The 72,089-nt window shown below is 46.2% G+C and overlaps 1 protein-coding gene and 1 pseudogene across 1 annotated transcript; one reads left to right on the top strand and one right to left on the bottom strand.

Moving 5' to 3' along the window:
- The first annotated feature begins 18,392 nt into the window (after positions 1–18,392).
- On the top strand, positions 18,393–42,035 carry LOC129810721 (tetraspanin-1). Its single transcript, XM_055861511.1, has 7 exons — positions 18,393–18,466; positions 27,044–27,250; positions 28,313–28,387; positions 35,842–35,940; positions 36,663–36,806; positions 37,339–37,422; positions 41,389–42,035. Exons 1-7 carry the CDS (start codon positions 18,410–18,412, stop codon positions 41,446–41,448), a joined length of 726 nt encoding a protein of 241 aa, XP_055717486.1. The 5' UTR covers positions 18,393–18,409; the 3' UTR covers positions 41,449–42,035.
- A 4,986-nt stretch (positions 42,036–47,021) lies between these two features.
- On the bottom strand, positions 47,022–57,373 carry LOC129869315 (protein O-linked-mannose beta-1,2-N-acetylglucosaminyltransferase 1-like; annotated as a pseudogene).
- Between the last annotated feature and the right edge of the window lie 14,716 nt (positions 57,374–72,089).

The raw sequence follows: 72,089 nt of genomic DNA on the forward strand, positions 1-72,089 counted from the left end.
AAATGACTGAACATGACATTTATTTCAATATGATTTAAATATGTAGACTTTAGAATTCCTGTGTTTGTGTTTTAATCTAGCTTTCCATTTGAAGCATTTTTTTATCCATCACTTGTTCATTTGGAAAGGCGTTGGCATTTGTAGTCAACGTCATTCCCAAATTATCAGCGGTCATAGAGAGACGGAGTGTCACGATCGTGCCACCTGTGCCGGCTCCACGCACCAGGCCTCCAGTGCGTCTCCACAGTCCGGTACGTCCTGTGCCAGCTCCCCACACTCTCCCTGAAGTGCGTGTCACCAGTCCTGTGCCACCTGTGCCGGCTCCACGCACCAGGCCTCCAGTGCGCCTCCCCAGTCCGGAGTCTTCCTCTGCGCCGGTGCCCAGTCCGGGCGCGGCGTCCAACCCAGCTCCTAAGCCGGAGCCTTCCTCTGCACCGGTGCCCAGTCCAGGCACGGTGTCCAGTCCAGCTCCAAGGCCGGAGCCTTCCTCTGCGCCGGTGCCCAGTCCAGGCACGGTGTCCAGTCCAGCTCCAAGGCCGGAGCCTTCCTCTGCGCCGGTGCCCAGTCCAGGCACGGTGTCCAGTCCAGCTCCAAGGCCGGAGCCTTCCTCTGCACCGGTGCCCAGTCCAGGCACGGTGTCCAGTCCAGCTCCAAGGCCGGAGCCTTCCTCTGCACCGGTGCCCAGTCCAGGCACGGTGTCCAGTCCAGCTCCAAGGCCGGAGCCTTCCTCTGCGCCGGTGCCCAGTCCAGGCACGGTGTCCAGTCCAGCTCCAAGGCCGGAGCCTTCCTCTGCACCGGTGCCCAGTCCAGGCACGGTGTCCAGTCCAGCTCCAAGGCCGGAGCCTTCCTCTGCGCCGGTGCCTAGTCCAGGCACGCACTTCAGGAAGGGTGCGGAGAGCTGGCACAGGACTTACCAGACTGCTGACAGGCTCCTCAGGTCGGATGCCGTGCAGAACACACCTACATAACATTTCTCTCATCTCTCTCTCTCCCAACTTCTCCATTGCCTCCCTGACGGTCTCTGGCTCTTCAGGGTGAGTACGGGGAGCTGGCACAGATGGCACTGGACTGATGACCCGCTCTTCCACTATCCGCTACTCCGCCGACCACCCCTCGTGCCCTCCCCCCAAAAAAATCTTGGGGTTTCTGTGGCCGCAGTCCCCGGCGTCGTCGCTGTCCTTCCACCTTCCTTGGTGTCTCCTTCCAAGGAAGGGTCTCACAACCTCCCATAATTTCTTCTCAGGTCCTAAACTCCTTTACCTCCGTCACACGCTGCTTGGTCCTTGCTTGGTGGGATATTCTGTCACGATCGTTGTAATGAGCGGACCAAGGCTCAGCGTGATTGAAGTTCCACATCTTTATTACGGTGAAACTTTAAACAAAAAACAATAAACCAATAACGAAACGTGAAAGTAGAGCTGCACATGCACAAACACAAAACAATATCCCACAAACAGGGGTGGGAAAAATGGCTACCTAAATATGATCCCCAATTAGAGGCAACGATTACCAGCTGCCTCTAATTGGGAACCATACAAAACACCAACATAGAAATATTGAGCTAGAACACCCCCTAGTCACGCCCTGACCTACTACACCATAGAGAACCAAGGGCTCTCTATGGTCAGGGTGTGACACGGATAAACATCTTGATTATATGTTTAGCGGAGATCTTCTGTGTATAAAGTGATGCGGAAGGGCAAGAAAGCATCTAACGACGCACTTAGCTGTTCTACGAGTGGTCTGAGGCAGTCTGTAAATAACGAGAGTTTTCAAGTGCAACTTTACTAGAGATTGTTTTGAGAAACAGCTAGGAGATTTAACGATGCTCCTATGAAGGTTCTAACGAGCCTTAAGACGCTTTTGGGAAACCGGGCTCAGATGTGCTTTGTTTAGGGGGGACCACGTTCTCTATATCCTCCTATATCGGCAGAGCAGGCTGAAACAAAGGGTCGGGTTTGATGCCGTGGAAAACAAAACAGCTTGGAACGACAGCCTAGAGTAGCATATTACCCTTTACACACATGCAGGCGCGCACACACACACACACACACACACACACACACACACACACACACACACACACACACACACACACACACACACACACACACACACACACACACACACACACACTCCTCTAGGCTAGTTATGTGCTGCAGTAAGCCATTCATCTGGATAATGAAGCCTATGTAGTGTCTGTTAGTGATAGCACATATACCTTGGCCCGGTTGGCAGATGCATCTGCTCAGAGGAAGACACACGGCGTGTGATGGGCTGAGTCAGCAGCGCCACATGACAGATACATGGATAGCCGTTTCCAAACTAATACATACATAGACGTGTGTGTGGACACATAGAAATGCACATGCACACACACACACACATGCACACGCACACACCAAGCAGAACCAAGAGGACACTAATCTCTCACAGCTACATGAAAGGTCATAAAGAACCAAAGAAAATATATGGGGGATTGAAAATGATGCAGACGATTACATTGATAGAAGCCACAATCGATCTGAAATGTTAAAGCTGATCTACCCCCTAAAAAATGTAAATAATAATACAAATAAAGAAGTAATGAAGTAGTGAAGGGAAAGAGAGGGAAGAACAGAGGAAAATAAAACAGGTGAGAGAGATGTATTGTTACAGGAGAGAGAGAAGACATGGAGGACAAAGATAAGGTAGGCACCTCCTCTCTGCTGCACGGTAGCCCATCAAGGTAGGCTGTTATAACACAGCTCATCTCCTCTCTGCTGCACGGTAACCTATCAAGCTAGGCTGCTAAAACACAGCTCTCTCTGCTGCACGGTAACCTATCAAGCTTGAATGCTAAAACACAGCTCATCTCCTCTCTGCTGCACGGTAACCTATCAAGCTAGGCTGCTAAAACACAGCTCATCCCCTCTCTGCTGCACGGTAACCTATCAAGATTGTCTGAAGACACTGAAGGGAGAGACATTATGCCAGAGAAGAGGAAACCCTACTCCCTTTCCTCCCTCCATCATCTCCACCACCTCATCTCTCTGTCATCCCTTATGGGCTTGATGACACCCATTCATTACCACAGGGGTTTGTGTGTGTGACCGTGTGTGTGTGTGCTTGTGCATGTGCGTGTATGTTTTGTGTGTGTAAGCGGTTGCGTGCATTTTCGTATGCGGCCACGCTACCTTGCAATCACCTCCACGGTTTCCCAATTACCTCCTGTCTAATTGATGTTGGACATATTAAAGGTAATGAGGCGTCCGCCCATCTGTTGAGTTAGAGTTACAGAGCTGTACAGAGCAGGTCCTATGAGGGAATTATCATTGAGAGGGTGAGCCAAGACAAAGCTGCAAGGACAGAGCCATAGAAAGACTAAGGAGAGAGGGAGGGAGAGAGGGAGGGAGAGAGAGAATGAGAGAGAGAGAGGGAAAGACAGATGAAGGATTAAGAGAGAGAGAGGGGGATAGAGATAGCGAGAGAGATCTAGAGAGAGAAAAGAGAGAGCGAGAGAGAGAGAGAGAGAGAGAGAGAGAGAGAGAGAGAGAGAGAGAGAGAGAGAGAGATGGGGAAAGACTGAGGAATGAGAGGGAAAGAGACACAAAGAAGAGAACTGTTACCGCCAAGCCAACTCTCTCTCTCTCTCTCTCTCTCTCTCTCTCTCTCTCTCTCTCTCTCTCTCTCTCTCTCTCTCTCTCTCTCTCTCTCTCTCTCTCTCTCTCTCTCTCTCTCTCTCTCTCTCTCTCTCTCTCTCTCTCTCTCTCTCTCTCTCTCTCTCTCTCTCTCTCTCTGTCGATCTCACTCTCTCTGCTTCTCTTTTTCTCTCCCTGCAATCAAAGACAAGCCTTCGCGTCATGTCACTCTATTTTCTTCTCCCATACATCTTGCATCTCTTTTATGGCAGTCATATTTCAACTATATGGCTCGATGTATGGCAGGTATATATATATATATATATATATATATATATATATATATATACACTGGATAACATATGATTAACGGGGCTCAACCAGCTCTGTACATCGAATAAATTATAAATATATATATTTTATAGACTTATATAGTCCTCAGTGCCAGTTTTATTTGAGATGGCAGTTGGTTGGTTGCTGCTGGCCAGCGTTAGTGGTTTTGAGTAAGCAGGTGCCAGTGGAGTCTAGTTACAGCTCTCGTCTCCCTTTGTTGTGGCTTCATCCCCAGTGACTTATCAAAGGGAGAGCCTCTGGACAGAACCAAAGTCACAGCGTGTGTGTTGTGTGCATACGTGTGTACGAGTGTGTACATGTGCATGTCTCCTCTTTGCCTTTATGTGCCTTTGAATTTGTACTTATGAAAGTGTGTGTGTGTGTGTGTGTGTGTGTGTGTGTGTGTGTGTGTGTGTGTGTGTGTGTGTGTGTGTGTGTGTGTGTGTGTGTGTGTGTGTGTGTGTGTGTGTGTGTGTGTGTGTGTGTGTGTGTGTGTGTGTGTGTGTGTGTGTGTGTGTGTGTGTGTGTGTGTGTGTGTGTGTGTGTATACACGTTTTACTATACTTGTGAGTACCAGAAGTCCTCACAAGAATAGTAATCCAACTAAAATTCTGAGAAGGGAGGACATTTTGCCGGTCCTCACTTGTAAAAAAGGCTATTTTCACTTAGGGGTTAGGTTTAGGGTTAGGGTTAGGGGTAAGGCTTAGGGGTAAGGCTTAGGGGTTAGGTTTAGGGGTTAGGTTTAGGGTTAGGGGTAAGGCTTAGGGGTTAGGTTTAGGGGTTAGTTTAGGTCTAGGGGTACGGTTTAGGGGTTAGGTTTAGGGGTTTGTTTAGGGGTTAGGTTAAGGGGTACAGCTTAGGGGTTAGGTTTAGGGTTAGGGGTGAGGCTTAGGGGTTATGTTTAGGGGTAAGGCTTAGGGGTTAGGGTTAAGGGTATGGCTTAGGGGTTAGGGTTAGAATTAGGGTTAGGGGTTAGGAGATAGGATTAGGAGTTAGGTTTAGGGGTAAGGCTTAGGGATTAGGTTTAGGGTTAGGGTTGGGGTTAGAATTAGGGTTAGGGGTTAGAGTTAAGGTGTTAAGGTGGGAAAATAGGCTTTTGAATGGGAATCAATTGTTGGTCCCTAAAAAGTCCTCATAAGTATAGTAAGACATGCGTGTGCGTGTATCTGTCTGTGTGTGTTTGTGTGTGTGTCTGTGTTTGTGCGTGTGTGTGTGTGTGTGTTTGTGTGTACCTCTGTGCATATATCCACACATGTCTGTTAGAGTTGAATGTCATCTAGTCCCTGTGTCTGATGCTGTGTCGTGTGGTGCCGTGCCGTGCTCTGCCGTGCTCTGCTGTGCTCGGTGGTCATCTGCTGTGCTCTGCTGTGCTCGGTGGTGCTCTGCGGTGCTCGGTGGTGCTCTGCGGTGCTCAGTGGTGCTCTGCCGCGCTCTGCTGTGCTCGGTGGTCAACTGCTGTACTCTGCAGTGCTCGGTGGAGCTCTGCGGTGCTCGGTGGTGCTCTGCTGGGCTCTGCGGTGCTCAGTGGTGCGGTGCGCTATAGGTAATTACTCTCTGCGGTCTCCTGCCTCCCTCCCTGGTCTCTGTAACTCCACTCAGACAACAGTCCACTATTTTTGACCAGATCTCCCTATGTACTATATAGGGAATAGGGTGCTGTTAGTGACTCCCAGGTGATAGCTACCCCTACAGAGCCACCAATCAAAAGACATTATCCAAACTGTTTCACGAATGCAGGTTTTAAACACAGTATGCTGTTCAGTATTTTAAAGAGGACAAGACAGATACAGAAAAACAGCACTAAAACCCCTACTATAACTCTACAATGTTCAAAGCTGTTCTGAGGGGTCATTCTCTGATACACGGTGACATGAGGGTCTCTTTTGTGTTACCATGCTTAACAATAACCACGTGTGAGTGAGGGAGGGTGCCTTTCAACTGTAAAGTGAAGTAATGTTGCTCCATATGGATGGGTAGATGCATAGTAAATCGTGCTCCGGGATATGGGAGGAGGCAGGCCAGTTCCCAGAAAGCACTTCTAGATGCCACGTGGATGAGATTAGCCCCTTCACCTCTGAACCCATGGTTAAAAGACATGCAGGGAGAGAAGGATAAGGGGCGAAAGAGTGAAAGCGGGAGAGTGAGGGAGAGACAGACAATGACTAAGGGGGCAGGAAGAAAGAGATGGAAAGGGGGAATGAAAGAGAGGAAGATTAGAATGATAGAGGGGGGTAGAGAAAGGTGGAGGGGGAAGAAGGGGTGGGAGGTAGAGAAGGGGTGGGAGGCAATGAGCCAGAAATCCACAGCTTCAAAGCTGATCAAATTTTACAGTTGAGTTATCCCTTTCTCAGTGCCTTGAAATAGCCAAACAATTTTACAATCATCCAACACATTAACCTTTCGCAAGTCAGAGTGAGTCACTGTCCATAATGGTTCGATGAGGCGCTTTGCATGCCTGATCAGATGAAGGAAGATAATTGCTCTTTCAGGGGGCGAGACAAAAAAAGGAAAGAGGAAGAGAGGGAGAGAAGGAGGGATGGAGGAAAGGAAGGAGAGGAGTGATGTGGTTGCCCATCGTACTCCTCCCTGGGCTCTGCCCATCACTGTGAGGTATGATAGAGTTAGTGGGTCCTGGGCCCATACTTAACATTTCCTCAGGTGAGAAGTGAGTGGGGGGGCACGTTAGACGGATGTGGAGGAGCAGAGAGAGAGACAGAGAGAGAGAGACAGAGAGTGAGTCTGACAGACAAACCAACCTGCACATGTCCTCTATGCCATTGTTATTGTTATTGTCTATTGTATGGTTACATCATGCCAATAAAGCAATTTGAATTGAATTGCACGAGAGAGAGAGAGGGAGAGAGAGAGAGAGAGAGAGAGGGGGGGGGGGGGGGGGTAGTAAACACGTTCTTAACAGATGATATGACTTAAATGAAAGCTTTTAACCACATGGGGAATTGGTGTTTCTGTGTTCACAGCGTTAGTGAACTGTAATCTGTTAAGGTTAACAGGCATTTGTAGCAATCGTATTAGGTTTGAGTTACTCTAATTATCAGAATAGGAAATGCAATTACTGCCACATAGATAGATTGAGAGAGGGATGGAGAAGGAAAAATACAGAGAGGGATGTCAGGACAGGGAGGGCTGTAGAGAGAGAGAGATTAACAGGGGGATGGAGAATGAGCAAGAGAAACAGAGCAAGATAAAGGAGAGAAAGGAAGCATAGAAAGAGGCCTCTTTTAGCTAATTAGCCAGCCCACTAAGGGTCCTGGGAGAATTCCCCCTTCCCCCCTCTGCTACACCATACAGACCCAGGGGCCGTAGGTGAAATAATATGTATGGCCATGAGGCTCATAACCAAGGCATGTCATACCACACCATGTCATCAGTCACAGAACAAAGGACACACAGGTCAGAGGCTGAGCTCTTCTTTCGCTCTCCACTGTCCGCTCTGCTTGCTCCGCTCGCTCTCTGCTCCGCTCTGCTTGCTCCGCTCGCTCTCTGCTCTGCTTGCTCCGCTCGCTCTCTGCTCTGCTTGCTCCGCTCGCTCTCTGCTCTGCTTGCTCCGCTCGCTCTCTGCTCTGCTTGCTCCGCTCGCTCTCTGCTCGTTCTCCGCTCTCTGCTCTGCTTGCTCCGCTCGCTCTCTGCTCTGCTTGCTCCGCTCGCTCTCTGCTCTGCTTGCTCCGCTCGCTCTCTGCTCTGCTTGCTCCGCTCGCTCTCTGCTCTGCTTGCTCCACTCGCTCTCTGCTCGTTCTCCGCTCTCTGCTCTGCTCTGCTTGCTACGCTCGCTCTCTGCTCTGCTTGCTCCGCTCGCACTCTGCTCGTTCTCCGCTCGCTCTCTGCTCTGCTTGCTCCGCTCGCTCGCTCTCTGCTCTGCTTGCTCCGCTCGCTCTCTGCTCGTTCTCCGCTCGCTCTCTGCTCGTTCTCCACTCGCTCTCTGCTCGTTCTCTACTCGCCCTCTGCTCTTTGCTCCGCTCGCTCTCTGCTCTGCTTGCTCCGCTCGCTCTCTGCTCTGCTCTGCTCTGCTTGCTCTCTGCTCTGCTTGCTCCGCTCGCTCTCTGCTCTGCTCCGCTCGCTCTCTGCTCTGCTCTGCTCCGCTTGCTCTCTGCTCTGCTTGCTCCGCTCGCTCTCTGCTCGTTCTCCGCTCGCTCTCTGCTCTGCTTGCTCCGCTTGCTCTCTGCTCTGCTTGCTCCGCTCGCTCTCTGCTCGTTCTCCGCTCGCTCTCTGCTCTGCTTGCTCCGCTTGCTCTCTGCTCTGCTTGCTCCGCTCGCTCTCTGCTCATTCTCCGCTCGCTCTCTGCTCTCCACTCTGCTCTGCTACACTACACGCTTCTCTCAGAATTCACGGCCTTTTCATATAGATCCTTCTTGCATCGCCTTCCTCTGCTCTTCCTCTTCTTCTTCTTCTTCTTCCAGTGATGTAATGGTACCCCCTCTTCTTCTCTCGCTCTCTCTTTCCCCTTCTCCTCTCCTCCCGTCTCTGTCATAAACAGCTTTCCCTTTGTGTGTGAGTCAATTAGAGAGCCCTTTGGTTTGATTTATAGAGCCGGCTTCCATTGGCCTAATGGATTGCTGTGAATTAATATGCATTTTCTCATGTGTGTGATAAATTATAGAGTTGGGAGACAATAGAGGTCACAGTAGTAGAGTCCTGGTGTTTAGTCAGCTCCACCAGCCCACCACTTTAAACCTTCACTGGAGGAAGGGCCATCAATTAGAAATGTTTAGGCATAATGTATAGACCTAATGGATTATGAACAATAATAGGACTGAGCTAGGCTCATTGAGCTCTTTCAGTATTTTTCACATTGAGTAGACAAGAATGAGAGGTTAATGCAGATGGATTAGAACTACTGATTACGACCGTCTCATGCACGAGAGAATATTATATGTGGGCTATTCCACGGAAACAGAGTGACACAGACTCAGATTTGTCCATTTAAAATGGATCTCAAAAAAAAATGATGATTGCAAAGTTAAACAAACCAGGTCTATGCACAAGGACTACTTTTAACTATTTTCACTAAACATTTCACAAAAACACATTTCTACTGAAAATGTAAAAAATATATATTTACTTGAAGAACAGTGCAGATGCAGTTTGGTAACAGAATGACGATTTGTGCCGTCATTCTTTTCAAGTAAATGTGTTTTTGTTTGACACGAACATTTTAAAGTGCAAAATCTGTGTCAGTGTTACCGGTGTTACCGTGGAAATTGCCCATGTCGGAATTCGATTTTTTTAAATCTTGATGGTACTGTTCCATTCATTTGCTTTGATAAACCAGGGTGTAATTCAAACCCCCTGACACTCAGCAGAGCCGACTAGACCTGGACCTACGGGGTCGTGAAACCACTACATCATCACATTATTGTTTCACTCCAACCTCTGTTTTGGTTGCTTCTCGTTAGGTGCCACGATGCCACTTCCGGTGTCTTGTAATTCATGAGGTCAGACATACCTTACCCTTTCCTTCCCTCTCATAGGCTACACCATTAAAAACGTTTCCATTCCTGGGAGATATGGACTAATGACAACAGGCCCTCTGGTGGTGCAGGTCCACTTAGCGTTAGCTGCAGCGGTAGCGATTAATGGTAGAGCCGAGATGTATTACCCCGTTACCCTGGAGAGTCAGAGATAATTCTCAATCTGGCCCATCTCATCAAGGTACCCGCTTTTTACACTTTTCGTACGCTGAAACCCCCGGTAGATCTCGCCAGCCCATCACGTCCCGCCATCCGCCGCAATGTGATGAAAAAGCCCACCTCTAATCATTACGGCACGGTCAGTAGTATCAACTGGTTTAATAGCTAAGGAAGCCTGACAGGTGCTCTTCTTGCTAAGATTGAGGAGGGTGGGATTAATGAGGGTATTGCTGAGATTGCCATAACTCACAAAAGGACCATTAAAGTGATATTACGGAGAAGGCTCGATCAGATATGTTTTCAACTCCAGCAAGGTGGCATTGGGCGGCGCGTCATTTTTCACTGAGATTTTTAATGCCTGCGGGTCTTCCGTGCCTCTCCACCACCAGAAATGTATAGAGAATCAAAAAAACACTGCTGATAAGAGAAGAGAAAGAGGAAAACAGAGAGAGAGAGAGCGAGAGAGACATGACAGATAGAGACAGAGACAGCGAGACAAAGAGAGTAGATAGAGAGAGATAAATAGGGGTGGGGGTGTGAGAGGTGCTGCTGAGGAGTTTTTTCTCCGTTCATACAGGCCTAAGAAAGGACTAGTTCACACATTTTGTGGAGAAAACACAATATATGTTGATATTTTTTTTAAGGGGGTGCTGCAGCTACCCCCAGCACCTCTACTTCCTGAGGCGATGCCCACCAGCATAATGCTGCGAGGGACAAACATTCTACAGATCTTTTCAGATCCTCCTCCCGATGGACTAGGGAGACCAGTGGAGAGCTTCTGCTTACTGGGACTAGACTACTTACTGAAGATAAATTCTTCTTGAAATTCTTCATTATTTTCTGACCAACTGTCCAATCCGATTTAACAGATCATCTATCTCCTTTCTCAACAATTTACCTGATTACCCTCACCTGGTGATGCAAGCCCTGAATCAGGAGGAGCATGTCCAAATCCAAAGCCGTGGACCAAGCCTAGCAGGCCTTCGCTATGTGTACAATGGCCATCCTTGACTGGTTTGAAAAGAAAACTGCACGTCAAAGAAAGGCGCATGCATTCCTTTACCGAGGGAACATTGATCAACACTGGTGCTTGAAGCCAGTACAAAGAGAGGACAGACCACCAGACTCTACCCTGCAGAACACTACTGCCCTCTACTGGTAGGAAGTGGTACTCTATTTTACATCCACGGGACATTGCTCATAGGAGAACAAAGGACCAGCCAAGCTCATCACTGAAGATAAGCAAAAGATTGTGCAGGAAAACAGCAACTAAACAACAATGATACTTAAAGTTCACTTCAAATGAGTTATTCAGTTGGGGGATGTTCAGCTCGATGGTTCAGACGTCAAATGACTGAATTCATCTGGACAGCCTCTTGTTCATTCATTCATTCAACCAAGGAGGTAATTCAACCAAAGAATCACGTCAGTTTGGCATAGAACCTCAACACTAGATTAGCAGCCTGCTGTAGATGTAAATCATTCCCCACAGTGTGTGATGATTATACACTATACCCCATGGTATATAGGTGACAGTAGATTAGCAGCCTGGAGTAGACATGGATCTGCACAGTATGTAATAATTGTACAATATAACCATTATTTGTTACATTAGATTAGTTTACAGTTGACACTGATGATATACACGGAATGTACAAAACATTAAGAACACCTGTTTAATGAAATGGACTAGCCAGGTGAATCCAGTTGGAGGCTATGATCCTTTATTGATGTCACCTGTTAAATCCACTTCAATCAATGTAGATGGTTAAAGAGGGATAAATTAGACAATTGAGACATGGATTGTGTGTGTGTGTGTGTGTGCCATTCAGACGGTAGTAGGTTCCTTGCGCACCAGGTGGTGTCAAGAAATGCAGTGCTGCTGGGTGTTTCCACACGCAACAGTTTCCTGTGTGTATCAAGAATGGTCCACCACCCAAAGGACATCCAGTCAACTTGGCACAACTGTGGGAAGCATTGGAGTCAACATGGGCCAGCATCCCTGTGGAACGCTCTTTAGACACCTTGTGCAACTCAATATTAGGAAGGTGTTCTTAATGTTTTGTGCACTCAGTGTACATGGGGTACCAGTACCGAGTCAATGTGCAGTGGCACGTGGTAATTGAGGTAGATACAACATGTACTGTACATACACAACTGTTCAAAAGTTTGGGGTCACTTAGAAATGTTCTTGTTTTTGAAAGAAAAACTATTTTAGTCCATTAAAATGACATCAAATTGATCAGAAATACAGTGTAGACATTGATAATGTTGTAAATGACAGTTGTAGCAGGAAACGGCTGATTTTTTAATGGAATATTTGCATAGGCGTACAAAGGCCCATTATCAGCAACCGTCACTCCTGTGTTCCAATGGCACGTTGTGTTAGCTAATCCAAGTTTATCATTTTAAAAGGCTAATTGATCATTAGAAAACCCTTTTTGCAATTATGTTAGCACAGCTGAAAACTGTTGTCCTGATTAAAGAAGCAATAAAACTGGCCTTCTTTAGACTAGTTGAGTATCTGGAGCATCAGCATTTGTGGGTTCGTTTACAGGCTCAAAATGGCCAGAAACAAAAAACTTTCTTCTGAAACTCATTAGTCTATTCTTGTTCTGAGAAATGAAGGCTAATCCATGCGAGAAATTGCCAAGAAACTGAAGATCTCGGACAACGCTGTGTACTACTCCCATCACAGAACAGCGCAAACTGTCTCTAACCAGAATAGAAAGAGGAGTGGGAGGCCCTGGGGCACAACTGAGCAAGAGGACAAGTACATTAGTGTCTAGTTTGAGAAACAGACTCCTCACAAGTCCTCAACTGGCAGCTTCATTAAATAGCACCTGCAAAACACCAGTCTCAATGTCAACAGTGAAGAGGCAACTCCGGGATGCTGACCTTCTAGACAGAGTTCCTCTGTCCAATGTCTGTGTTCCTTTGCCCATCTTAATCTTTTCTTTTTATTGGCCAGTCTGAGATGTGGCTTTTTCTTTGCAACTCTGCTTAGAAGGCCAGCATCCCGGAGTCGCCTCTTCACTGTTGACGTTGAGACTGGGGTCAATTTCGTGTCTCATAGCAAAGGGTCTGAAAAATTAATGTCAATAAGGTAATTCATTTTTTTTAAAGTAATAATACTCTTTTTAAAACCTGTTTTGCTTTGACATTATGGGTTATTCTTTTGGGATATTTTTGGGGGGGTTATTTAAAAAAAAACAATTTTAGAATAAGGCTCTAACGTAACAAAATGTTTTCCGAAGTCACTATAGGTAGGGGTAAAGTAACTAGGCAACAGGATAGATCATTAACAGTAGCAGCAGCAATGTCATGAGTCAAAATAGTTTATGCAAAGAGGGTCAATGTACATTGTCTGAGTAGCTATTTGGTTAACTATTTCGTAGTCTTATCTCTTGGGGGTGTGCTCGGGCCTCCATTTTCATGTAGTCCATGATCAGCTACTTTGTCTTGCTGGCAATAAAGGAGTTATCGTGGCACCACTCTGCCAGGTCACTGACCTCCTCTCATCGTTGTTGGTGTCAGGCTTACCACCGTCGTGTTGTCAGAAAACTTAATGAAGGTGTTGCCCTAGGGAACGCAGTCATGGGTGAACAGGGAGTACATGAGGGGACTATGCATGCACCCTGAGGGGCCCCAATGTTGAGGGTCAGCGTGGCTGATGTGTTGGTGCCTACTCTCACCACCAGGATCCATTTGCAGAGGGAGCTGTTCAGTCCCAGGGTCCTGAGCTTAGTGATTAGCTTGTAGGGAACTATGGTGTTGAACGCTGAGCTGTAGTCAATAAACAGCATTCTCACATAGGTATTCCTCTGATCTAGGTGGGCGAGGGCAGTGTGGAGAGAAATAGAGATTGCATTATCTGTTGATCTATTGGGGCGGTATGCGAATTAGAGTGGGTCCAGGGTGTCTGTGATGATGGTATTGATGTGAGGCAACCTTTCAAAGTGTTTTAGGGCTACAAATGCAAGTGCTACAGGACGATAGTCATTTAAACAGGTTACCTTGGCGTTCTTGGGCACATGGACTATGATGTTCTGCCTGACCCAGTCTTACAGACTGGGCCAGGGAGACATTGAACATGTCAGTGAAGACACTCGCCAGCTGGTCAGCACATGCTCTGAGTACGCGTCCTGTTAATCCGTCTAAATGTTGACCTGCTTGAAGGTCTTACTCACATAGGCTACAGAGAGAGATCACACTGCTGGTGCTCTCATACATGGTTCAGTGTTGCATGCCTCGAGGTGAGCATAGAAGCAATTTAGCTTGTCTGGTAGGCTCTCGTCACTGGGCAGCTCACGACTGGGTTTCCCTTTGTAATCTGTGATAGTTTGCAAGCCCTGCCACATCCGACGAGCATCAGAGCCGGCGTAGTAGGATTTAATCTTAGTTTTGACGCTTTGCCTGTTTGATGGCTCATTGGCGGTCGTAGCAGGAATTCTTATAAGTGTCCGGATTAGTATCCCACTCCTTGAAAGCGGTAGCTCCCTCACTAACCTTACCTCACCATCTTCACTCCTATCAGTCTGCCCATCTTTTGCTCAGTGCGGATGTTGCATGTAATACATGGGTTTTGGTTGGGATATGAATGTACGATGTCGTCAATGCACTTATTAATGATGCCGGTGACTGATGTGGTAAACTCTTCAATGTTATCGGAGGAATCCCGGAACATAATCCACTTTGTGCTAGTGAAGCAGTCCTGTTGCTTAACATCGCTTCATCGGACCAATTCCGTATTGAGTGCATCACTGGTACTTCCTGTTTGAGTTTTCGTTTGTGAGTAGCAATGGTCAGATTTGCCAAAAGGAGGGCAAGGGAGGGCCTTGTTTTTGTGTGTGGAGTAAAGGTCATCTAAAGTTGTGTTGTTTCTAGTTGCACAGGTGACATTCTGGTAAAAAAAATAGGTGAAACGGATTTCAAATTAATAATGCCAGAAACTTTATTTTGAAAAAAAAGTTAAGATCAGCGTAAAAAAAACAACATACAAAATAATGGTCAGGAGCCTGTAATACGGCAGCTATCCACTGCAGCACCATCTTTGTTTTTAGGTTTGTTATGGGCAGCAGGTAGCCTAGCAGTTAGAGCGTTGACCCAGTAACCAAAAGGTTGTGTCACACCCTGGCCTTAGTTATCTTTGTTTCCTTTATTATGTTTGTTAGGTCAGGGTGTGACATGGGGAAGGTTTGTGTTTGGGTGGTTATATGGTTAAGGGGTTGTTGGGTTTTGTGTTTGTGGTTTTGTGTTGAGTGAGTATGTCTAGGTATGTCTATGGTTTAGTGAGGGTTTCTAGGTATGTCTATGGTTGCCTGAGTGGTTTCTCAATCAGAGACAGGTGTCTTTCATTTGTCTCTGATTGGGAGCCATATTTTTAGGCGGCCATAGGCATCAGGTGTTTGTGGGGTCATTGATTTAGTCATTGTCTTAGTCTGTGTCTAGGTTTGCTTCAGGTTTGCATTTAGTCGGTTTTGGTTTCACGTTCTTGGATTTGTTGTTTTGCTTCGTTAGTTCCTCTCCTAAATAAAGAGAAGATGTATTATTTACACGCTGCGCCTTGGTCCTATCTCTCTCCCATGGACGATCGTGACAGAATGACCCAACCACTCAGGACCAAGCAGCGTGAAAGGAGGGAACCAGAGCCCGTTGTGCAGATACTGGAGGTGAGCAATGGGAAGGATACAGAGACTGTTAAGGAGTTAATGAGGAGTTTGGAGGAGAGTGAAAAGAGGGACCTGCTGTGTTGGTGCGTGAGGCACGACATCCACCCGACAGAGCGTGTGCGGGAGGTGATGTTACCTGAGTCAGTTCTCCATGCTCGTCCTGAGTTGCGTGCTAACCGTCTGGGAATGACAGTCCCACGAACCAGGCCTCCTGTGTGCATTCCTAGTCCTACACCTCCTGTAACACCTTTCCGCCCCAGCCCAGTACCACCAGATCCGGCACCACGCCCCAGGATTCCAGGGTGTCTCCAGAGCCCTGTTCGCATTGTTGCTTCTCCCCGCACTCGCCCTGAGGTGCGTGTCCTCATCCCGGTACCACCTGTGCCGGTACCACGCACTAGGCCTATAGTGCGCTTTGAGAGCCCAGTGTGTCCTGTTGCTGCTCCCCGCACTAGCCCTGAGATGTGTGGCCCCAGCCCGGTACCACCAGTTCCGGCACCACGCACTAGGCCTAATGTGCGTATCCAGGGTCCAGTATGCCCTGTTCCTTCTCCCCGCACTAGCCTTCAGGTGCGTGTCCCTAGCCCGGTACCACCAGTTCCGGCACCACGCACCAGGCCTATAGTGCGTCTCAGCCGGCCAGAGCTGCCAGTCTGCCCCGAGCCGTCAGAGCTGCCAGTCTGCCCCGAGCCGTCAGAGCTGCCAGTCTGCCCCGAGCCGTCAGAGCTGCCAGTCTGCCCCGAGCCGTCAGAGCTGCCAGTCTGCCCCGAGCCGTCAGAGCTGCCAGTCTGCCCCGAGCCGTCAGAGCTGCCAGTCTACCCAGCGCCGTCTGAGCCATCCGTCTGCCACGAGCCAGAGTCGCCCGCCAGCCATGATCAGCCAGAGTCGCCCGCCAGCCATGATCAGCCAGAGTCGCCCGCCAGCCATGATCAGCCAGAGTCGCCCGCCAGCCATGATCAGCCAGAGTCGCCCGCCTGCCATGATCAGCCAGAGTCGCCCGCCTGCCATGATCAGCCAGAGTCGCCCGCCTGCCATGATCAGCCAGAGTCGCCCGCCTGCCATGATCAGCCAGAGTCGCCCGCCTGCCATGATCAGCCAGAGTCGCCCGCCTGCCATGATCAGCCAGAGTCGCCCGCCTGCCATGATCAGCCAGAGTCGCCCGCCTGCCATGATCAGCCAGAGTCGCCCGCCTGCCATGATCAGCCAGAGTCGCCCGCCTGCCATGATCAGCCAGAGTCGCCCGCCTGCCATGATCAGCCAGAGTCGCCCGCCTGCCATGATCAGCCAGAGTCGCCCGCCTGCCATGATCAGCCAGAGTCGCCCGCCTGCCATGATCAGCCAGAGTCGCCCGCCTGCCATGATCAGCCAGAGTGGTCCGCCAGCCAGGATCAGCTGAATCCGCCATTCAGCCAGGATCTACCAGAGACACCGAAGCGGAGATCGACTATGGTGGAGTGGGGGCCACGTCCTGCACCCGAGCCGCCGCCATATTAAGGCCTACCCCGGATCCTCCCCTAGACTTTGTGTTGGTGCGCCCGGTGTTCGCACCTTAAGGGGGGGGTTATGTCACACCCTGGCCTTAGTTATCTTTGTTTCCTTTATTATGTTTGTTAGGTCAGGGTGTGACATGGGGAAGGTTTGTGTTTGGGTGGTTATATGGTTAAGGGGTTGTTGGGTTTTGTGTTTGTGGTTTTGTGTTGAGTGAGTATGTCTAGGTATGTCTATGGTTTAGTGAGGGTTTCTAGGTATGTCTATGGTTGCCTGAGTGGTTTCTCAATCAGAGACAGGTGTCTTTCATTTGTCTCTGATTGGGAGCCATATTTTTAGGCGGCCATAGGCATCAGGTGTTTGTGGGGTCATTGATTTAGTCATTGTCTTAGTCTGTGTCTAGGTTTGCTTCAGGTTTGCATTTAGTCGGTTTTGGTTTCACGTTCTTGGATTTGTTGTTTTGCTTCGTTAGTTCCTCTCCTAAATAAAGAGAAGATGTATTATTTACACGCTGCGCCTTGGTCCTATCTCTCTCCCATGGACGATCGTGACAGGTTGCTGGTTTGTACACCCTCGCTGACAAGGTATAAATCTGTCGATTTGCTGTTGAGCAAGGACGCCGTACTACTATGGCTGCCCCTGTAAAACAACACATTGATTCAACCAGTTTGTGCCCAGTGGGATACTAATATCTGCACAGTATCTGCACAGTATGGTGATGATTATGCAATATAACCCTATGGTGTACAGGTGACACTGTAGATTCACAGCCTGGAGTAAATGTATGGCTATAAATCTGGACAGTTTGTAATGATAATATTAAACAAAGATTATTTGTTACAACAGAATCGTTTACAGGTGACACTAGACTTGTACCTGTGTGTCCCCTCTCTGTCTCTACTGTGTTTATACCTGCAGGGGTCAGAAAGAGACTGTGACCTGAGACACACACACAGCACTCAGTCCCCGCAGTCTGTTCATCTGTCACCTGGGTGAGAGTCAACTGTACCTGTCCTGGCCACACCCAGTCCACCCTGAGGGCATCAGAGTATTCCTCCTCACTCTGACACAGCAGTACAAGTCAACCTGTACTGGTATACCTGATCACAGACACCATCACTCACCAATCAGAGACTCCATCCACACACACAGTTACCTGTTCTGAACACCTGGCTGTACGACACACCTGGATCCCTTGTTTCTTTCTAAGGGATCCTCCTCTGCAGTACTGAAGAGAACCCTGGTCTGCCGGAGAACAACGCCATCTCTCTGGGACCTAAAAGACACCACACTGGTAGCAGTCATCTCCTGGGTCTAACTCTTTAAGGCACACAGGCAGTCTCTACAACGCAGGTGGGTTTCATATGTTTAGATCACTGTAGAAAGATACAATACTGTGTTGCTGTTGTTGAGCCTGTTAAATCTGTGACTGACTACTTTGGTCTCTCTCTGTTTGTGTTCAACTAGCTTTTCATCACCAGGATGCATTGTTGGCACAATCATTTCACAGCGAGTGATTTTAAATGGCGGGAGAGGGACCAGAATGTATTAATATATGCATTTTAGAAGCTCATTGAGTGTGTGAGTGGGAGAGAGAGGTAGGGAGAAGTAAGCAGCGGCATCATTTATGTTCTCTTTATTACAGATTAAAATGGCATGCTTCACATTCTTCAAATTTATGATGGTCTTGTTCAACTTGCTTATCCTTGTGAGTATGTTTCCCTTTTGATTGCATACATGCACACGGGGGGGGGGGGGGGGGGGGGGGGCAAGCGAGGGGAGAGTAATTGTATTTGTTAATTTATTGCATGAAATCTTTACGAGTCCTGTGTGAATGAAATAACAAACAATGGCTTTTAATGCATAGAAAAGTATTTTCTCTCGCTGTCCCCCACCTCTCCCTCAGCACCATTTAACTCAACAACATATCAACGATGGTACACAAATACCACAAATCACTGAGCGGAAGCTCAAATTATACTCTTAAGTCTCTGTCTCTCTGTCTCTCAGCAGTTCTCATGTCATTAACTTTAAAACTCTCTAATTTTGCTGCCTACGTTTTCCGCCTAGCGTTTATAACTAATGATGTTTGTGAAATGGAGGGGGACTTTGGCGTTGGTAAGCTGAATTTTCATTACACCTTGCTTCTCCCGTTTAAATGATCGTTGAAGTGTAAGTCCTTTTCTACTGGGTTTTCATTAGTGCCTGGGCCAAGTTATTTAATAAACCTACAGCATACAATATGAGACACTGTCTTAATAAAGTCATGTTATGTATGCTTATGTGGATCTGGGAAGAGCAGTTAGATGCAACCTTTTGACAAGGTCATAATGCTCTATCTCAGTGCCTGTTCACACCATTCAAATGATTCCACATTTTGCTGTGGTACAGCCTGAATTTAAAATGGATTATGTTGAGATTTTGTGCAACTGATCTACACACATTACCCCATAACGTCAAAGTAGAATTAATTTGTAGAATTCTTTTACAAATTAATACAAAATGAAAAGATGAAATGTATTGAGTCAAATATTCAACCCCTTTGTTATGGCAAGCCTAAATAAGTTCAGGAGTAAAAACTTGCTTAACAAATTGCATAGTAAATTGCATGGACTCATTCTGTGTTCAATTAAAGTGTTTAAAATGATTTTAGAATGACTACCTCATCTCTGTACCCAACGCATACAATTATCTGTCAGGTCCCTCAATAGAGTAGTGCATTTCAAGCACATATTCAACCACAAATACCAGGGAGATTTTTCAATGCCTCACAAAGAAGGGCACCGATTGGTAGACGCTGAATATCCCTTTGAGCATGGTGAAGTTATTAATTAGGCTTTGGATGGTGTATCAATACACCCAGTCACTACAAAGATACAGACGTACTTCCTAACTCAGTTGCCGGAGAGCAAGGAAATTGCTCAGGGATTTCACCATGAGGCCAATGGTGATTTTAAAACAGTTACATAGTTTAATGGTTGTGATATGAGAAAACTGAGCATGGTTCAACAACATTGTAGTTACTCCACAATATTAACCTAAATGAGAGAATGAAAGAAGGAAGCCTGCACAGAATAGCACAGAATTGAAAAAAATCCAAAACGTGCATCCTGTTTGCAACAAGGCACTTAAGTAATACTGGGGATATGGTGGGGATCCTAATAAAATACAAATACAAAATACAAATACTGCAACAACAAAAAAATCCAAGAAATGTACTTTTTGTCCTGAATAGAAAGCGTTATGTTTGGGGAAAATACAACACATCACATCACTTAGTACCACTCTTCATATTTTCAAGCATGGTGGTGGCTGTACCATCTTATAGGTATGCTTGTCATCGGCTAGGACTAGGGAGTTTTTCAGGATAAAGAAATCAAATACACCTATAAGCACAGGCAAAATCAGGTAAAAAGTTTCCCAACAGACACCTGGGAGAAGAATTCACCTTTCAGCAGGACAATAACCTAAAACACAAGGCCATATCTACATGGGAGTTGCTTACCAAGACAACGTTGAATATTCCTGAGTGGCCTAGTTACAGTTTTGACCTTTATCGGCTTAAAAATCTATGGGAAGTCCTGAAAATGGCTGTCTAGCAATGATCAACAACCAATTTGACAGAGCTTGAATCATTTTTCAATAATAAATGGGCAAATATTGTACAATCCAGGTGTGCAAAGGTCTTAGAGACTTACCCAGAAAGATACACAGCTGTAATCACCGCCAAAGGAGCTTTACAAAGTTTTGACTGAAGGGTGTAAATACTTGTGTAAAATAGATATTGTCTAAAAACATGTTTTCACTGTTGTTATTGGGTATTATGTGTAGATGAGTGAGAAAATAAAAATATTGAATCCATTTTGAATTCAGGCTGTAACACAGCCAGTGATGATTTTAGAATGTCCATCTTGGTGGAGCCAACTCCACTAAATGTTTTGGGGATGCATGCCAGCAAATACACTACACGACACAACACTAAACAATACATTCATTGCACTATAACAGTGGCAAATGGTGCCCACAAACTGTTAGGGCCTACATATAGCTGTCCTACAGCAGAGTTCCAACAGCAGTCCCAACACCTTACCACTGCTACACCTGGCTACACCTGCTACACCTGGCTAGCCTTGTCAGGCAGCGAAACAGTTCATTCAGCCTCATTTACTGCCTTTTAAAAAAACATAGCTGATATGGCTGACTTGCTTAAACGTGGTTTCAACTGACACTTGAGATGTACAAACTATGGAATAAGGGGACGACAAGCGGATATTTTTGATTTAGACAATAATGTGCGAGCTAGGACAGACGTTGTCAATATAACTATTTGTTCAGCACTTTGAAATGTATAGCAACAGAATTCAGAACATGGGCGGTTCTTACAGTGTTCTCTCTGTACACCAAATCAGAACCATAGGATATAAAGAGGCCATATAAGCAGACAATGAAAGCTCTAACAATATTCAATGATTACATTTCTCTAAAACAGGCTATAGGCTACATGTGCACCACCAAGTCAGAACAGTCGGTGAAATTATGAGGAGAAAGGGACCAAATTATTAGGGTGAGGCACATGGGCTACCAACATCTTACTACACAACATACACTTAGTATTACTTTCTTAGCTACAGTATACATATCTCCCTGGCATATTACCTAATTTATGCAGCAGCATACAAGCATTTTTGGACTCATCTTGGTGTGCTGTGCTCACTTGAACAGGAAGATGGCGCGGCGGTCCTTCATGGGCATATATTGTCATCAAACTTTGTCATCAAAGTCTGGCATTCTCTGGATTTATGGTGCTTTCAAGACAACTGGGAACTTGGAAAAAAAACAAGGTTGAATCATGATGACGTCGGTGATCTTCAGGTCGGAGCTCTAGCAAGAAGCCCAAGTTCCCGACAAGTTGGATGACCGTTCAAAACATATTTTCCCAGTCGGAGCTCTAGCAAGAAGCCCAGGTTCCCGACAAGTTGGATAACCGTTCAAAACATATTTTCCCAGTCGGAGCTCGTTTTTTTCAGAGTTCCTAGTTGTTCTGAACTCACTGAAGTCAGATTTCCCAGTTCTGAGTTTCCAGTTGTCTTGAGCTCGGCAGAAGTCATGCAGAAGTCATGATTGGCAGCATGGCCAATGTTGAATGTTTATCCTTTCAAGCTTGGAAAAGAGACCCTTAAACCCAGACTTGGGACCACACACCCACTCCGCTGAATAGTAGGCTAATGATTGCTGTGCAATGCTTGCAGTTAACCACAGATTCCTTCCCAACCACTCATTGTTGAATTTGTGATTTCTAACTTGTTATGTAATATTTTTGTCCAATGGCTGATGAGCACCGATACGTTTTATCTATAATTTCTCTTAATTTTTTATCTTCATATGACATGGATTAAAAAGGATTTGCCAGTAGATTGTTGACTTGATTCATGATGATGACTGTTAGCTTGCTGGCTACGATTTTGAAAGTCCAATCAAAGCTACTGTAGATATAACGTGATTTGAAATCGGTGTATCTATGGCCAACGACCTTGAGCCTTCTTGGATGGACACTTCTAATGTAACTCTATGGCAGCACCCAAGTGGGTTGAATTTTGAGCTCTACCCTTAGATTTGGCGGTGACGTGGTGTCACCATGAGTGACAGAACACTGAGCCAATCACAGCGCATCTAGAGAACATTTTCAACCCCTACGCTCTGTATTTTCCGCTGGCTTCCCCACCACCATAGAAAGCACTGAGCTAGGCCGAAACACCTGCATGTTGTAGCTGCCTAACTCAAGAAAGCAAAAAAGAGACCATGATTGTATGAAGGCTTTATTGACTCAAGTATTATTATAATTATTTTTACATTGTTTGCAAACTGATGTGACACGTATTAATGCCAAAATATCATGGAAAACAGAAGACAAACATGGAACACTTATATACAGCACCAGTCAAAAGTTTGGACACACCTACTCATTCTAGGGTTTTTCTTTATTTTTACTATTTTCTACATTGTAAAAAAGTAGTGAAGACATCAAAACTATAAAATAACACATGGAATCATGTAGTGACCAAAAAAGTGTTAAATAAATCCAAATCTATTTAAAATTTGAGATTCTTCAAAGTAGCCATGCTTTGCCTTGATGACAGCTTTGCACACTCTTGGCATTCTCTCAACCAGCTTCAGCTGGAATGCATTTCCAACAGTATTCATTCATCCATTCGGCCCCCGCCCCCCCCCCTCCCTACAGAGGCATATATGGCTCTGTTCAGAAGTCTCCTATTCAATCCCTCCAGCCCTAATATCTTTCATTTGTCCCTTCCATATTGTACTCACCTATCCCATTTACCCAGTTGACCTCTAGTCCTAACCGGATTTCCATGTGATCTATGACAGGTCTCATGGTGTCTGACAGGGCATCCCAGGCAGGTGGCATTCCATCTACTGCATTAGCCTGCAAAAAAATAAAAGAGAAAGCCAACCACAATTAGATCAGGCAGAGGGAAAACGCTGCCAGACAAGGAGTTAGGGGGAATATGGTTGTCGTATCACATTTACCGAGCAGGGCGTTCATCACTGAGAACAGGTGGAGGAAGAAATAAAAGACAAGATACCCTGAGGAGAGGGGGAAGAGGGGAGGAGAGGAAGACAGGGGGAGATTATTCTCATGTGGAAGACATCAGGGCTGATGGGGAGGATGGTGGCAGGAAGACAGACTGGCAGGCCTAGTTTCATGTGCAGCTGACAGAAAGCAGAAGGTCTCCTGTATATGACTGACATAGCTCTGATTGGAGACGACAGACAATATCAGGTTTCAGATGCTTTCTGTTCTGTGGGGAGGAGAGAAGGAATAGCATAGTCTGACATCCACCCACTCTCTCACTGATCTGACCTACAGAGAAAGAGAGAGCGAGAGAGAGAGCGAGAGAGAGCGCAGATGAGATCCAACGGTAAAGCAAAACATTAGATCTGTCAGACCAGGCGTTTGGTATGTTCAGTATAGTGCCTTCAGAAAGTATTCACACCCCTTGACTATTTCCCACATTTTGTTGTGATACAGTCTGAATTTAAAATGGATTAAATTGAGATTTATTGGCACTGGCCTACACACAATACCCCATAATTTCAAAGTGGAATTATGTTTTTAGAAATGTTTACAAATAAATAAAATTTGAAAATATTAAATGTCTTTAGTCAATAAGTATTCAACCCCTTTGTTATGGCGAGCCTAAATAATGGCAAGCCTAAATTAGTAAAAATGTGCTTAACAAGTCATGTAATAAGTTATATGGACTCACTCTGTGTGCAATAATAGTATTTAACATGATTTTTGAATGACTACCTCATCTCTGTACCCCACACATTCAATTATCTGTAAAATCCCTCTGTCAAGCAGTGAATTTCAAACAGATTCAATCACAAAGACCAGGGAGGTTTTCCAATGTCTCGCATAAAGGAACCCTGTTGGTAGAAGGGTAAAAATAAAACAAGCAGACATTGAATATCTCTTTGAGCATGGGGAAGTTATTAATGACACTTTCAGCAGGACAATAACCTATGAAACCTTTCTGAAGGCACTGTATATGCTTAAAAATAAAATATATTACCCCACATTTCCCGTATAAAGTAAATAATACTTCCATTACGTGAATCAATGTGTGAAGTAGGTATCTACATTTGTAGATAAAATAACGTTTGATTAGAGCGAGACCAGAGATCCCGATTAGACCTAAAGAGCTAGAGTTGGTTCTCCAGCAGTCCTCTGACATCGTCCGGCAGAGCCGAGTAAAAATATAACATTCTCCTCCTGGCCAATCAGAAAATAGATAGATACTTCCTGATGATAGATACCTCCTGACATTACATTATTATCCAGATAGAATTCCATGGTTGACTTCTGCATGTCACACAGAGAGAACAGGTCAAGATGATCACTAAGTGGATCCCTGCCTATTAAGCTGTCTGGTATTGGTAGAGAAAGAAAAAGGGTCATGGGGAAAGCGCAGTGTTTCCTTTAGAAAAGGTAACAAGAGGCCAAGTTCTCTTTGGCTGGTATATAACAGAAGCCTCGGGCTGACAAAATAAATGAATCTTCCTCTCTACCTGACCCCCTCTTAACCTTTTTACTGCAGTGGGGCTAAATCAGGGTCACACAGAGTGGTTCTTGGTAGTCTTAAACAAATCTATTTTGAAACAAAAGTATACACCTCACACATTGTTATGGGCTTAACAAAAGAAGACACCTGTACCATGTCAGATATATTGTGCTGTTTGTTTTTAGCATTAATAATATTCATTAATTTCCTAGACAAAGAACACTGACATTTTGACAATGTATATAAACGCAACATAAAAATACAGAAAAATATAAACGCAACATGAGCTGAAATAAAATATTCCAGAAATGTTCCATATGCACAAAAAGCTTATTTCTCTCAAATGTTGTGCACAAATGTGTTTACATCCCTGTTAGTGAGCATTTCTGTCAATATAATCCATCCACCTGACAGGTGTGGCATATCAAGAAGCTGATTAAACAACATGATCATTACACAGGTGCACCTTGTGCTTGGGACCAAAAAGCCACTCTAAAAAGTGCAGTTTTGTCACACAATGCCATAAATGTCTCAAGTTTTGAGGGAGCTTGCAATTGGCATGCTGACTGCAGGAATGTCCACCAGAGCTGTTGCCAGAGATTTGAATGTTAATTGCTCTACCATAAGCCACCTCCAATGTTGTTTTAGAGAATTTGGCAGTACATCTAACCGGCCTCACAACCGCAGACCATGTGTAACGACGCCAACCCAGGATCTCTACATCTGACTTCTTCACCTGCGGGATCATCTGAGACCAGCCACCCAGAAAGCTGATGAAACTGAGGAGTATTTCTGTCTGTAATAAAGCCCCTTTGTGAGGAAAAAATAATTCTGATTGGCTGGTCCTGGCTCCCAAGTGGGTGGGCCTGGCTGAATTGTAACTCAGTAAAATTGTTGAAATTGTTGCATGTTGCGTTTATATTTTTGTTCAGTATAAATCCCAGAAGACTGAAATATAACAAAACTGTTTGACATAGAAGCACTGGATGTTCGTCATTATTTAAAAAAATATATATATCTTTATTAATTATGAAATTATGAAAAATATTAATAACATTCCACCCATGAGGCCAAAGGGGGTGCTTTTGGTCATTGACACCTGAAAGAGCTACACAGCAGATGATGTAGTGGTGTCGTACAAAGGCAGGATAGGGTAGTGACACAACACATGTATTACCTCATGAAAGAGCTGTTGACCCAGCAGATAAAACTGCTAAATCAAGTGGCTGTTTTAGTTCAGCAACAATGTCTGGGTTCTCTAATAAAAGTACATGTGAAATTCAGTTCAGTCCCAAAACAAGGCAAGAAATCCCCCCAAAAACGCTACAAAATACAGAAATACCCTAGCAATAGCCTTCCAAACTTTGGTCTGCAGAGAAACCTTCTCTCGACAATCGATACAATATCCTTTAAACAAGTCTTTAAGAGTGTTATCACTTGTATAGAGTGAGAAAACTAGGCTTCTAAACTAGTTAGGTAACTAGTTTCCTAATTACCAAACTTTTCTGACCACAACATGTAGTCAAGATGGCTTCCCTCTTCCTGACACACCCACTTCCTATTTCATTCAAACTAGGAAGTAGCTATGGGTTTTATTTTTATTTTGTATTTTTTTTTATTTAACCTTTTTTTTAAACTAAGTAGCTATGGGTGTGGATGTGGAGTGACCAGGGAAGAGCACACAGCCTATACACATCTCAAGGAACCATGGAACCTTGTGGGTTGCAAGTGTCTTTGTGTGTATTGACCTATGTGTATCCCGTGTGTGTGTGTGTGTGTGTGTGTGTGTGTGTGTGTGTGTGTGTGTGTGTGTGTGTGTGTGTGTGTGTGTGTGTGTGTGTGTGTGTGTGTGTGTGTGTGTGTGTGTGTGTGTGTGTGTGTGTGTGTGTTGGTGTGTGTGTGTGTATCCTGTGTGTGTGTATGTGTGTATCCTGTGTGTGTGTGTGTGTGTATGTATCCTGTGTGTGTGTATGTGTGTATCCTGTGTGTGTGTGTCCTATGTGTGTGTGTATCCTGTCTGTGTATCCTATGTGTGTGTGTATGTATGTGCGTGTCCTGTGTGTGTATCCTGTGTGTGTGTATATGTGTGTATCCTGTGTGTGTGTGTGTGTGTGTGTGTGTGTGTGTGTGTGTGTGTGTGTGTGTGTGTGTGTGTGTGTGTGTGTGTGTGTGTGTGTGTGTGTGTGTGTGTGTGTTTCCAGCTGGGGGGTCTGACCCTGATGGGCGTGGGGATTTGGGTGAGTGTGGATAAGGGTTTGTTCCTACAGGTGCTGAGTCCCTTCTCCACCCTCGACACGCAGTTTGTCAATGTGGGCTTCTTCTGCATCGCTATTGGAGGAGTGCTGGTTCTACTGGGTGTCCTGGGCTGCTGTGGAGCCCACAAGGGGAGCAAGTGTCTGCTGATACTGGTAGGTACAGTCCAGAGTACAGGCCCACTGTTGAACACAGCCAATTAACTTACACTAACTGCTATGCTGAACACAGCCAAATAACTTACACTACCTGCTATGTTGAACACAGCTAATTAACTTACTCTAACTGCTATGCTGAACACAGCTAATTAACTTACACTAACTGCTATGCTGAACACAGCTAATTAACTTACACTAACTGCTATGCTGAACACAGCCAAATAACTTACACTACCTGCTATGCTGAACACAGCTAATTAACTTACACTAACTGCTATACTCACAATTGTGATCTAACTCAACATAACTACAAAACCACAAGGTACATTATTAACTATGTCTGCAGTATATCATTCATGACCGTATTATAGACCTTACATACCCACTTCTCCACACCCCCAATGAATCTATCTACACAGTTCACAAAACAAGCTACCATATCCATGAAGGACTATCTTTCTCCAGTGTAGTCCTGAAGAGGGTGTGTTAATGTTCATTAACAATGTGGCTAACTACCCCCAGAGTCCATTTCATTGATAATGAGTAGCACAGCTAGAACATTTTCCCCATAAGCACCATCACATACATTACTCAGACTGATAGATTCTAACGGATAGTAGTCCATATAGGATACATTACTGTTTACAGCTCTCAGCCAGGAGAAGATGCTTATCGGTTGTTTCAGCGTTCACATTAAACCACTTCCCTGTTCCCCTTTGTCTAATCAACGGTTAGCTGTCCTTTATCGAAGGGCCTTTACAATAACATGACAGGACAAAGGCTGATTACAAAGCCCAGAGGAGTGTAGGAGGTTGGATAGGGGTTGTTTAGTTGTTGTAGTTGTGTGTTGTGTGTTGTGTTGTGGTATGGTGTGGTGGTTGGTTTGTGAACTTGTGGTTGTGTTATAGCTGTGTTGTTTTGTGACCTTGTGGTTGTGTTATGGTGTGTTATGGTTGCGTTCTGGTTATTTTGTGAACTTGTGGTTGTGTTGTGGTTGAGGTTGCAGTCAGCTCCTCTAATCTAAAGCCAAGTCCTTTTTCTTTGTCTTGTTCTACTAAGTTTTTCTCCATCATCCTGATAATTTTCATCGCTGAAGTGGCAGCCGGAACGGTGGCCCTCGCCTACTCTTCGTTTGTAAGTCTCCCTCTCTCTCTCCACCTCTGACTTGAACCTCCCTCCCTCTCTCTTTCTCTCTCTCTTTGTATCATCTCTCCTTATGTCTCTCTCTCCCTCCCCCCTCCTCCCTCTCTTGCTCCAGCTTTCACTCCCATTCTCGATTTTTATCTCCATGTAAATTTTCCTTCATAGCCCGGCCATCATTGAATTACTGGGCTTTATGTCCACTTCAGTACATTTGGCCCTTTAATGACTCCCAGATTGCCTGGGGCTTTGTGCGACGCCTCTCACTTTGAGCAATTTATTACTCTGGAATATTGAAGTTAAAGCATTTTATATGCAAAACAGACTATTTACATATATAGGTCTCGCTCCTGCTCTTTCTCCAGTCCTGTTCAGTAAAATACTAGCGGGACACCCTGTCCTTTCGGACGGTAAATCATTGGAAATGAATAATTTTATTTAACGAAATTCTCTCCTCCTGCAAATCAAAAATGCGTTTATCTGTTCTGCATTTTGGTCTCTGGATATACCAATATTCTCAAATCCGGAGCATTTAAAAAACTCCCATCGGATCCTGTGGGATCAAGGCACTTGCCTTCTCTTTCAAATTCAATGTTGGCCCCATGTTGTCTATATATATTTAAAAAACAGTATAGGAATGCTCCAGACATAGATTTATTCAAGAAATGCGTTGTTTCATCCAACATGTCCAAGCAGGAATGCAAAATAAAGATATTTTGATGCAAAGCACGTAAATCAGTGATTGGAGTGAATTTTGGGTTGACAATTAGGCTGTTGTTGCGATAATTGTATTGTCAAAATAGGGTTCCAGAATTTCTGTTTATTTTGTTCAATAGAGATACATATACTGTAGGCGAATTCACTTGGGGCTAATCACTGAGGAAGGGGAAACTCGAAAACAAACCCACAACAGTAGCCTACTTATTTTTCCAGACAATTCGGTCTCATAGATTAGACGTAACACAGTACAGCCAGCTTCGTGCAAATGCGTTTTTCTCTTCCTCGCCTTCTCTTCATCTAGTCTACTCGGGGGGCACAGAGAGAAACAGGGGTAGCAGGGAAAACACCTTGATGCAGGAATCAGGATGTTACCGTTTGATCAAATCATGGTTTTAGCTGCTCCAAAAATAGAATGTTTTGAGTTTGCTAACCTTTTGCCTATCCCTAACCTTAACCACACTAATAACCTTTTGCCTATCCCTAACCTTAACCACATTGCTAACCTTTTGCCTAACCCTAACCGTAACCACACTGCTAACCTTTTGCCTAACCCTAACCTTAACCACACTGCTAACCTTTTGCCTAACCCTAACCTTAACCACACTGCTAACCTTTTGCCTAACCCTAACCTTAACCACACTGCTAACCTTTTGCCTAACCCTAACCTTAACCACACTGCTAACCTTTTGCCTAACCCTAACCTCAACCACACTGCCAACCTTTTGCCTAACCCTAACCTCAACCACACTGCCAACCTTTTGCCTAACCCTAACCTCAACCACACTGCTAACCTTTTGCCTAACCCTAACCTCAACCACACTGCTAACCTTTTGCCTAACCCTAACCACACTGCCAACCTTTTGCCTAACCCTAACCACACTGCTAACCTTTTGCCTAAACCTAACCTCAACCACACTCCTAACCTTCTGCCTAACCCTAACCTCAACCACACTGCTAGCCTTTTGCCTAACTCTAACCTCAACCACACTGCTAAACTTTTGCCTAACCCTAACCTTAACCACACTGCTAACCTTTTGCCTAACCCTAACCTTAACCACACTACTAACCTTTTGCCTAACCCTAACCACACTGCTAACCTTTTGCCTAACCCTAACCTTAACCACACTGCTAACCTTTTGCCTAACCTCAACCACACTGCTAACCTTTTGCCTAACCCTAACCTCAACCACACTGCTAACCTTTTGCCTAACCCTAACCTCAACCACACTGCTAACCTTTTGCCTAACCCTAACCTTAACCACACTACTAACCTTTTGCCTAACCCTAACCACACTGCTAACCTTTTGCCTAACCCTAACCTTAACCACACTGCTAACCTTTTGCCTAACCTCAACCACACTGCTAACCTTTTGCCTAACCCTAACCTCAACCACACTGCTAACCTTTTGCCTAACCCTAACCTCAACCACACTGCTAACCTTTTGCCTAACTCTAACCTCAACCACACTGCTAACCTTTTGCCTAACCCTAACCACACTGCTAACCTTTTGCCTAACCCTAACCTCAACCACACTGCTAACCTTTTGCATAACCCTAACCTAAACCACACTGCTAACCTTTTGCCTAACCCTAACCACACTGCTAACCTTTTGCCTAACCCTAACCTCAACCACACTGCTAACCTTTTGCATAACCCTAACCTAAACCACACTGCTAACCTTTTGCCTAACCCTAACCACACTGCTAACCTTTTGCCTAACCCTAACCACACTGCTAACCTTTTGCCTAACCCTAACCACACTGCTAACCTTTTGCCTAACCCTAACCTCAACCACACTGCTAACCTTTTGCCTAACCCTAACCTCAACCACACTGCTAACCTTTTGCCTAACCCTAACCTTAACCACACTGCTAACCTTTTGCCTAACCTTAACCACACTGCTAACCTTTTGCCTAACCCTAACCTCAACCACACTGCCAACCTTTTGCCTAACCCTAACCACACTGCTAACCTTTTGCCTAACCTCAACCACACTGCTAACCTTTTGCCTAACCCTAACCACACTGCTAAACTTTTGCCTAACCCTAACCTTAACCACACTGCTAACCTTTTGCATAACCCTAACCTTAACCACACTGCTAACCTTTTGCCTAACCCTAACCTCAACCACACTGCTAACCTTTTGCCTAACTCTAACCTCAACCACACTGCTAACCTTTTGCCTAACCCTAACCTCAACCACACTGCCAACCTTTTGCCTAACCCTAACCTCAACCACACTGCTAACCTTTTGCCTAACCCTAACCTCAACCACACTGCTAACCTTTTGCCTAACCCTAACCTCAACCACACTGCTAACCTTTTGCCTAACCCTAACCCTAACCACACTGCTGACCTTTTGCCTAACCCTAACCTTAAATTTGGACCAAAAAAACAAACATTAAACAATACGTTTTGACTTTGTGACTGAGGTAACTAGTGACAACTTCTGCATCTTGACATGATTGTGTGTGTGTGTGTGTGTGTGTGTGTGTGTGTGTGTGTGTGTGTGTGTGTGTGTGTGTGTGTGTGTGTGTGTGTGTGTGTGTGTGTGTGTGTGTGTGTGTGTATTTTTGTGCGTATTTTTGTGCGTCTGTGTATGTTGGTGGGTCTTTGTCGAGGGCCAGAAGAGATCCTAGGCGTGTATTATAGATTCTCATTGTTACTTAATTAGATATGCTTATAGTGAATCTATTGTGCTGTTTTTTAGCATTAATCCTATTAATTCATTACCTAGACAAAGCACATTGCCATTTCGATAATGTATTTGGCAGTCTCCGAGCATCTGCCCATCCCCGGCTTTTGATGACACAGTATCATTGCAATAATTAATATGGATTGGGTAGTAATATACATAGCCATCCATGAACATAATAACTCTCCGAAATATACCCCTGAAACAATGAAATGGGCAATACATATAGGGTGTTGATCTATTTCCTACTACTATATCTACCACATAAATCTCCCTTTCCCCATCGGGCCTACGCCCTAATCTAACCGAAAAGCCATGACCTGATGGAATCTGAATAACTCTGATTTAATAACCAATTTTAGAGAGCGTTATACAAGCATTATATGACTGCTTTATAGTTCTAAAAGACATTCAGAGGAGAAACGTGACGCTTATATGATGGAAAAATGGAAAAGAACATTGCAAGTTACTACAGGGCCTTAATAACAGATCGATTATAACAGAGAGGTGGTTGTTCCTGTCGGTAAGAGCTACTCTGCTATAGAGCTTCCTCTGTTTGTTACAATTAAATCATGTCAGATAATTAACACTTTTTCATGATTTATATTTAAAGAGATATTATATATAAACAGTATATACAGTTGAAGTCAGAAGTTTACATACACCTTAGCCAAATACATTTAAACTCAGTTTTTCACAATTCCTGACATTTAATCCTCGTAAAAATTCTCTGTCTTAGGTCAGTTAGGATCACCACTTTATTTTAAGAATGTGAAATGTCAGAACTTTCATCACATTCCCAGTGGGTCAGAAGTTTACATACACTCAAGTAGTATTTGGTAGCATTGTCTTTCAATTGTTTAACTTGAGTCAAACGTTTTGGGTAGCCTTCCATAAGCTTCCCACAATAAGCTGGGTGAATTTTGGCCCACTCCTGACAGCTGGTGTAACTGAGTCAGGTTTGTAGGCCTCCTTGATCGCACATGCTTTTTCAGTGCTGCCCACAACTTTTCTGTAGGATGAGGTCAGGGCTTTGTGATGGCCACTCCAATACCTTGACTTTGTTGTCCTTAAGCCATTTTGCCACAACTTTGGAAGTATGCTTGGGGTCATTGTCCATTTGGAAGACCCATTTGCGACCAAGCTTTAACTTTCTAACTGATGTCTTGAGATATTGCTTCAATATATCCACATAATTTTTCTTCCTCATGATGCCATCTAGTTTGTGACGTGTACCAGACCCTCCTGCAGCAAATCACCCCCACAACATGATGCTGCCACCCCCGTGCTTCACGGTTGGGATGGTGTTCTTCGGCTTGCAAGCATCCCCCTTTTTCCTCCAAACATAACGATGGTCATTATGGGCAAACAGTTCTATTTTTGTTTCATCACACCAGAGGACATTTCTTCAAAAAGTACAATCTTTGTCCCCATGTGCAGTTGCAAACCATAGTCTGGCTTTTTATGGCGGTTTTGGAGCAGTGGCTTCTTCCTTGCTGAGCGGCTTTTCAGGTTATGTCGATATAGGACTAGTTTTACTGTGGATATAGATACTTTTGTACCTGTTTCCTCCAGCATCTTCACAAGGTCCTTTGCTGTTGTTCTGGGATTGATTGTACTTTTTGCACCAAAGTACATTCATCTCTAGGAGACAGAACGCGTCTCCTTCCTGAGAGGTATGACGGCTGCGAGGTCCCATGGTGTTTATACTTGCATACTATTGTTTGTACAGATGAACGTGGTACCTTCAGGTGTTTGTAAATTGCTCCCAAGGATGAACAGGACTTGTGGAGGTCTACAACTGTTTTTCTGAGGTCTTCTTTTGATTTTCCCATGATGCCAAGCAAAGAGGCACTGAGTTTGAAGGTAGTGCTTGAAATACATCCACAGGTACACCTCCAATTGACTCAAATTATGTCAATTAGCCTATCAGAAGCTTCTAAAGCCATGATGACATTTTCTGGAATTTTCCAAGCTGTTTAATGGCACAGTCAACTGTAATGTTAACTTCTGACCCACTGGAATTGTGATACAGTGAATTCTAATTAAAATAATCTGTCTGTAAACAAATGTTGGAAAAATTACTTGTGTCATGCACAAAGTAGATGTCCTAACCGACTTGCCAAAACTATAGTTTGTTAACAAGAAATTTGTGGAGTGGTTGAAAAACGAGTTTTATTGACTCCAACCTAAGTGTATGTAAACTTCCGACTTCAACTGTATATATACAGTACCAGTCAAAACACCTACTCATTCAAGGTATTTTTTTTTTTTTACTATTTTCTACATTGTAAAATAATAGTGAAGACATCAAAACTATGAAATAACATGTGGAATCATGTAGTAACCAAAAAAGTGTTAAAAAAGTGTTAAACAAATCAAAATATATTTTAGATTTTAGATTCTGGCTTCCACAATCACCCGACCTCCACCCAATTGTGATGGTTTGGGATGAGTTGGACCACAGGGTGAAGGAAAAGCAGCCAACAAGTGCTCAGCATATGTGGGAACTCCTTCAAGACTGTTGGAAAAGCATTGCAGGTGAAGCTGGTTGAGAGAATGACAAGAGTGTGCAAAGCTGTCATCAAGACAAAGGGTGGCTACTTTGAAGAATCTAAAATCTAAAATATATATTGATTTGTTTAACGCTTTTTTTTGGTTACTACTTCATTACACATGTGTTATTTCATAGTTTTGATGACTTCGATATTATTCTACAATGTAGAAGATTGATCAATAACATTAGGCATATGGCCTAATATCCTCCACAACTCTCCTCTCCTTGCACAGTTTAGTTGATACAGTTGGTACGTTATCCGCTCCTGGCTCAGAGCCCAGTGTGTTGGTTGTTTAGGCATTTTTCCTGTCCACAGTGTATGTGTGTGCGTGTGTGTATGTGTTCATGTGAGTGTTTGTGAGGGAATGCAGTGTAGCGAGGGGCACGCAGGGCAGGCAACCAGGCAGGCAGAGTGACAGTGATGAATTAGCTAGCTGGTAAGAACCCCTCTGATCTGAGCCCCTCTTCCCGCTTCTTGGGGGGCACTTTTAATTGTAGCATGTCTCCACGTCCCCTCAGGCTACTCTCTCCCTGCTCCCTGAACACACACACACACACACTCGCTCCCCTGAGTCTTTGTGTGACTGTACGCCAAGGGCTTATTAATCAAAATGGAAAAAACGGGGACACACTGAGTGGAAGGGAGGTAGGGAGGTAAAGAGAGGGAAGGAGGTAGAGAGTGGGAGGGGAGAGAGAGGGAGGTAGAGAGAGAAGGGGGGAGAGAGAGGGAGAGAGAGGGAGGGGGGTAGAGAGAGGGAGGGAGGTAGGTAGGTAGGGAGGGAGGGAGGTAGAGAGTGGGAGGGGAGAGAAGGGGGAGAGAGGGAGGGGGAGGTAGAGGGAGGTAGAGAGTGGGAGGGGGAGAGAGAGGGAGGTAGAGAGAGAAGGGGGGGAGAGGGAGAGGGAGGGAGAGGGAGGGTGGTGAATATAGGAATATGTCATATAGGAATTGACTCTCTACAATAACAGGAGCTCTGGCATGAACATATTCCTTTGTATTATATAGATATGTTTTCTCTGTATGAAATAAATATGGTATGAAACACAATGGGAGAAAGTGTCCTGATCGAACAAACAGCAGCATCAATATATATGTAAATGTGACCACTTACAATCACAAAGGAGAAAATGGAGGAAAATGTCCCAGTCATCTTCTCAGGGACAGGCTATGGGTTTTATTTCCCAGGTGCTTTGTTTGGTTCAGATAGACATTTATTTCATTATTGATGCATAGCTGACTGCCTGAGCTGTACACTCTGTAAAAACAGACTATATGTTGTAGGTATGTTCAGTGACCTTGTGTGTGTGTGTGTGTGTGTGTGTGTGTGTGTGTGTGTGTGTGTGTGTGTGTGTGTGTGTGTGTGTGTGTGTGTGTGTGTGTGTGTGTGTGTGTGTGTGTGTGTGTGTGTGTGTGTGTGTGTGTGTGTGTGTGTGTGTGTGTGTGTGTGTGTGTGTGTGTGTGTGTGTGTGGTCTCCAGGCCGAGGGGATTCTTAAAGCATGGGCCACCCTTGTCTTGAAGAACCAGTATGGCAGCTATCCGGTGGTTACCAAGATCTGGAACAGCACTATGACTGAGGTATGGCTACCTCAAGTTACCAATATTTCTCCGCTATCCAGGAGCAAGACAGGTGCCGTTTTTCACAGACAATGATGAGCCTGAACCATCCAAGTCCGTGGCTAGCCCTCCTGAGAACTGACTAACCCTATCTGCGATATTTAATCCCATACGGTATGGCCCATAACTATTGAGTTTGTCATGCTCTATCTATCACATGTCAATCACATTCTACGCTGTAAGAGTTTAGAATGGTAATAACATGGCCTTGACTCTTTGTATTGTATAGCTTTTGCATTGTGCCTTACTGTGTTTTCAGTTGCACACAATTCTACATTTCTGCCATTGCTCAGCTCTCCTTATTATGCTTGATACATTCAAAGACCTTGACTTGTGAACCTCTCTCTCTCTGCTAAAAGCATGTCAATACATCATGTACCTCTCTGGGACCATGGCCACCATCTTTAAGTAGCCTACAGGCTAGAAAGTACAGAGGAATACAAATCAATAACCTAAGTAGAATGCCAAAGAAAAGCTGTTCCTTACATAACCGTCCATGTTGTGTTGCTTTTTATTGAATGGTAAATCAATAACTAAATGAAATGCCTTTATTTTGGTGAACACTTGCCAGTGTGCTCGTCCATCCTCCAACACATTGTTGTTAGCATGTCACTCAAGTGTTACAAGGGAAAGCTGAGAGAATGCTACAACACATTTCTCTCTTTCTCTCCGTGTCCCTGAAGCTGAATTGCTGTGGCTTCACCAACTACACAGACTTTACTGACTCGTACTACTTCGAGCAGAGTGAGGGCAGCTACCCACCCAGCTGCTGCCAGCTAGACACTGCCCCCTGCAGCCAGCAGCAGGCATGGCACAGTGCTGTTCAGGTGAGACCACGGCTGCAAATGGCTCACTATTCTGAATGATCAAAGTTCTATGTATAATGAGCAGTGCATGACTCTTATGGTAACATTAGTTCATTGGGCTTTCTCCATTCTGATGGTTTTAAACTCAACCAAACAAGGACAAAACTGACAAAGAAGTAGTCCAATTTGTAGAACTTTCTTTTATTTATTTAGCACTGTTTTCAAAATATTATTATAAACGGTATCATCTCTGGTCAAAAGTAGTGCACTATATAGAAAATAGGGTGTCATTTGGGACACATCCATAGACTGGGTGAGACACCCACAGAGTGACACTGTTTCCCACAGGAACAACCATAAGTCTCCTTGTTTACGCTCAAATGTATCATAAACTAAACATATTCAACAACCTTCACTTGATCTAGAGAAAAACACGTGCAAATGTGTAACTAGTCTGATCCAATGCCTTAATGACCTTGTGTTTTAAAACTAACTTAGACGTGTACAACAATTGTCCTATTAATAATTCATGTTCTGTACACGTTCCTCTCAGGGCTGTTTTGCACAGCTGTTGGAGGCCCTTCAGAAGCATGCCAACATCGTAGGTGGAATAGCCGTAGGCATCGGAGGGCTAGAGGTAAAATCAACAGGTCATAAATGATCCCGTGTGGCTCAGTTGGTAGAGCGGGGCACTTCTGACGCGTGGGTTCAATTCCCGCGGGGGGACCAGTATGAAAATTGTATACTCTAAGTTGCTCTGGATAAGAATGTCTGTAAAAAAATGTGTCTGTGCATTGTTCAGTGCAGGAGTATAACCGTGTACCATGTCTATCAACCTCTTGTCGCAGGATGAGTGAAAGCCATTGACTTGCATGTATTGAACATCCAGTGGAGATGTTTTATGGCTTTGAGGAATCTGATCTACAATCTGATCATAATGTTATAAAGTGACTCACGCATATTCACAAGCAGTCAGGAAGAGATGATAGGGTAGGTGCATATAGGAACCGTACAGACCAGGGCTAGGGAGTTCTTGCTGTTATGGTCCAGTCATATGTGGTTATGGTCAGGTCATTGTGTCAGGACAAACTCCCGGCCATTATGACAGCTAGTGTTGGATACAGGAGCTGTTACAGTGCCTTCAGAAAATATTCAGACCCCTTGACTTATTCCACATTTGGTTGTTTTACAGCCTGAATTCAAATGTTTATTTTATTATTTTTATTTTGTATAAAAACATAATTCCACTTTGTCACGATCGTGTGGCGAATTAACGGACCAAAATGCAGCTTTTGGAAAATAAGCCATCTTCTTTTATTATAACACGAAGATGAACACGACACAAAAACACTTTAACAAAACAACAAAACGACCGTGAAGCTACAAACGTTGTGCACAAACATACAGGCTACTAACGTTCTTACATAGACAATTACCCACAACCAATGAGAGCCTATGGCTACCCTAAATAAGGCTCCCAATCAGAGACAACCGAAATCAGCTGTCTCTAATTGGGAACTCATTCAGGTAACCATAGACTCTCCTAGATAACTAACCAACATAGACAACACTAGACATATACACTCAACACAAAACCATCTACTACACCCCATAACCCCTTTACCAAATAAACACCCAAAACCAACAAAACATAAACATTACCCATGTCACACCCTGACCTAACTAAAATAATAAAGAAAACAAAGAATAATAAGGCCAGGGCGTGACATAACCCCCCCCCTTGAGGCGCGAACTCCGGGCGCACCATACACAGTCTAGGGGAGGGTCTGGGTGGGCTCCCCTCCACGGTGGCGGCTCCGGCTCTGGTCGTAGTCCCCACGTCACCACAGTACCTAACCACCTCCTAGGCTTCCTCCAAACGACCCCCCTCCACATTAACCCCATTGCATTAAGGGGGAGTTCCGGACTAAGGGACAGCTCCGGACTAAGGACCAGTACCAGGGTAAGGGGCAGTACCAGGGTCAGGGGCAGTACCAGGATAAGGGGCAGTACCAGGATAAGGGGCAGCACCAGGGTAAGGGGCAGCACCAGGGTAAGGGGCAGCACCAGGGTAAGGGGCAGCTCCAGGGTAAGGGGCAGCTCCGGACTGAGGAATGGCAGCTCCGGACTGAGGGACTGCAGCTCCGGACTGAGGGACTGCAGCTCCGGACTGAGGGACGGCCCATGGCTGGCTGACAGATCTGGCTGCTCATGGCTGGCTAACGGATCTGGCTGCTCATGGCTGGCTAACTGATCTGGCTGCTCATGGCTGGCTGACGGATCTGGCTGCTCATGGCTGGCTGACGGATCTGGCTGCTCATGGCTGGCTGACGGATCTGGCTGCTCATGGCTGGCTGACGGATCTGGCTGCTCATGGCTAGCTGACGGATCTGGCTGCTCATGGCTAGCTGACGGATCTGGCTGCTCATGGCTAGCTGACGGATCTGGCTGCTCATGGCTAGCTGACGGATCTGGCTGCTCATGGCTAGCTGACGGATCTGGCTGCTCATGGCTAGCTGACGGATCTGGCTGCTCATGGCTAGCTGACGGATCTGGCTGCTCATGGCTAGCTGACGGATCTGGCTGCTCATGGCTAGCTGACGGATCTGGCTGCTCATGGCTAGCTGACGGATCTGGCTGCTCATGGCTAGCTGACGGATCTGGCTGCTCATGGCTGGCTGACTGATCTGGCTGCTCCTGTCTGGTTGGCGGCTCTGGCAGATCCTGTCTGGTTGGCGGCTCTGGCAGATCCTGTCTGGTTGGCGGCTCTGGCAGATCCTGTCTGACGGACGGCTCTAGCGGCTCCTGTCTGGCTGGCGGCTCTAGCGGCTCCTGTCTGGCGGACGGCTCAGTGGGCTCATGGCAGACGGGCGGCTTTGCAGGCTCATGGCAGACGGGCGGCTTTGCAGGCTCATTGCAGACGGATGGCTCAGATGGCGCTGGGGAGACGGATGGCTCAGATGGCGCTGGGGAGACGGATGGCTCAGATGGCGCTGGGGAGACGAGCAGTTCAGTCAAACCTGTGCAGACGGCAGACTCCTGCCAGCTGAGGCGCACTGTAGGCCTGGTGCGTGGTGCCGGGACTGGTGGCACCGGGCTGGAGACACGCATCTCAGGGCTAGTGCGGGGAGCAGCAACAGGACGCACAGGACTCTGGGGACACACAGGAGGCTTGGTGCGTGGTTTAGACACTGGTGGTAAAGGGCTGGAGACACGCACCATATAGCTAGTGCGTGGAGGAGGCACTGGTGGTACTGGATTGGGGCGGGGAGGTGGCGCCGGAAATACCGGACCGTGCAGGCGTACTGGCTCCCTTGAACGCCGAGCCTGCCCAACCTTACCTGGTTCTATGCTCCCCGTCGCCTGACCAGTGCGGGGAGGTGGAATAACCCGCACCGGCCTATGTAGGCGAACCGGGGACACCATGCGTAAGGCTGGTGCCATGTACGCCGGCCCGAGGAGACGCACTGGTGACCAGATGCGTTGGGCCGGCTTCATGACATACGGCTCAACGCTCAGTCTAGCCCGGCCGATACGTGGAGCTGAAATGTACCGAACCGGGCTATGCACGCGTACAGGAGACACCGTGCGCTCTACTGCGTAACACGGTGTCTGCCCGTACTCCCGCTCTCCACGGTAAGTACAGGGAGTAGGCGCAGGTTTCCTACCTGACTTCGCCACACTCCCTTTAAGGCCTCCCCCAAGAAATTTTTGGGGTGTACTCACGGGTTTCCAGCCTTGTCTCCGTGCTGCCTCCTCATATCGCCTCCTCTCGGCTTTCGCTGCCTCCAGCTCTTCACGAGGGAGGCGATATTCTCCAGGTTGATCCCAAGGTCCATCTCTTTCCAATTCGTCCTCCCAACTCCAGAGATCCTGTGTAGGTAGGTCCTGTTGCCGCCTTCCATGCCGCTTGGTCCTATGGTGGGTAATTCTGTCACGATCGTGTGGCGGATTGACGGACCAAAACGCAGCAGTTGGAAAATAAGCCATCTTCTTTTATTATAACACGAAGATGAACACGACACAAAAACACTTTAACAAAACAACAAAACAACAAAACGACCGTGAAGCTACAAACGTTGTGCACAAACATACAGGCTACTAACGTTCTTACATAGACAATTACCCACAACCAATGAGAGCCTATGGCTACCCTAAATAAGGCTCCCAATCAGAGACAACCGAAATCAGCTGTCTCTAATTGGGAACTCATTCAGGTAACCATAGACTCTCCTAGATAACTAACCAACATAGACAACACTAGACATATACACTCAACACAAAACCATCTACTACACCCCATAACCCCTTTACCAAATAAACACCCAAAACCAACAAAACATAAACATTACCCATGTCACACCCTGACCTAACTAAAATAATAAAGAAAACAAAGAATAATAAGGCCAGGGCGTGACACACTTTGACATTATGGGGTATTGTGTGTAGGCCAGTGACACAAAGTCTACATTTAATCCATTTTAAATTCAGGCTGTTTACACAACAAAATGTGGATGCTTTCTGAAGGCCCTGTACATGTAATCAAAGCCATATTATTGTAGTTATGATCTAGATCATCCTAACACAAGTTTCTCTCTCCTAGGTGGCAGCGATGCTGGTGTCCATGTATCTGTACTGTTATCTGGACAACAATGTCAGCTGAGACTTTGTATTGTACAGACAATATGTTGTTATGTACTGTGAAAGGTTAATAATAGTGATTGTAGTGCCATCAAATCTGATCGGTTGCCTTGATGTTATTATCTACAAATGTATATCAGTTATCCATTATTTCACATTTACTAATCAAAAGAGATATCTTTTTAATTAATAGCACACAAAAGCCAAAACATAGTACTGTAATTGTGTGTAATGTTATTTTAGATATTGTCACATTTATCTACTGTAAATACACTTTATATTTACAATAAATTTCAGCTACCAACATGTCTGGATGTTTTACAACAAAATCACACATTTGAAGTTCCTACATCCACTAAGTGTTCAAAACATCAACGACATCTTCCTAATATTGAGTTGTACCCCGACCCTTTTTGCCCTCAGAACAGCCTGAATTTGTCGGGGCATGGACTCTACAAGGTGTTGAAAGCGTTCCACAGGGATGCTGGCCCATGTTGACTCTAATGCTTCCCACAGTTGTGTCAAGTTGGCTGGATGTCCTTTGGGTAGTGGACCATACTTGATGAGCACGGGAAACTGTTGAGCATGAAAAACCCAGCAGCGTTGCAGTTCTTGACACAAACCGGTGGGCCTGGCATCTAATCATACCCCGTTGAAAGGCACTTAAATATTTTGTCTTGCCCATTCACCATCTGAATGGCACACATACAATCCATGTCTCAATTGTCTCAAGGCTTGAGAATCCTTATTTAACCTGTCTCCTCACCGTCAGTCTATGTCATGGAAAGAGCAGGTGTCTTTAATGTTTTTCTACTCTCAGTGTATACTGTAATATGAATTTTAGATCATTCAAACCCAGATATATTACATGAGCAACAACACACTGCATTGTACAGTGTGTCACATAATAGTACTGTGTGTTCTGCCCATGAATGAGGCAGTTCTTTGGCCGTCATTGAAAATAAGAAATTGTTCTTTACTGACTTGCCTAGTTAAGTAAAGATGAATGGAATACTGTACATGTTTTGTCTTTGTTCTATTACCACACTGTCCACAGACGTTACAGTAAATATTGACCAATCGGGGGCCTCTGAAACATAGCAAGGAGGAATGGAGAGAGAGCGTGAAATAGTGTATTGTTCAAGCCTCGTATACCATGCCTCTGGCTATTACACCTGAATTAGTGGAATCATCATCTTAAATCCCTGTTCAAACCCTGAACGCCAAGCAAATGTTGTTGTTCCCCTTTGACGGTCTGTTTAAGTGACCCTGGTATTCTCATTGCTCAGTGAGAGAGGGGTGGGGGCAAGACCATATACCATTCTAGCCAATTAGACCTCAGAAGTATTTAGAGATAAATCTCTCATAATTTCTGACCAACTGTGCTCATCTCAATCGCTCCCATGTATAACGATAACCCTCACACACCAACCCCCTCTCTCTCTCAACAAGAACCTTCATACACCAACCCTGTCTTCTCCTCTCGTTCTAGAGAGGACTACAATCCCAGCGATCGATCAATATTTCATCTATATCTCCAACGCCGAGGGGCTTAGAGAGAGTACTGCTCCTCTCAATGTTCAATAAGTCAAAATGACATTAACCTAGGCTCTGATAAGAGCAGTGGATCCTGACGGACAGGCCAAATGAACAGGTTTAGCATTAGCGTTAACAATAAAACACAATCAAAACCTCCTTATCTATCGGATCCAGCGACAGCTTCATTGTGTGTGTACACTGAGCCAGAAACAATCGCCCTGTAGGAAACTAAACACTGTCTTTATGTGGGGATGATCATGTGAAACACACACATTTAATTATGAACAAACATGAACATTCAGCTTGTCAGACTAATTCAGATACAGGCATACAGTTTATACATAGTACATGCAGATGTGAGCACACAAGTTCAATGCACACACACACAGATACTGATGTCGCTATGAACACACACATACAGTCTAGCTGTGGGTTCTGACAGGGCATCTCCATTAAGAGACCATTGAGATGGCGAGGCATGATAACTCAAAGGACAGGAAGGTGTTTGTCCTTGGTCAACCACCGTGGTTACGGAAATGTACCATCCAGGGGATTTGCATACATTTCCCTAGCCCACACTGTTCCCTTCTCCTCTCTGTTGGTTTACCCAACACCTTCTCCTGGGAAATCTGGATACAAGGACGAGGCTGGAGAAAACAACCTTATCAATAACAAGAAAATGTATTATGAATATTCTAGTAGTGATAAATTAATGTTGTGATGCCTGCTGTAGATTCACCTCTATAATAAATTAACATACTTTTGTTAATCACGCAGGTATGAAGTATTTCACTACAACTCCCTCAACCCATAATAGACACATTGCAAAAACAACTGACACCACTACCAAACTGCATAAGAGATAAATGTGTCTATAGATGAATGTGTCTATGAATGTCACGCCCTGACCATAGAGAGCTTTTTATTCTCTATGTTGGTTAGGTCGGGGTGTGACTAGGGTGGGTTATCTAGGTGATTATATACACTGCTCAAAAAAATAAAGGGAACACTTAAACAACACAATGTAACTCCAAGTCAATCACACTTCTGTGAAATCAAACTGTCCACTTAGGAAGCAACACTGATTGACAATAAATTTCACATGCTGTTGTGCAAATGGAATAGACAAAAGGTGGAAATTATAGGCAATTAGCCAGACACCCCCCATAAAGGAGTGATTCTGCAGGTGGTGACCACAGACCACTTCACAGTTCCTATGCTTCCTGGCTGATGTTTTGGTCACTTTTGAATGCTGGCGGGGCTCTCACTCTAGTGGTAGCATGAGACGGAGTCTACAACCCACACAAGTGGCTCAGGTAGTGCAGCTCATCCAGGATGGCACATCAATGCGAGCTGTGGCAAGAAGGTTTGCTGTGTCTGTCAGCGTAGTGTCCAGAGCATGGAGGCGCTACCAGGAGACAGGCCAGTACATCAGGAGACGTGGAGGAGGCCGTAGGAGGGCAACAACCCAGCAGCAGGACCGCTACCTCCGCCTTTGTGCAAGGAGGAGCACTGCCAGAGCCCTGCAAAATGACCTCCAGCAGGCCACAAATGTGCATGTGTCTGCTCAAACGGTCAGAAACAGACTCCATGAGGGTGGTATGAGGGCCCGACGTCCACAGGTGGGGGTTGTACTTACAGCCCAACACCGTGCAGGACGTTTGGCATTTGCCAGAGAACACCAAGATTGGCAAATTCGCCACTGGCGCCCTGTGCTCTTCACAGATGACAGCAGGTTCACACTGAGCACATGAGCACATGTGACAGACGTGACAGAGTCTGGAGACAGCGTGGAGAACGTTCTGCTGCCTGCAACATCCTCCAGCATTACCGGTTTGGCGGTGGGTCAGTCATGGTGTGGGGTGGCATTTCTTTGTGGGGCCGCACAGCCCTCCATGTGCTCGCCAAAGGTAGCCTGACTGCCATTAGGTACCGAGATGAGATCCTCAGAGCCCTTGTGAGACCATATGCTGACACATGCACATTTGTGGCCTGCTGGAGGTCATTTTGCAGGGCTCTGGCAGTGCACCTCCTTGCACTAAGGCGGAGGTACCGGTCCTGCTGCTGGGTTGTTGCCCTCCTACGGCCTCCTCCACGTCTCCTGATGTACTGGCCTGTCTCCTGGTAGCGCCTCCATGCTCTGGACACTACGCTGACAGACACAGCAAACCTTCTTGCCACAGCTCGCATTGATGTGCCATCCTGGATGAGCTGCACTACCTGAGCCACTTGTGTGGGTTGTAGACTTCATCTCGTGCTACCACTAGAGTGAAAGCACCGCCAGCATTCAAAAGTGACCAAAACATCAGCCAGGAAGCATAGGAACTGTGAAGTGGTCTGTGGTCACCACCTGCAGAATCACTCCTTTATTGGGGGTGTCTGGCTAATTGCCTATAATTTCCACCTTTTGTCTATTCCATTTGCACAACAGCATGTGAAATTTATTGTCAATCAGTGTTGCTTCCTAAGTGGACAGTTTGATTTCACAGAAGTGTGATTGACTTGGAGTTACATTGTGTTGTTTAAGTGTTCCCTTTATTTTTTTGAGCAGTGTATATTTATGTTGGCCTGGTATGGTTCCCAATCAGAGGCAGCTGTTTATCGTTGTCTCTGATTGGGGATCATATTTAGACAGCCATTTCCCCATTGTGCTTTGTGGGATCTTGTTTTTGTGTAGTGCCTGTTAACACTGCAATTACTTCACGGTTCGTTTTGTTTTCTGTATTTGTTCTGGTGAGTTTCTTTGATTAAAACAATGGGTCTATGAATGGGTCTATAGATATGTCTATAGATGTGTCTATAGATGCCAGTATGAATGTGTCCATGGATGCGAGTATGAATGTGTCTATAGATGCGAGTATGCATGTGTCTATAGATGCGAGTATGCATGTGTCTATAGATGCGAGTATGAATGTGTCTATAGATGCGAGTATGAATGTGTCTATAGATGCGAGTATGAATGTGTCTATAGATGTGAGTATGAAGGTGTCTATGAATGTGTCTATGAATGTGTCTATGAATGTGTCTATAGATGTGAGTATGAATGTGTCTATAGATGTGAGTATGAATGTGTCTATGAACGTGTCTATGAATGTGTCTATAGATGTGAGTATCAAGGTGTCTATGAACATGTCTATGAATGTGTCTATGAATGTGTCTATAGATGTGAGTATGAATGTGTCTATGAATGTGTCCATAGATGTCTATGAATGTGTCAATAGCTGTGAGTATGAATGTGTCTATAGATGTGAGTATGAATGTGTCTATAGATGTAAGTATGAATGTGTCTATGAATGTGTCCATAGATGTCTATGAATGTGTCAATAGCTGTGAGTATGAATGTGTCTATAGATGTGAGTATGAATGTGTCTATAGATGTCTATGAATGTGTACATAGATGTCTATGAATGTGTCCATAGATGTGAGTATGAATGTGTCTATAAAGGTGTCTACGAATGTGTCTATGAATGTGTCTATAAATTTGTCTATTAATGTGAGCATGAATGTATCTATAAATGTGAGAATGAATGTCTATGACCATCTATTAATGTGTCTATAAATGTGTCTGAATGTTTCTATAGTTGTCTATGAATGTGAGTATGAATGTGTCTATGAATGTGTCTATAGATTTCTATGAATGTGAGTATGAATGTGTCTATGAATGTGTCTATAGATTCTCTAGTTGCGCCGTGATTGGCTCAGTGTTCTGTCACTCATGGGGACCCTATGTCACTGCCAAATCTAAGGGTAGAGCAAAAAAATTCAAACCCCTTGGGTGCTGCCATGTAGTTACATTAGAAGTGCCCAACCAAGAAGGCTCAAGGTCATTGGCCACAGATAAATTGGTGTCAAATCACGTTATATATACAGTAGCTTTGATTGGACTGATCATGTCAATGTCATACTTCAAAATTGGGAGGAGATTTGAACACCATTCGCTCTCTTGCCCTTTCATCCTTTTCATCCAGTTTGTTGACCCAAAGACCGGGCTGATATGTCATCCAACTGTCGTCAAGGAGACGCATCAAAGATCCCAAAAACGTTAGCAGCTCCCTTTTATACTGCTTCCTGGTACGGCCTCCAAAGATCTTTGTGATACCCTCTGACATTCAGATCCCACACATGCAGGCACTGAGGAGGACAACACACATTAGTCCACAAAACTCTTCAGAGAAAGACAACGCAAATGGCAGGGGAGAGTGGGGAAAGTTACAGTCTGAACAGTTTGATGGTAGGGGAAAGTAGGGAAAGTTACAGTCTGATGGTAGGGGAAAGTAGGGAAAGTTACAGTCTGATGATAGGGGAAAGTAGGGAAAGTTACAGTCTGATGGTAGGGGAAAGTAGGGAAAGTGACAGCCTGATGGTAAGCGGGGAAAGTGACAGCCTGATTGTAGCGGGGAAAGTGACAGCTTGATGGTAGCGGGGGAAGTGGCAGCCTGATGGTAGGGGGGGAAAAGTGGCAGCCTGATGGTAGGGGGGGAAAAGTGGCAGCCTGATGGTAGGGGGGGAAAAGTGGCAGCCTGATGGTAGGGGGGGAAAAGTGGCAGCCTGATGGTAGGGGGGGAAAAGTGGCAGGCTGATGGTAGGGGGGGAAAAGTGACAGCCTGATGGTAGGGGGGGAAAAGTGACAGCCTGATGGTAGGGGGTAAAAGTGACAGCCTGATGGTAGGGGGGGGGAAAGTGACAGCCTGATGGTAGGCGGGGAAAGTGACAGTCTGATGGTAGGGGGGGGGGGAAGTTACAGTCTGATGGTAGCGGGGGAAAGTTACAGTCTGATGGTAGCGGGGGAAAGTTACAGTCTGATGATAGCGGGGGAAAGTTACAGTCTGATGGTAGCGGGGGAAAGTTACAGTCTGATGGTAGCGGGGGAAAGTTACAGTCTGATGGTAGCGGGGGAAAGTTACAGTCTGATGGTAGCGGGGGGAAAGTTACAGTCTGGTGGTAGCGGGGGTAAAGTTACAGTCTGGTGGTAGCGGGGGTAAAGTGACAGTCTGATGGTAGCGGGGGAAAGTGACAGTCTGATGGTAGCGGGGGAAAGTGACAGCCTGATGGTAGCGGGGGAAAGTGACAGCCTGATGGTAGCGGGGGAAAGTGACAGCCTGATGGTAGCGGGGGAAAGTGACAGCCTGATGGTAGGGGGGGAAAGTGACAGCCTGATGGTAGCGGGGGAAAGTTACAGCCTGATGGTAGGGGGGGAAAAGTGACAGCCTGATGGTAGCGGGGGAAAGTGACAGCCTGATGGTAGCGGGGGAAAGTGACAGCCTGATGGTAGCGGGGGAAAGTGACAGCCTGATGGTAGCGGGGGAAAGTGACAGCCTGATGGTAGCGGGGGAAAGTGACAGCCTGATGGTAGCGGGGGAAAGTGACAGCCTGATGGTAGGGGGGGGGAAAGTGACAGCCTGATGGTAGGCGGGGAAAGTGACAGTCTGATGGTAGGGGGGGGGGGAAGTTACAGTCTGATGGTAGCGGGGGAAAGTTACAGTCTGATGGTAGCGGGGGAAAGTTACAGTCTGATGATAGCGGGTGAAAGTTACAGTCTGATGGTAGCGGGGGAAAGTTACAGTCTGATGGTAGCGGGGGAAAGTTACAGTCTGATGGTAGCGGGGGAAAGTTACAGTCTGATGGTAGCGGGGGGAAAGTTACAGTCTGGTGGTAGCGGGGGTAAAGTTACAGTCTGGTGGTAGCGGGGGGAAAGTGACAGTCTGATGGTAGCGGGGGAAAGTGACAGTCTGATGGTAGCGGGGGAAAGTGACAGCCTGATGGTAGCGGGGGAAAGTGACAGCCTGATGGTAGCGGGGGAAAGTGACAGCCTGATGGTAGGGGGGGAAAGTGACAGCCTGATGGTAGGGGGGGAAAGTGACAGCCTGATGGTAGGGGGGGAAAGTGACAGCCTGATGGTAGTGGGGGAAAGTTACAGCCTGATGGTAGCGGGGGAAAGTGACAGCCTGATGGTAGCGGGGGAAAGTGACAGCCTGATGGTAGCGGGGGAAAGTGACAGCCTGATGGTAGCGGGGGAAAGTGACAGCCTGATGGTAGCGGGGAAAAGTGACAGCCTGATGGTAGCGGGGGAAAGTGACAGCCTGATGGTAGCGGGGGAAAGTGACAGCCTGATGGTAGCGGGGGAAAGTGACAGCCTGATGGTAGCGGGGAAAAGTGACAGCCTGATGGTAGCGGGGAAAAGTGACAGCCTGATGGTAGGGGGAAAAGTGACAGCCTGATGGTAGGGGGAAAAGTGACAGCCTGATGGTAGCGGGGAAAAGTGACAGCCTGATGGTAGCGGGGGAAAGTGACAGCCTGATGGTAGCGGGGGAAAGTGACAGCCTGATGGTAGCGGGGGAAAGTGACAGCCTGATGGTAGCGGGGGAAAGTGACAGCCTGATGGTAGCGGGGGAAAGTGACAGTCTGATGGTAGCGGGGGAAAGTGACAGCCTGATGGTAGCGGGGGAAAGTGACAGCCTGATGGTAGCGGGGGAAAGTGACAGCCTGATGGTAGCGGGGGAAAGTGACAGCCTGATGGTAGCGGGGGAAAGTGACAGCCTGATGGTAGCGGGGGAAAGTGACAGCCTGATGGTAGCGGGGGAAAGTGACAGTCTGATGGTAGCGGGGGAAAGTTACAGTCTGATGGTAGCGGGGGAAAGTTACAGTCTGATGGTAGCGGGGGAAAGTTACAGTCTGATGGTAGCGGGGGAAAGTTACAGTCTGATGGTAGGGGGGGGAAAGTTACAGTCTGATGGTAGCGGGGGGAAAGTTACAGTCTGATGGTAGCGGGGGAAAGTTACAATCTGATGGTAGCGGGGGAAAGTTACAGTCTGATGGTAGCGGGGGAAAGTTACAGTCTGATGGTAGCGGGGGAAAGTTACAGTCTGATGGTAGCGGGGGAAAGTTACAGTCTGATGGTAGCGGGGGAAAGTTACAGTCTGATGGTAGCGGGGGAAAGTTACAGTCTGATGGTAGCGGGGGAAAGTTACAGTCTGATGGTAGCGGGGGAAAGTTACAGTCTGATGGTAGCGGGGGAAAGTTACAGTCTGATGGTAGCGGGGGAAAGTTACAGTCTGATGGTAGCGGGGGAAAGTTACAGTCTGATGGTAGCGGGGGAAAGTTACAGTCTGATGGTAGCGGGGGAAAGTTACAGTCTGATGGTAGCGGGGGGAAAGTTACAGCCTGATGGTAGCGGGGGGAAAGTGACAGCCTGATGGTAGCGGGGGGAAAGTGACAGCCTGATGGTAGCGGGGGAAAGTGACAGTCTGATGATAGCGGGGGAAAGTGACATTCTGATGGTAGCGGGGGGAAAGTGACAGCCTGATGGTAGCGGGGGGAAAGTGACAGCCTGATGGTAGCGGGGGGAAAGTGACAGCCTGATGGTAGCGGGGAAAAGTGACAGCCTGATGGTAGCGGGGGAAAGTGACAGTCTGATGGTAGCGGGGGAAAGTGACAGTCTGATGGTAGCGGGGGAAAGTGACATTCTGATGGTAGCGGGGGAAAGTTACAGTCTGATGGTAGCGGGGGAAAGTTACAGTCTGATGGTAGCGGGGGAAAGTTACAGTCTGATGGTAGCGGGGGAAAGTTACAGTCTGATGGTAGCGGGGGAAAGTTACAGTCTGATGGTAGCGGGGGAAAGTTACAGTCTGATGGTAGCGGGGGAAAGTTACAGTCTGATGGTAGCGGGGGAAAGTTACAGTCTGATGGTAGCGGGGGAAAGTTACAGTCTGATGGTAGCGGGGGAAAGTTACAGTCTGATGGTAGCGGGGGAAAGTTACAGTCTGATGGTAGCGAGGGAAAGTTACAGTCTGATGGTAGCGGGGGAAAGTTACAGTCTGATGGTAGCGGGGGAAAGTTACAGTCTGATGGTAGCGGGGGAAAGTTACAGTCTGATGGTAGCGGGGAAAAGTTACAGTCTGATGGTAGCGGGGAAAGTTACAGTCTGATGGTGGCGGGGAAAGTTAGTCTGATGGTGGGGGGGAAAGTTACAGTCTGATGGTAGGGGGGGAAAGTTAGTCTAGAGGTAGGGGGGGGAAGTTACAGTCTGAACAGTTTGACTATTGTAAAGTATTATTATTCAAAGGCTACGTGCTTGTGTCTCTACATCTCCCCTTCTTTCCTTCAGTCTCTCCCTTCCTTCCTCTCTACGTTGGCGAGCTCAGTCCAGGGGGAGGTATAAGTCTCCTGCTCCATCTTGATGTACATGACGTAGTTCTTCCCCTCTGCATCAGGAATGAAAGAGTCCTCACATGGGTTCTTACTGTGGCCCAGCACCTCAGCCTCCCTGAGCAGGTAACAGACATCTTAGACATCCCACCTGAGCACAACAGACAGAATAACACACACGATAAAAACTTCACCAATACAGAAGTTGAATTGATTTTACAGACTACATCAGATACATTCTCACTCACTTCAGTAAGTTCTCAATCTCCAGCTCATAGGCATTTCTTTTGAAGCGGTCTACATTCTTCATCTGGACGTTAGGCACCGAGTTGAGCCTGTGCTTCTTGAAATGCACTTCCTAGAGAGCACGAAACACTCGGTCAGGTGAGACAGCTTGTGACTCAATCAGCTTGTAAAAAACCCACTGAAGAAATAGCTGTCAGCATCCTGAGTCATCGTCAAGTTCACTTTAAAACAGTCTGCTCAAACTATACGACAGATGTCATCGTTTTAACTAGACCCAGTTGCAATCAGTGCAGACTCATCACACTCTGACGTAAGACAATGGGCTATATGATTGACCCTGTGCAAGTAGTGAAGAGGGCCTTACGTGGAATAGCCGTTCATGTTGAGCCTGATGATGCCAAAGCGGTAGCAGCAGGACACGTCAAGGATGATAAACTCTACCTTTCCTCTGCTCTAGCATACACATCCACATGTCCCAGTCCCAAAGATAGAAAAACCCAGGTTTTCATTTCACAATGAAAATAGACTGATAGAAACACACACCTTCTCAGACATGGGCCATTTGGCCTCCAGATCATCCTTGTAGAGGCTCTTCTTCAGCATCCAGCCAAGCCCTGACATACTCTCCACTCTGTAGAGCAGGGCGAAGTCCTCCACTGTGTGTTCATAACCCTGTTATAACACACACACTACATAAGCACACTCTCCACTCTGTAGAGCAGGGAGAGGTCCTCTGCTGTGTTTTGATAACCCTGCACAGCAGAATTACAACAGATATTACACATTACATAAGAACATCATTTCCACACATCACAGCAACGAAGGGAAAGCGTTTAAGGGTGTAGAGGTGTTAAAGTGAGAGGTGGAGACAGGACACGGACTAACCTGGTCATTCCAGACTGAGATGCAGCTCAGGCTGTCATCCTCGTTCAGTAGATCAGGTCTGGCTCAGGAAACTGGACAACATCAACAATATTAAACATGATGCCACCAGGAGAACAGCATCAGTTCACCAACAATATTTGGATAGCTTCATTTCATGTTGGAAATCTTTAAAGCCAATTCAAGACTACTCTACTATAATACATTCCATTCCTGTATGGTGATAGTTGAACTTGGCTTTCTACCTCTACAAGTTCTTGCTGGTCTTTCTCTGTGTGTATACAGCTTTGATTTGTCTGATTCCTAGTTGATTGGCTAAATGATCAAGATGGCGCCGACAGAGAGGTCTGCCTCACTTCTAGTCCTTAGGAAATTTTGCTACAAGCATTTCACTACACTTGCAATAACATCTGCTAACCATGTGTATGTGACCAATAACATTTGATTTGATTTATTAAATGTAATTTCAAAAGGGCATGTTTGCGAGGGTAAACAAGCATTGAATTCAATCGGCCCAATCCTCCAAATGTTTCTAAAGCATTTGCTGTCATTAGTTTATAGAGGACAGAGTGCACACCTGTTCAACAGTAAATATATTGAAGGCTTGGGGCACACAATGGAGAATGAGTGTCCCAGTGAGTTACAACAGCAGGAAGCATGTGGATCTGCTGCCCCCTTCTGGTCATTAATGGTAACATTCATCCTAAAGCACATGCCCGGCTACATTCAACTCATTGACGAGCTTCCAATGATCTTTGCTCTGAGATTGAAGAAACAGTCATTTTGAGGGCGTATTCTAGATATAGTGTTACCCCTCTATATGTTGTATAGTTAAAGCTTCCATCAAGCTAAAACTATAGACAGACCTGAAGAAATCTATGGAGATATCCAGGTCTTCTCCAGGACTAGGGCAAAGATGGCATCCTGCAAATCAACCACATAACAACCACATAACCAGGTGGAGGTGGACGGGAAGATGAAAATAGTCACTGGGTGTAGGTTGAAGGTTGCAGTCAGATTGGCTTCGTAGTGCTGAGAGAGGAGAGAGAGGTGGTAGTGAGTGGGTTTAGCGATGCCAAAACACTGTGTGCATTACAACACAACATTGCCATTGATTGTGTCATTGGTTGGTGTAGGACAGGAGTTCATGTTATATGAACCAGTCTTTATGATATTGCTGCTTTGCTGAAACGGTCCATCTCATAGATAAAATAAGTGATTTCTAGTTGACTGTTTCAGCTGGTCCGTGTCTCTGATGGCGGCCGCTCGGAGGGTGAGGAGTGTGTTGGCTGACAGACACCTCACCTGTGATACTCTGGTATTCTTGATGCTGATGGGGAGTGTGTTGGCTGACAGACACCTCACCTGTGATAATCTGGTATTCTTGATGCTGATGGGAGTGTGTTGGCTGACAGACACCTCACCTGTGATACTCTGGTATTCTTGATGCTGATGGGGAGGTGTTGGCTGACAGACACTTCACCTGTGATACTCTGGTATTCTTGATGCTGATGGGAGTGTGTTGGCTGACAGACACCTCACCTGTGATAATCTGGTATTCTTGATGCTGATGGGGAGGTGTTGGCTGACAGACACCTCACCTGTGATACTCTGGTATTCTTGATGCTGATGGGGAGGTGTTGGCTGACAGACACCTCACCTGTGATACTCTGGTATTCTTGATGCTGATGGGGAGGTGTTGGCTGACAGACACCTCACCTGTGATAATCTGGTATTCTTGATGCTGATGGGAGTGTGTTGGCTGACAGACACCTCACCTGTGATACTCTGGTATTCTTGATGCTGATGGGGAGTGTGTTGGCTGACAGACACCTCACCTGTGATACTCTGGTATTCTTGATGCTGATGGGGAGGTGTTGGCTGACAGACACCTCACCTGTGATACTCTGGTATTCTTGATGCTGATGGGGAGGTGTTGGCTGACAGACACCTCACCTGTGATACTCTGGTATTCTTGATGCTGATGGGGAGGTGTTGGCTGACAGACACCTCACCTGTGATACTCTGGTATTCTTGATGCTGATGGGAGTGTGTTGGCTGACAGACACCTCACCTGTGATACTCTGGTATTCTTGATGCTGATGGGGAGGTGTTGGCTGACAGACACCTCACCTGTGATACTCTGGTATTCTTGATGCTGATGGGGAGTGTGTTGGCTGACAGACACCTCACCTGTGATACTCTGGTATTCTTGATGCTGATGGGGAGGTGTTGGCTGACAGACACCTCACCTGTGATACTCTGGTATTCTTGATGCTGATGGGGAGGTGTTGGCTGACAGACACCTCACCTGTGATACTCTGGTATTCTTGATGCTGATGGGGAGGTTTTGGCTGACAGACACCTCACCTGTGATATTCTGGTATTCTTGATGCTGATGGGGAGGTGTTGGCTGACAGACACCTCACCTGTGATACTCTGGTATTCTTGATGCTGATGGGAGTGTGTTGGCTGACAGACACCTCACCTGTGATACTCTGGTATTCTTGATGCTGATGGGGAGGTGTTGGCTGACAGACACCTCACCTGTGATACTCTGGTATTCTTGATGCTGATGGGGAGGTGTTGGCTGACAGACATCTCACCTGTGATACTCTGGTATTCTTGATGCTGATGGGGAGGTGTTGGCTGACAGACACCTCACCTGTGATAATCTGGTATTCTTGATGCTGATGGGGAGGTGTTGGCTGACAGACACCTCACCTGTGATAATCTGGTATTCTTGATGCTGATGGGGAGGTTTTGGCTGACAGACACCTCACCTGTGATATTCTGGTATTCTTGATGCTGATGGGGAGGTGTTGGCTGACAGACACCTCACCTGTGATACTCTGGTATTCTTGATGCTGATGGGAGTGTGTTGGCTGACAGACACCTCACCTGTGATACTCTGGTATTCTTGATGCTGATGGGGAGGTGTTGGCTGACAGACACCTCACCTGTGATACTCTGGTATTCTTGATGCTGATGGGGAGGTGTTGGCTGACAGACACCTCACCTGTGATACTCTGGTATTCTTGATGCTGATGGGAGTGTGTTGGCTGACAGACACCTCACCTGTGATACTCTGGTATTCTTGATGCTGATGGGGAGGTGTTGGCTGACAGACACCTCACCTGTGATACTCTGGTATTCTTGATGCTGATGGGGAGGTGTTGGCTGACAGACATCTCACCTGTGATACTCTGGTATTCTTGATGCTGATGGGGAGGTGTTGGCTGACAGACACCTCACCTGTGATAATCTGGTATTCTTGATGCTGATGGGGAGGTGTTGGCTGACAGACACCTCACCTGTGATAATCTGGTATTCTTGATGCTGATGGGGAGTGTGTTGGCTGACAGACACCTCACCTGTGATACTCTGGTATTCTTGATGCTGATGGGGAGGTGTTGGCTGACAGACACCTCACCTGTGATACTCTGGTATTCTTGATGCTGATGGGAGTGTGTTGGCTGACAGACACCTCACCTGTGATACTCTGGTATTCTTGATGCTGATGGGGAGGTGTTGGCTGACAGACACCTCACCTGTGATACTCTGGTATTCTTGATGCTGATGGGGAGGTGTTGGCTGACAGACACCTCACCTGTGATACTCTGGTATTCTTGATGCTGATGGGAGCGTGTTGGCTGACAGACACCTCACCTGTGATACTCTGGTATTCTTGATGCTGATGGGAGTGTGTTGGCTGACAGACACCTCGCCTGTGATACTCTGGTATTCTTGATGCTGATGGGGAGGTGTTGGCTGACAGACACCTCACCTGTGATACTCTGGTATTCTTGATGCTGATGGGGAGTGTGTTGGCTGACAGACACCTCACCTGTGATACTCTGGTATTCCTGATGCTAATGGGGAGGTGTTGGCTGACAGACACCTCACCTGTGATACTCTGGTATTCTTGATGCTGATGGGGAGGTGTTGGCTGACAGACACCTCACCTGTGATACTCTGGTATTCTTGATGCTGATGGGGAGGTGTTGGCTGACAGACACCTCACCTGTGATACTCTGGTATTCTTGATGCTGATAGGGAGGTGTTGGCTGACAGACACCTCACCTGTGATACTCTGGTATTCTTGATGCTGATGGGGAGGTGTTGGCTGACAGACACCTCACCTGTGATACTCTGATATTCTTGATGCTGATGGGGAGGTGTTGGCTGACAGACACCTCACCTGTGATAATCTGGTATTCCTGATGCTGATGGGAGTGTGTTGGCTGACAGACACCTCACCTGTGATACTCTGGTATTCTTGATGCTGATGGGAGTGTGTTGAACCCCCTTCAGTCCAAACAGCTCCAACACATCCATGGGCTCCTGTACACACACAAACAACTAAAGGGTAGCCAAATACAGAAGTCCATACTTAGTGGTGCCGTCCACTGCCACACAGACCTTGGAGCAGCTGAAGTACACCTTGATGTCCAGGAGCTTCCTACCGCTTTCCAGCGTGCACGGGGTCTCGTCTGAAAGGGAGCAGAGGGGAGGTCAGCCATTTTGAATTATGGAAACTTGTTTTATAAGTTGACTAAGACTGTGCATAATATTGTTCAGCAGTATGATTTTCATATGTCATCAACTTCTTAAGGCTAATGCTAGTGAGGAACAACTTTTTATATACGGAATAATGGAAATGTGTGAAACAAATGGTGGAAGAATGTTCAAGACTCAACATACTCCTGTACTGGCTCTCCCTTGTTAGCGTCTTGTGTCTAATATGAGTTTGATATTCACAAGGACTGTGACCAGAATCAAATAGAACCGTTCCAGCCTGCCCAGAAGTAAAAGACAAGAAGTTGTTCTCAAAATTATCTCAAATGTAGCCAAACCAAAGGTGACAGTGAATACTCACCTGGAGGCCTCAGCAGATGACTCTCTTGTTAGTTAGGTTGTATTTCCAGGTTAGGTAGAGGCTCCTTTGTTGGCTGGAAAGAACGGTTTCGCTCGAGGATTGGGTGTCCAGGTGTCCATCTCTGGCTGTGGCATGAGACTGCAACCCCTCACCTCCTCCTTACACCGAGCGCGTTACGACAACGCATGTACGTACACAGCCTCCAGTGCAAGCTGATAACCAGAAAGTAGATAGAGCAGAAGTTGAAGAATGCCATAGCTAATTACCTAGTTTGTGTACTGCTAGTTAAATGGTTAGCGCGATCCAGAATCCTTGGGATGTGCCTACCCTACCATACCCCTTCACTAACCATGCAGGGACATCACAAGGAGCCTGGATAGTATGGACCCTAGCTAAACATAACTAGTTCATGATTATGTGAGAGGCACTTATTTTGCACATTTTTGCTTTCAATAACAAACGTTATTATTGGCTAGTAGTAATAGTTAACACACCAATAAAGTGAACAGATGCAAGAACAAAGAAAAGCAGCACTGCAGGTTCATCACACCCATAGATATTTATCGTCAGCTACCTAACACGCTACTTACGTTAGCTAGCTTCTCTCATTGCCACCTGGTTGAAGGATGTACACTACCGTTCAAATGTTTGGGGTCACTTAGATATTTCCATTTTTTTGTCCTTTAAAATAACATCAAATTGATCAGAAATACAGTGTAGACATTGTTAATGATGTAAATGACTATTGTAGCTGGAAACAGCTGATTTTTAATGGAATATCTAGATAGGCGTACAAAGGCCCATTATCAGCAACCATCACTCCTGTGTTCCAATGGCACATTGTGTTAGCTAATCCAAGTTTATCATTTTAAAAGGCTAATTGATCATTAGAAAACCCTTTTGCAATTATGTTAGCACAGCTGAAAACTGTTGTCCTGATTAAAGAAGCAATAAAACTGGCCTTCTTTAGACTAGTTGAGTATCTGGAGCATCAGCATTTGTGGGTTCGATTACAGGCTCAAAATGGCCACAAAAAAAGAACTTTCTTCCAAAACTCGTCAGTCGATTCTTGTTCTGAGAAATGAAGGCTAACACATGCGTGAAATTGCCAAGAAACTGAAGATCTCCTACAGCGCTGTGTGCTACTCCCTTCACAGAACAGCGCAAACTGTCTCTAACCAGAATAGAAAGAAGAGTGGGAGGCCCTGGTGCACAACTGAGCAAGAGAACAAGTACATTAGGTGTCTAGTTTGAAAAACAGATGCTTCGCAAATCCTCAACTAGCAGCTTCATTAAATAGTACCCGCAAAACACCAGTCTCAACGTCAACAGTGAAGAGGCGACTCTGCTTTCTAGCCAGAGTTCCAAAGAAAAAAAGCCATATCTCAGACTGGCCAATAAAATATTAAGATGGGCAAAAGAACACTGGACAGAGGAACTCTACCTAGAAGAATGGAACGCCGTTTGGGTCTTAAAGCATGTCGTCAAATGTTATGAACTACAAACAATCTATGGTTCTTGGAGTCAATGAATCAATTGAAAGTGACTACAGTTAGACATTTTAAAACTGTGCCAGTAAAGATGAAAGTAATCTGCTCTTATGGGTCGGTTTACATTTTTTCCAGACACTTCAATCTGACACTCTTACTGTTTGACGTCAGGCAAAACGTCTTCAGCCACGGAGAGCCGCTGGATAGCATTTGACTGCAGTGTCTGTGTACCAGGAAAGGACGTTAGAAGTTAGGTCCCCATGATATCGAAGCTTCTTACCGTCTCCACTACAGCCCAGTCAATATAGATTCTTTTTTTTTATTTTTTAAATTGAACAATAGATTGTGCTACATTATGTACAACTCCAGTTTGCCTATTGTCCTAACAAATGTCAATTATACATTTTTACATACGTCAGAGTGCTTTTTCTTTTATAGCTGTGTTCAACACCATCCTTACCCACAAACTGGTTAGCAGGCTCTGGCTGTAAATCCTGTAATAAATTCGATTTTTACATTATAAGAATGTGTATCCCAAGAATGGACCCGACACTACCACTACCATGAGTACATGAAGGAGCTGTGGGACCTGACAATGGTGATAGGACAAGTCTCAGCATAAGCAAAACAAAGTGGTCAAGTATCACCATCTATTCTCCCATCTACTGTACATTGACATGGAGATGATCAGCAGCTTCCAGTTCCTGGGCACCCTGATATCCTTTTCTGTCCTCAGTTACTTCACTCAAAGTCCCACTTGTGCTTCTCCACTACCCTCAAACTTGCTGCACCACGACCTGTGTACCAACTACAGTGTTATTGCCATAACATGTAAATATTTACTGTAAGATTTATGGTAACATAGTCCCATGTCTTAATAACTACTTAGCATAATGCTCAGTTTACCCACTAAGAAATCATACATTTCTTTAAATAAAGCTGCATTATGTATTACTGTGTCCAATTGATTCTGGTTGGTTGTAATGTTTTTGAAAACTTTCACAGCACAACCTTATTTTGCTGATGGACAATCCTGTCGGAAACTTTCATAATATCAATAATTTTGGGACACATGAATTAACATTGGCTGCGGTATTCTGAATTTACCAGGTGGTCATGCAATAAACGTTTTGGATAATTCCCCTCAAATTAATTATTTAAATCAAATCCAATTGTATTTGTCACATGTGCCAAATACAACAGGTGTAGTAGACCTTACAGTGAAATGCTTACTTAAGCCAGTTAAAAAAAAAAAAAATAATTTTGTAAGTAAATAAAGAGCATCAGTAAAATAACAATAGCGAGGCTATATACAGGGGATACCGGTACAGAGAATGTACGGGAGGCACTGGTTAGTCGAGTTAATATATACGTGTAGGTAGAGAAATTAAAGTGACTATGCATCGATAGAGTAGCAGCAATTAGTCTAGGTAGCCATTTGATTAGATGTTCACTAGGCTTATGGCTTGGGGGTAGAATCTGTTTAGAAGCCTCTTGGACCTAGACTTGGTGCTCCGGTACCGCTTGCCGTGCGGTTGCAGAGAACTGTAGCTGTGGCTCCACTGGCTAGCAGTGCTGAAGCCCCCGAAGTGAAAATGACAACAAACAGTAAATAAAGGACACATTACATACAAAAATCAAATGTCTTACTCAAGTCATATACAGTGGGGCAAAAAAGTATTTAGCCAGCCACCAATTGTGCAAGTTCTCCCACTTAAAAAGATGAGAGAGGCCTGTAATTTTCATCATAGGTACACTTCAACTATGACAGACAAAATGAGGGGGCAAAATTCAGAAAATCACATTGTAGGATTTTTAATGAATTTATTTGCAAGGAATAAGCCTCAAGGAATGGTGGAAGGGAGGCCACAGGAAGTGGTAAAGGTGGAGGGGGGCCACAAGAAGTGGTGCAGAAGATGGGGTGCCACAGGAATAGGTGCTGCCACAAGTGTAACCTTGTTTGTAGAAGTAGTCTGTAAAAGGTCATTTAAAGGCTTATACATTTCTTTTTCCCCTCTCTTTTTACCCCTTTTTTCTCCCCAATTTCTTGCTATCCAATTGGTGGTAGTTACAGTCTTGTCTCATCGCTGCAACTCACGTACGGGAGAGGCGAAGGTCGAGAGCCATGCATCCTCCGAAACACAACCCAACCAAGTCGCACTGCTTCTTGACACAACGCACATCCAACCCGGAAGCCAGTCGCACCAATGTGTCAGAGGAAACACCGTACACCTGGCGACCTGGTCAGCGTGCACTGCGCCCGGCCCGCCACAGGAGTCGCTAGTGCGCGATGAGACAAGGATATCCCTGCCGGCCAAACCCTCCCTAACCCGGACGACGCTAGGCCAATTGTGCGTAGCCCTATGGACCTCCCGGTCGCGGCTGGCAGCGACAGAGCCTGGGCTCGAACCCAGAATCTCTGGAGCGCCACCCGGGAGGCCAAAGGCTTATACATTTCAAAAACATGGAGAAAGCAATAACGGTGTCAAACAATGTGATTGCGTTCTGAAAATGATTTACAGAAGAAAAATTTAGCCGCATGCATCACTCACTATAGAATGTAATCAATGTGTTGGTCAAGAAGACCTTAAGGATGCATGTAGCTCTATTTTTTAAATAATATTTTCAATATGTATTACATTCAACATGCAGACGGTGTTGTTCCTCCTCCCTGGTCCGTCCTAACTCTGGGGGGAACTCCATATCTGGAGACAGCATTCATGAAGCAATCCATTACAGTACTGCTGCGATTGTTGCTGGAAGCACGGAGAAACACAATGAGGCGGCTGTACTAATGAATGCCACCATGTATGACTATCCTCCACCTAAATCAGAAAACACAGCACTGGTTGATACAAAAGCTGAACACACATGAAATATACAAACATCTCCATCCTCCTTTACCACTTAGATGCTGCATCATGTTCCTGCAGTATTTAACAAAGCAGCAGACCAGATATTAAATTACCATCCAAAATGTGGAACAATGTTAATGAAACAATGTTTATAAACTCCCAGTAATTAAGCAGCAGCAGCTGAAAAGATGAGCTCCTACAAATATTGAAATTTAAATGTTTTTTTAGAGTAAAGTACATCGGAAAAAAATCTAAAGAAAACTGCAAACTGAATAGGAGACCAAACAAGCAGCAAACAAAGAAGAAAGGCTTTTGAAAAAGTAACAATTTTTTCATAAAATTATACCGTTTTCTTAGCTAGCTAAGTTGTTTACCTGTTGCTAGGCAGTTGCTAGGGACATTCCTGGAAGAAGCTAGCTAGCTAACAAGGAGTGTCTAGTTGGCAGAAGAGAAGAAGGGACAAAGAAGGGACAAAGTGGGACAAAATAAGGACAGAAGAAAAGGGAAAGGGGGGAAAGGGGACATTAAGGTGAAGCAGTCCTCTAAAGACACAAAAGACAATAATACAAGAAACAACACTTCTATTGCCTCTCCCTCTACGATACGCACTTCCGGGTTGGAGCGAGTAGTTGCATTCCGCTTTGCTCCACAGGTAGTATTACATTTCATTTCATTACAGTACAACAGTTTGATTTGTTTGATCTTAGCTGGCTACATAGCCGTCTTTGTATCCAAGATAATTGTGTAGTCTAGAGTAATTGTCGAGGTTACCTAGCCAGTTAGAGGTTACCTAGCCAGCTACACTTTCAAACAAAGTCAACAATGCAGCCACTGCTAGCTAGCCTATTTCACCAGCCAGCAGTACTATATAATTTTAGTCAATAAGATTTTTTGCAACGTAAGCTTAACTTTCTGAACATTCGAGACGTGTAGTCCACTTGTCATTCCAATCTCCTTTGCATTAGCGTAGCCTCTTCTGTAGCCTGTCAACTATGTGTCTGTCTATCCCTGTTCTCTCCTCTCTGCACAGACCATACAAACGCTTCACACCGCGTGGCCGCTGCTACTCTAACCTGGTGGTCCCAGCGCGCACGACCCACGTGGAGTTCCAGGTCTCAGGCAGCCTCTGGAACTGCCGATCTGCGGCCAACAAGGCAGAGTTCATCTCAGCCTATGCTTCCCTCCAGTCCCTCGACTTCTTGGCACTGACGGAAACATGGATTACCACTGATAACACTGCTACTCCTACTGCTCTCTCCTCGTCTGCCCACGTGTTCTCGCACACCCCGAGAGCTTCTGGTCAGCGGGGTGGTGGCACTGGGATCCTCATCTCTCCCAAGTGGACATTCTCTCTTTCTCCCCTGACCCATCTGTCTATCGCCTCCTTTGAATTCCATGCTGTCACAGTTACCAGCCCTTTCAAGCTTAACATCCTTATCATTTATCGCCCTCCAGGTTCCCTTGGAGAGTTCATCAATGAGCTTGACGCCCTGATAAGTGCCTTTCATGAAGATGGCTCACCTCTCACAGTTCTGGGTGACTTTAACCTCCCCACGTCTACCTTTGACTCATTCCTCTCTGCCTCCTTCTTTCCACTCCTCTCCTCTTTTGACCTCACCCTCTCACCTTCCCCCCCTACTCACAAGGCAGGCAATACGCTTGACCTCATCTTTACTAGATGCTGTTCTTCCACTAATCTCATTGCAACTCCCCTCCAAGTCTCCGACCACTACCTTGTATCCTTTTCCCTCTCGCTCTCATCCAACACTTCCCACACTGCCCCTACTCGGATGGTATCGCGCCGTCCCAACCTTCGCTCTCTCTCCCCCGCTACTCTCTCCTCTTCCATCCTATCATCTCTTCCCTCTGCTCAAACCTTCTCCAACCTATCTCCTGATTCTGCCTCCTCAACCCTCCTCTCCTCCCTTTCTGCATCCTTTGACTCTCTATGTCCCCTATCCTCCAGGCCGGCTCGGTCCTCCCCTCCTGCTCCGTGGCTCGACGACTCATTGCGAGCTCACAGAACAGGGCTCCGGGCAGCCGAGCGGAAATGGAGGAAAACTCGCCTCCCTGCGGACCTGGCATCCTTTCACTCCCTCCTCTCTACATTCTCCTCTTCTGTCTCTGCTGCTAAAGCCAATTTCTACCACTCTAAATTCCAAGCATCTGCCTCTAACCCTAGGAAGCTCTTTGCCACCTTCTCCTCCCTCCTGAATCCTCCTCCCCCTCCTCCCCCCTCCTCCCTCTCTGCTGATGACTTCGTCAACCATTTTGAAAAGAAGGTCGACGACATCCGATCCTCGTTTGCTAAGTCAAACGACACCGCTGGTTCTGCTCACACTGCCCTACCCTGTGCTTTGACCTCTTTCTCCCCTCTCTCTCCAGATGAAATCTCGCGTCTTGTGACGGCCGGCCGCCCAACAACTTGCCCGCTTGACCCTATCCCCTCCTCTCTTCTCCAGACCATTTCCGGAGACCTTCTCCCTTACCTCACCTCGCTCATCAACTCATCCTTGACCGCTGGCTACGTCCCTTCCGTCTTCAAGAGAGCGAGAGTTGCACCCCTTCTGAAAAAACCTACACTCGATCCCTCCGATGTCAACAACTACAGACCAGTATCCCTTCTTTCTTTTCTCTCCAAAACTCTTGAACGTGCCGTCCTTGGCCAGCTCTCCTGCTATCTCTCTCAGAATGACCTTCTTGATCCAAATCAGTCAGGTTTCAAGACTAGTCATTCAACTGAGACTGCTCTTCTCTGTGTCACGGAGGCGCTCCGCACTGCTAAAGCTAACTCTCTCTCCTCTGCTCTCATCCTTCTAGACCTATCGGCTGCCTTTGATACTGTGAACCATCAGATCCTCCTCTCCACCCTCTCCGAGCTGGGCATCTCCGGCGCGGCCCACGCTTGGACTGCGTCCTACCTGACAGGTCGCTCCTACCAGGTGGCGTGGCGAGAATCTGTCTCCGCACCACGTGCTCTCACCACTGGTGTCCCCCAGGGCTCTGTTCTAGGCCCTCTCCTATTCTCGCTATACACCAAGTCACTTGGCTCTGTCATATCCTCACATGATCTCTCCTATCATTGCTATGCAGACGACACACAATTAATCTTCTCCTTTCCCCCCTCTGATAACCAGGTGGTGAATCGCATCTCTGCATGTCTGGCAGACATATCAGTGTGGATGACGGATCACCACCTCAAGCTGAACCTCGGCAAGACGGAGCTGCTCTTCCTCCCGGGGAAGGACTGCCCGTTCCATGATCTCGCCATCACGGTTGACAAATCCATTGTGTCCTCCTCCCAGAGTGCTAAGAACCTTGGCGTGATCCTGGACAACACCCTGTCGTTCTCAACTAACATCAAGGCGGTGACCCGTTCCTGTAGGTTCATGCTCTACAACATTCGCAGAGTACGACCCTGCCTCACGCAGGAAGCGGCGCAGGTCCTAATCCAGGCACTTGTCATCTCCCGTCTGGATTACTGCAATTCGCTGTTGGCTGGGCTCCCTGCCTGTGCCATTAAACCCCTACAACTCATCCAGAACGCCGCAGCCCGTCTGGTGTTCAACTTTCCCAAGTTCTCTCACGTCACCCCGCTCCTCTGCTCTCTCCACTGGCTTCCAGTTGAAGCTCGCATCCGCTACAAGACCATGGTGCTTGCCTACGGAGCTGTGAGGGGAACGGCACCTCCGTACCTTCAGGCTCTGATCAGGCCCTACACCCAAACAAGGGCACTGCGTTCATCCACCTCTGGCCTGCTCGCCTCCCTACCTCTGAGGAAGTACAGTTCCCGCTCAGCCCAGTCAAAACTGTTCGCTGCTCTGGCACCCCAATGGTGGAACAAACTCCCTCACGACGCCAGGTCAGCGGAGTCAATCACCACCTTCCGGAGACACCTGAAACCCCACCTCTTTAAGGAATACCTAGGATAGGATAAAGTAATCCTTCTAACCCCCCCACCCCCCATAAAAGATTTAGATGCACTATTGTAAAGTGGTTGTTCCACTGGATATCATAAGGTGAATGTACCAATTTGTAAGTCGCTCTGGATAAGAGCGTCTGCTAAATGACTTAAATGTAATGTAAATGTAATGTAAATGAATCAAGTTAATGAGTCAAGAGGACAGACTCTCCTGTCACTTAGGCACAAATACTTTGTTCCAACCGTTTTTGCCTCAGTATGACCTCAATATAAGCATGTTTGTTAATTTCATGATGCAGATATTCTATCGATCACAGAAGTAGCAGAAACACAATAAAACAATTACTATCCACATGATTGACATATTTGACCATTGCTTGCTAAACTGAACTGTTAGTTGTTGATGAACAATTTGAGATGTACAACTTCTCACCAGTGATATAGATAATTGTGTCAATCACAAAGATACATCTACCTTATCATTTTGTGGTTTCCATCAAGGTACTATAACGAGTTTGGTACAGCAACACGGTATGACCTATGTAGCCTCTGCAACATGGCTCTGAGGGCAGTCGCCCTCGGGTTAACACGAATCATGCTATCCAACATTGATCAGCCTCCCCCTAGCCCAGTCTCCTCTGCATGGTCTCCATTCTGCAAGACGACAGTTTTGTGAAAATGCGATTCCTGTTAAAACAGTGCCATAATACTAACGTCAACGTTCCTGGGTCTGAAGTTGTTCATTTCTTCATTTCTGCATAGACTTAGATGAAATATTACAATTTCAAAGGGTATTCAAACGTAATATCTGTGCTGTTGGAAAGCTGGTATGTTGTACATATTAGCAACGTTTTTACAGGGTTGTCTTAGGTCAAAGGAGCTTTATTATGTGAGTTTTGTAAATGTTTTCATGCTAATCGCGAGCTAGCGCGGCTAAGACTAGGTGGCATTGCAATTATATCTAGCCAGCCTAAAAATACATAAAAATACAAAGAATGCCTTAAAATACAAAAACATGTTTCACGTCAGTACTCCTCGACAATAAATCACCTTTTGTAGCTAGCAGGGCTGTAAAAATGTTACAAGACTGCGGCGATTGCCGGGGTGTGCAGATCAACTTTATGATTAATAATAGTATTGTAATGACCTGACTAGATCATAAAAGAACAACTGTCCAGACAGAGGATTGAGTTTACGAATGGACGGTTTATTAAACCAACTTTACACAGGCTACTGTTTGGCCATAGCCCACGCCAAATAAATGAAAGATAACCCACAAGCCAATCGTGACCTTCTCTTGTGAAGCCCAGGCGTAAAAGAGAGAGAACAAAGGCTAAACCTGGTCTTAACTTCCAATGCTCCATCCCCCTGGACAACCCCCCTCCACGCCACTCCGCCAACTGCCAGGATGCCCGGCATCAGAACATTCCAGGCATTCCCGTGATTGGCAGATAGCAAGTTGATTGACATGTCGGACCCCGCGAACACTGGGTACTGGTAGGTACAACACAACCATCTACTAGCCTAACACATAACACACAGCTGTCTGTGCGGGTCGCTACAGTATTTAAAAATAATCAACCTTGTTAATGTGGACTCAAGGGCATCAAGTGCAGGATTATCGGAGAGCAGAAGCCGAGTGCAGTCATTTAGGGTCTGTTTGCAGCGGATAAGGAAGTTTCTTCTTGCCATCTTCAATTGTGGTGTTGTTGCATCAAACTGACTACACTGATTATTGAAACCTGGTTGAAAGGAGGAGCTAGGGAAATTGGCTAGTAAAACTAGCATATTAAGGAACGCGTTAAATTAGCGTGTGTAGGTGTATATTTAGCAGCCGTAGGCGCTAACTTGACGTGTGCAGGACCGCTTGCAGCCGTTTATTTAGCACATGTTGAACCGCCTGCAAGCACATTTGCACGCGCCTATTTGACGCGCGTAGGCGTTAATTTAGCGCGTGAAGACGTTAATTTAACTTATGCACGTGTTAATTTAGGCCTGCACCTGTTTACTCTACACACGTAGCATTAAAAAGATAGCGTTTTGACCACGTGCTTTAAGACCCAAACGGCGTTCCATAACAGGATGGTAGTTCTCCAGAAACAGGGTTGGAGAGCCCTGGTGTAACTAACCTGTAAGGCCACCGAAACACGCACATTGTTTGTTGACTAGGGTAAACAGTCTAGGACACGGATTTCCCATGGAATAATCAAGTTGTATTTTATTTGGATGAACAGACAGTGCACCCCAGTACTGACCCGCCACACACAACACCTTCCCAAAAACTCTCTCTCAGCATGCCTCCTGCATCCTCACATTCAGCAACTTATTTGCATAACATTGTGTGATGTGTAAAACATTACATTACCCCCTTCTTAAATTGAACTGTGTTTAATAAACCTGTGTAATGGATGTGAAATGGCTAGCTAGTTAGCGGTGGTGCGCGCTAATAGCCTTTCAATCGGTGACGTCACTTGCTCTGAGACCTTGAAGTAGTGGTTCCCTTTGCTCTGCAAGGGCTGCGGCTTTTGTGGAGCGATGGGTAACGATGCTTCGTGGGTGACTGTTGTTGATGTGTGCAGAGGGTCCCTGGTTCGCGCCCGGGTCGGGGCGAGGGGACGTTATACTGTTACACCTGGACAAACACACACAAAATACCCTCTGAGAAGTGTACAGTAACCAAACACATTTAGACTGCATTGACCGTGTCCAACACAAAACCCTCTTGCCAAACAGGTCTCCTGATAATTCTTTGGGGTCTACCCCCATGACCCATGCGATTTTCGGCTGCAGTTGACTCAGGTGCTTGACCCATCTCAAATAACACACTTTCTCTTGCAGGTGCACAGGGCAACTCAGTGTTCATGTCCATTTGCGTGGTATGAGTCTCTGTGTCTTTGACTGAGCTTTCAGTCCTGACAGTGTCCAGTTTTCCTTCCACTGAGACATTAACATCCCTTGGAGCCCCCATTCTCACAATGTCCCCCACCTTTCTCCTAAAGGGTAACCTAGACAACATTGGTTGCTTTTTCCTCAGAGTACCCTGTTTCCTTGAGGGGTAGTATTTATGACTAGGCACAAATGAGGCAGTGCACAACTCAGTCTTTTGTCCCTTGCCAGTAACCTCATGCTCTGAAACAACCCCAAAGTAAAGTTTGAGCCTGTTGTAGTGTACAGTATATCACAAAAGTGAGTACACCCCTCACATTTTTGTAAATATTTGAGTATATCTTTTCATGTGACAACACTGAAGAAATGACACTTTGCTACAATGTAAAGTAGTGAGTGTACAGCTTGTATAAGAGTGTAAATTTGCTGTCCCCTCAAAATAACTCAACACACAGCCATTAATGTCTAAACCGCTGGCAACAAAAGTGAGTACACCCCTAATTGAAAATGTCCAAATTGGGCCCAATTAGCCATTTTCCCTCCCCGGTGTCCTGTGACTTGTTAGTGTTACAAGGTCTCAGGTATGAATGGAGAGCAGGTGTGTTAAATTTGGTGTCATCGCTCTCACACTCCCTCATACTGACTGGTCACTGGAAGTTCAACATGGCACCTCATGGCAAAGAACTCTCTGAGGATCTGAAAAAAAGAATTGTTGCTCTACATAAAGATGGCCTGGGCTATAAGAAGATTGCCAAGACTCTGAAACTGAGCTGCAGCACGGTGGCCAAGACCATACAGCGGTTTAACTGGATAGGTTCCACTCAGAACAGGACTTGCCATGGTCGACCAAAGAAGTTGAGTGCACGTGCTCAGCGTCATATCCAGAGGTTGTCTTTGGGAAATAGACGTATGAGTGCTGCCCGCATTGCTGCAGAGGTTGAAGGGGTGGGGGGTCAGCCTGTCAGTGCTCAGACCATACGGCGTATACTGCATCAAATTGGTCTGCATGGCTGTCGTCCCAGAAGGAAGCCTCTTCTAAAGATGATGCACAAGAAAGCCCGCAAACAGTTTGCTGAAGACAAGCAGACTAAGGACATGGATTACTGGAACCATATCCTGTGGTCTGATGAGACCAAGATAAACTTATTTGGTTTAGATGGTGTCAAGCGTGTGTGGCGGCAACCAGGTGAGGAGTACAAAGACAAGTGTGTCTTGCCTACAGTCAAGCATGGTGGTGGGAGTGTCATGGTCTGGGGCTGCATGAGTGCTGCCGGCACTGGGGAGCTACAGTTCATTGAGGGAACCATGAATGCCAACATGTACTGTGACATACTGAAGCAGAGCATGATCCCCTCCCTTCATAGAGACTGGGCTGCAGGGCAGTATTCCAACATGATAATGACCCCAAACACACCTCCGAGACGACCACTGCCTTGCTAATGAAGCGGAGGGTAAAGGTGATGGACTGGCTAAGCATGTCTCCAGACCTAAACCCTATTGAGCATCTGTGGGGCATCCTCAAACGGAAGGTGGAGGAGTGCAAGGTCTCTAACGTCCACCAGCTCCGTGATGTCGTCATGGAGGAGTGGAAGAGGACTCCAGTGGCAACCTGTGAAGCTCTGGTGAACTGCATGCCCAAGAGGGTTAAGGCAGTGCTGGAAAATGATGGTGGCCACACAAAATATTGACACTTTGGGCACAATTTGGACATTTTCACGTAGGAGTGTATTCACTTTTGTTGCCAGTGGTTTAGACATTAATGGCTGTGTGTTGAGTTATTTTGAGGGGAGAGCAAATTTACACTGTTATACAAGCTGTACACTCACTACTTTACATTGTAGCAAAGTGTCATTTCTTCAGTGTTGTCACATGAAAAGATATACTCAAATATTTACAAAAATGTGAGGGGTATACTCACTTTTGTGATATACTGTACCACGGCATGATAACGTGCCTTACACTGTAATACTTCATACAACACTGTCACGCCCTGGCCTTAGTATTATTTGTTTTATTTATTATTTTAGTTAGGTCAGGGTGTGACATGGGGTATGTGAGTATTTTGGGGTATTATATGATAGAGGGGGTGTTTGTTGTAGTTTATGGTTTTGTGTTGAGTGTATGTGTCTAGCTGTGTCTATGTTGGGTGTAGTTCTAGGAAAGTCTATGGTGGCCGGAATGGGTTCTCAATTAGAGACAGCTGATTTCGGTTGTCTCTAATTGGGAGCCATATTTAAGGCTGCCATAGGCTTTAGCTGTTTGTGGGTCATTGTTTGTGTATATGTATAGTTCGACGTAAGTAGTTTGTGTGTGCGCTTACGTTTGAAGTTTTCACGATCGTTTGTTGTTTTCGTTAGTGTTGTATAAGTGTGTCGTGTTCATCTTCGTCGTTGTTATTAAAAAGAAGATGTATTCAAATCATGTTGCGCCTTGGTCCGTCAATCCTCCACACGATCGTGACAGAATGACCCACCAATATCAGATCAAGCAACATGACCAGCGGCAACAGGAGCAGCACAAAGAGGAATGGAAATGGGAGCGTAATCTGGACTACACTACGTGGGAGGAGATCGACAGGTGGGCGATTGACCCAGGGCGAGTGCCGGAGCCAGCCTGGGATTCTCTGGCGCAGTGTGAGGAGGGATACCGGCGAATGGAGGCAGCACGACGACGCGGTAGGAAGCCTGTGAGTCAGCCCAAAAAATTTCCTGGGGGGGGGGGGGGGGCTAAGAGGTAGTGGGCCGAGGGCAGGTAGGAGACCTGCGCCCACTTCCCAGGCTAACCGTGGAGAGCGGGAGTACGGGCGGACACCGTGTTACGCAGTAGAGCGCACGGTGTCTCCTGTACGTGTTCATAGCCCAGTGCGGGTTATTCCACCTTCCCGCACTGGTAGGGCTAGATTGGGCATTGAGCCAGGTGCCATGATACCGGCTCAACACGTCTGGTTTCCAGTGCGTCTCCTCGGGCCGGTATACATGGCACCAGCCTTACGCATGGTGTCCCCGGTTCGCCTACATAGCCCGGTGCGGGTTATTCCACCTTCCCGCACTGGTCGGGCGATGGGGAGCATTCAACCAGGTAAGGTTGGGCAGGCTCGGTGTTCAAGGGAACCAGTACGCCTGCACGGTCCGGTATTTCCAGCGCCACCTTCCCGCCCCAGTTCAGTTCCACCAGTGCCTACACCACGTAACAGGCTTCCAGTGTGTCTCCAGAGCCCTGTTCCTCCTCCACGCACTCGTCCTATGGTGTGTGTCTCCAGCCCGGTACCACCAATTCCGGCACCACGCACTAAGCCTCCTGTGCGTCTCCAGAGTCCTGTGCATCCTGTTGCTGCTCCCCGCACTAGCCCTGAGATGCGTGTCCCCAGTCCGGTACCACCAGTTCCGGCCCCACGCACTAGGCCTAATGTGCGTCCCCAGGGTCCAGTATGCCCTGTTCCTTCTCCCCGCACTAGCCTGAAAGTGCGTGCCTTTAGCCCGGTGCCTCCAGTTCCGGCACCACGCACCAGGCCTACAGTGCGCCTCATCCGTTCTGAGCCATCCGTCTCCCCAGCGCCGTCTGAGCCATCCGTCTGCCCAGTGCCGTCTGAGCCATCCGTCTGTCCAGAGCCATTAGAGCCGCCCGTCTGTCCCGAGCCGTCAGAGCCATTCGTCAGTCAGGAGCCGCTAGAGCCATTCGTCAGTCAGGATCTGCCAGAGCCGCCAACCAGACAGGGTCTGCCAGAGCCGCCAACCAGACAGGATCTGCCAGAGCCGCCAACCAGACAGGATCTGCCAGAGCCGCCAACCAGACAGGATCTGCCAGAGCCGCCAACCAGAC

This window comes from Salvelinus fontinalis, chromosome 14, assembly GCF_029448725.1.
Source record: "Salvelinus fontinalis isolate EN_2023a chromosome 14, ASM2944872v1, whole genome shotgun sequence".
NCBI lineage: Eukaryota > Metazoa > Chordata > Actinopteri > Salmoniformes > Salmonidae > Salvelinus > Salvelinus fontinalis.

What these genes read in the sequence shown, in the direction of transcription:
- LOC129810721 (XM_055861511.1), top strand. Translation starts at nt 18,410, where the DNA reads ATGGCATGCTTCACATTCTTCAAATTTATGATGGTCTTGTTCAACTTG. An exon ending in GCAAGTGTCTGCTGATACTG is followed by an intron (nt 27,251 to 28,312) that starts GTAGGTACAGTC and finishes TGTTCTACTAAG; the next exon opens with TTTTTCTCCATCATCCTGAT. An exon ending in CCCTCGCCTACTCTTCGTTT is followed by an intron (nt 28,388 to 35,841) that starts GTAAGTCTCCCT and finishes TGTGGTCTCCAG; the next exon opens with GCCGAGGGGATTCTTAAAGC.